The sequence below is a fragment of the Lactuca serriola genome, chromosome 3, assembly GCF_051521515.1.
Source record: "Lactuca serriola cultivar US96UC23 chromosome 3, Lser_US96UC23_V15, whole genome shotgun sequence".
Taxonomy (NCBI): Eukaryota; Viridiplantae; Streptophyta; class Magnoliopsida; order Asterales; family Asteraceae; genus Lactuca; species Lactuca serriola.
Window position 1 is genome coordinate 220,942,802 of NC_136410.1, and position 72,089 is coordinate 221,014,890.

General features: G+C 36.1%; 1 protein-coding gene across 2 annotated transcripts; it reads left to right on the forward strand.

The window, feature by feature from the left end:
* Nucleotides 1-30,473: 30,473 nt before the first annotated feature.
* On the forward strand, nucleotides 30,474-31,257 carry LOC145093606 (uncharacterized). 2 transcript variants are annotated; one of them, XM_079031796.1, is made up of 2 exons: nucleotides 30,474-30,773; nucleotides 30,943-31,257. In XM_079031796.1, exons 1-2 carry the CDS (start codon nucleotides 30,560-30,562, stop codon nucleotides 31,074-31,076), a joined length of 348 nt encoding a protein of 115 aa, XP_078887922.1. In that variant the 5' UTR covers nucleotides 30,474-30,559; the 3' UTR covers nucleotides 31,077-31,257. The 2 variants fall into 2 exon arrangements, with proteins under 2 accessions (XP_078887922.1, XP_078887923.1); XM_079031797.1 differs by having other exon boundaries at nucleotides 30,477-30,773; nucleotides 30,946-31,257.
* Nucleotides 31,258-72,089: the final 40,832 nt, after the last annotated feature.

Genomic DNA, 72,089 nt, shown 5'->3' on the forward strand with positions numbered 1-72,089 from the left:
AAGGGTATACCTCCATGTCCATACTTACCAGATAGATTACTAGTAAACTACCATATGGGTAGTTTAGGAAGATACTAGAACAATTACTAGAACGTGATATCATAAAATGAGTCAGTTCATTCATGAGTCAATACTTTCTAGAACATTACAGTAAATTACTTATACAACTATACTAGGACGAGAACATATACAACTATACTAGAATGATTACATTACTATACTTGCTAGGTAGAGAGCACGTACATTACAAATAGAACAGTTCATTACAGTACATATACAAGAATACGTTAATTATTGTGATTTAAATCGGAGCATGACTTAAATGTCATGGCTCGAGTTGTAGCCAGAATTCTCTTGGAGGGAGAGCGTGAGTTTGCGTATAGATCTATACTGGATTGACAATCCTACACCTTGCTGCTAGCTACAGCCGGACCTGCAGGTCTGCGGGTGCCAAACGTCATTCCGTTATTACGACCATTCATTATGTCGTTATTACTAGTCGATAGTATGGTGCAATTTATCACATAATGCCTTAATACAAATCCGGTTTAAGGTAATTAGTACGACAGTAGTTCTTATAGCTCTACACCATAGTACTATTTCATTTTCCCATTACATTCACTTCGTGAACATTCACACGACGCACAATAATGTAGAAACTATATTTTTGGATAATGATAGTTATACTTGGGAAAATACATACTCTTACAAGAGACACATATTTAGAACAGTTAGGTCTTGGTAGAAGACTACATTCAGAACAGTTAGGTCTTGGTAGAAGACTACATTCAGAACAGTTAGGTCTTGGTAGAAGACACCTTCATATACTAGTAGGAATCATAGGGATTCTAGTGTTTTTCAAACACTTACAGTTCATATACACTTTCAATACTTACAATACATAGACTTACAAATTCTTACATACAAATACTTCACATATAAATTAAGACACTAAATACTTATGATCTCACCAGCTTTAAAGCTGATACTCGCTTTCAAAATTACTTGTATCTTCAGGTTATCATAGACAGGTACCGATGCAAGGAGAAAGGAAGATGGAGCTTTTTCAAGACTTATCTTTCATTTTGATTTATGCTTTAGTGTTTATCAAAATTTGACATAACACATTTGTATAATAATTATATTATTAATGCAATGGATGATGTTGTTGCTTGTTTACTACTTTACATTGTTGTTGATATTATACATGACGTCCTCCGCCCCAGAACGTTTCCGCCATTCCTGGTTTTAGGGTGCGACAGGTGATAATTAGGGATTCTTATTCTAATCTATCTTTGTCCTTTTCTATTATAGATGTCGAACGCAAACAACGCTGTTGCTAGTTCCTTCACGTTGATGAGCCTTTGCCAAAAGGTCACCTTCGATGGAACGAACTTTAGCGAATGGATAAGATACATTCGCACCATTGCTCGCTATGAGGATAAGGAGTATGTCCGCAATGAAAAGCTCGAGAAAATCAACCCTGAAATCGCTACTCCAGCCGAAATCACCACTTTTGAGACTCATGAACGAGATGCAACGAAGGTACATTGCATCATGATTGCCACCATGAACTCCGAATTCCAAAAGTCCTACGAGGACATGTACCCGTACGAGATGCATCAAGACTTATTGGAGAGATACCACCAAAACGCGAGACAAGAGCATTATGAGATTTTCACTAACATGATTTCCGCTAAAATGGGTCATGGAGAATCTCTTACCGTGCACCTGCAAAAGATGCAAAGGTATGTCGACCGCCTTTGCAAGTTAAATGTTGACTTCGGTGAAGACTTGGCGATCGACATGGTGCTTCACTCTTTGCCTCCGATGTACAACCAATTTAGGATGACCTACCACATGAACAAAGAAGAGGTCACCCTAAGCAAACTCCAAGGTCTTTTGAGGGTCGCTGAGAGCAACTTCAAAGACAAGTCTGTTGCACCTACTCCCAATCCGACTACTGCTCCTGTCTTGGCTATTGGTCAAGGAAAGGGAAAGAAGAGGAAGGCTTCATCAAAGAACTATCGCAAGGTCAAAGCCCGAGATGGTGCCTCTTTTAGAGGGACCAAAGTTGATCCCGTCAAGCCCTGTCCTAACCCGAAGGAGGCAGAGTGCCACCACTGCCACAAGATAGAACATTGGAAGAGAAGCTGCCCAGAGTACCTGCAAGCAATCAAAGAAGGAAAGATCAAGCCATCTTTCGCAGGTATATACACAATTAAATCTAACGATTCCAATCATGCTATTTCTTGGGTTCTTGATACCGGTTGTGGTTATCACATTTGTTCTAATGTTCAGGGACTAAGAAGAAGTAGGGATGTGGAGCAAGGAAGGATCAATCTAATCATGGGGAACAGAAGATCGTCGCCTGTGACCAAGATTGGAGTGTATTCTTTAGTGCTTAGGAATAATTTGGTTTTAGATTTGAACAATTGTTACTATTCGCCAGAAATGGCTAGAAACATCATTTCATTTCATGGTTTATATAGACAAGGATTTAGATTTTCTTTTAATAATGAGAATGGTTCTATTTTGGCTTATCTAAATGGTGTCTTTTACTTTGAAGCTATACCATGTAATGGAATATATGAGACTGTTATGATTGTTGATAACATAGGAAATGATGTTTTGAATACTGATTCTTCCACTAGTATGGATAAAGCATCCTTGTGGCATTGTCGTCTTGGACATGTCAACAAGAAATGCATAGCCCAACTCCAAAAGGATGGAGTGTTGGAGTCATTTGACCTTAGGGAAGATGACACATGCGAGTCTTGTTTACTTGGAAAGATGACTAAGTCACCCTTCACGAGTACATGTGAAAGGGGCGAGGGTTTATTGGACCTAATACATACCGATGTATGTGGACCGTTTAGATCAACCACGAAGGATGGGAACCGTTTCTACGTGACTTTTACTGATGATTATAGTAGATATGGGTATATCTATTTAATCAAGCAAAAGTCAGAAACTTTTGAAAAAGTTCAAAGAGTTCAAGAATGAAATGGAGAATCAATTGGGCAGGAAAATCAAGATGCTTCGATCCGATCGAGGAGGAGAGTACCTAAGTCTTGAATTCCACGATTATCTCAAGGAGTGTGAAATAGTTTCGCAATTGACGCCTCCTAGGACACCGCAGTTGAATGGTGTGGCAGAAAGGCGTAATCAAACCTTACTGGATATGGTTCGCTCTATGATGAGTCGTGCTTCACTACCTATCTCTTTTTGGGGGTATGCCTTAGAGACTGCCACCCATATCCTTAACCGAGTCCCTACTAAGAAGGTTGCCAAAACACCTCACGAGATGTGGACAGGGAAAGCTCCCTCGTTGGCACATATCAAGGTTTGGGGTTGAAAGGCTTTCGTAAGACGAGATACTCACGACAAGCTTGAACCTCGAAGTGAGCGACGTATTTTCATCGGCTACCCACAGACATCCTTTGGATATCTCTTCTATAGACCGAAGGACAATGTTGTCTTCGTTGCGAGGAGAGGAGTTTTCCGAGAGCGAAAACTCATAAGCCAAGGAGACAGTGGGAGGCAAATCGAACTTGAAGAGATTCAAGAGTCGATAGATGAAGGAACCTCTACCGCTGGCACTCAACCCGAGGAGGAAACTCCAGTTGAACCGATTGACGAGTCCTTACCTCTTAGACGTTCCGATAGGGTTAGAGTTCATCCCCAGTTTTATGGTTTTCATATTACTACCAAAGGGGACACGTATATTAGTGATGGTACACTAATAAATCTTGATGAACCTAATAGCTATAAGGAAGCCCCCGGAGTCTGCAAAATGGAAAGAGGCAATGGATAGCGAGATCCAATCCATGTATGATAACCAAGTTTGGAATTTGGTTGACTATGTGCCCGGACGTAAGACCGTTAGGTGCAAATGGATCTTCAAGAAGAAGACTGACGTGGATGGAAACGTACACACATATAAAGCGTGATTGGTTGCAAAGGGCTTTACTCAAACTCCCGGAGTTGACTATGATGAGACCTTCTCACCAGTTGCGAAGATTAAATCTATTAGAGTGATGCTAGCAATTGCCGCATTTCATGATTATGAGATTTGGCAAATGGATGTCAAGACCGCTTTCCTTAACGGAAAGTTGGTTGAGGATGTTTACATGGCTCAGCCAGAAGGGTTTGTGGATCCGAAGCATCCGAATAGAGTGTGTAAGCTTGAGAAGTCCATTTATGGACTTAAGCAAGTGTCTCGCAGATGGAATCTTTGCTTCGATGAGAAAGTCAAAGAGTTTGGATTTGTACGAAGCGAAGACGAATCTTGTGTATATGTCAAAGCCAGTGGGAGTATAGTAAGCTTCCTGGTTCTATATGTCGATGACATATTACTCATAGGAAATGACATCCCGACTCTGCAGGAGGTTAAGTCCTGGCTCGGGAAGTGCTTCGCTATGAAGGACCTCGGAGAGGCTTCTTACATTTTGGGAATAAGGATAGTAAGAGAAAGAAGTAAGAGATTAATTGGACTTAGTCAAAATACTTACTTAGAGAAGGTACTAAAACGTTTTAGTATGAAAAACTCGAAGAAGGGAGAATTACCGATACAAAGTAATGCCAAGTTGAGTAAGACTCAAAGCCCGAGTACCGAAGCTGAGATAGCAGAAATGAGCCGAGTACCATATGCTTCCGCAGTTGGCTCAATCATGTACACTATGACTTGTACTCGCCCTGATGTAGCCTTCGCTTTGAGCATGGTTAGTAGATATCAAGGGAATCCTGGCAGAGCACATTGGATTGCGGTGAAGAACATCCTCAAGTACCTTCGGAGGACGAAGGAATGGTTCTTAATCCTCGGAGGGAGTGATGACTTGAAGGTGCGAGGGTATAGTGACGCCAGTTTTCAGACCGACAGGGACAACTACCATTCGCAGTCGGGCTGGGTCTTTACCCTAAATGGAGGAGCAGTGACATGGAAGAGTTCCAAGCAGGAGACCGTAGCTGATTCAACGTGCGAATCAGAGTACATTGCAGCGAGCGAAGCGTCGAAGGAGGCAATATGGCTAAAGAACTTCATTGGTGATCTTGGAGTTGTACCTGCCATAAAGGATCCCATGGAGATTTTTTGTGATAACGAAGGAGCGGTTGCATTGACCAAGGAACCGAGGGATCATGGTAGATCAAGACATATCGACAGAAAATATCACTTCATCAGACATCGTATAGAAGAAGGACAACTCATAGTGAAGAGGATATCATCAGAATATTAACCTAGCAGATCCGCTTACAAAGGGACTGAGTAGGGTTAAGCACTTGCAGCATGCTAGGAGTATTGGACTGAAGGATGATATTAGCATAGATTAGATAGTATTAGAAACGTGTAATAGATAAATGTAATTAACATTTGATGATTAAATAAAGGAGTTTTATTTATGAGTAATGTTACTGTCTTATGTTAATTGTTTAACTATTGTTTCACTTTGCATGTTTTGACTTCCAGAATAATTGAGTCTATTAGGAATAATCGAATTGTTCAAATTGTCCACAATCGTTCATATGTTGGAAGTAGATATGAATGAAGATTGTCATGAATTGGTGTGTAGAATGTCTAAATGGTGTTAGACATAGCAATGGGTTGCTACAACGTTCATGAGTGCTTATGAACTAGTTTTGAGCATTGGAACAAACCCGCGCTTGCTGGAATCACCTTATGGAATATGATATAAAAGGGTGATCGCAAGATGATAATATCATATAGTCTTAAAACCTAGATATATGGTTTGTTATTTATTAATTGATTGTACATTGATAATGCGAAAACGCATCAGTAACTCGGTGTTATAAAACGTATTGTTGTGTATAGTTGGTTAATGAATAAGTAAATGCATATAAGTCGAAGTTTATCTGTAACTTTTATCTAAGAAGGTAAAAGCGATATCTCGGCCGCTCGATGATTTGATTTGACTTATGTGCCGGGCCCGATCAGAACTGAATTGATGTGTTCGATTAAGTTCTATGTCAAATAAATCAGAGATCGAGAAACCTAAATGCTTGACTAACCATTCCATAGGATTGTCAGCATGATATCTAACAGAGGACTGTACGATCCCTTATCTAAAGGACAAGATTGATTATATCAGAGTTTGACAGCGTCTTTGAGAGCTACGATTGCAAACCGAATTGTACTTGTGCATATAGTTACTAGACTTATCCAAGTGGGAGACTGTTGGAATAGTGTCTAAGGCTGCAACTATATTAGGCAAGTATTTGACCCGGTTGTGCATGGTCCTTTTGGGTTGCCTTCACCATAGCAACTTGATAGGATGATTTATTAAGAGAGAGTAAATATTATTAATATATTATGAGAATAATATAAAGAATAATATATTGTTATTTGATTAATATAAGTCATAGAATTAATTGGAATTAATTTGGTGACTTAAAGAGATTAATTAAATAAAGGGGTATAAACTGTCAATTGTTTGATAGTTAAGCTTTAGACTGTAAATCCTTATAGATATACAAGGGACGAATTCTAGAAGCTAAAGGATAGCTATATCCGGCCAAGGCTTATCTATGGAAAGGATTTGGATAGCCTTAAGAGAAGATTATCCAATTAGGGTTTAGGTTGTAACCCTTAAGGAGTCTACAAGTATAAATAGACCCCATAGCTAAGGGAAATCGGCACCTCTCCAAAAGCAAGAGAACCCTGGCCGATTTCCTCCCCTATCCTCTCTCCTAAATCATCTTCCTTGCTATTGGCGTTTGTAAGCCATTAGAGGAGTGACATTTGTGACTCTAGAAACTCCAAGACCTCAAGATCAACAAGGAACTCAAAGGTATGATTCTAGATCTGTTTCAATGTTGTTATTCAACCTAATTAGCCATTAGAAGTATTGGATTGAAAGCATGTTTAATTAGAAAGCCTAGATCCAAGCATTAGGGTTTTGCATGCGCACATAGGAAAGTTCTTATGGCTAAAACCCATCAGTATGATCCTTCGACTGTCGTGTTTTTTGAAAGGTTTTTGGCAGTGGTGGGTTTTTCTAAATTCTTTTTATTTGAGACCTTGGTAAGTTTGAAAATATACTGCTTTTGCCTCGGGATCTGAGTTCCTCTTTGAAAACCAATTTTTCTTGAGTTTTTGGAGAACCGCAATCAGAAATGTTTAACTACAGTTTCTTGAAAACCTTTGAGTGTTTTGAAAAACAAGGACTTGAGTCATCTGAACTAGAGAGTTTAGGACTTTCTGGACATTGACCATATTCAAAATTTTCAGTTGGCAGTTTGTAAAGGATAGGCTGAATGGTCACTGTGCTTTTGACTGCGGTCTGCAGTGCGGATGACTGGACAACCACAAAGTATGTCAAAGATGGTTCACTATTGGGACACTTTATGGAAGGAAAGGATGAACAATTTACTACTACATTTGGTCCTTCCATAATAATTTCATCAACAACATCCGAAGTAGACTGAGAATCGGGACAATTTGTGTCAATGATGGGTATTTCATCACTTGGATAAACAGAGGATTCAGGAAGAATTTCCTCAATGACACAGTTGTTACTCAATTCATGAATTCGACCAAAGTGGCATCTTATGTCTTTAGGAAATGTTTTATCATTAACTGGATAATGAAACTCATTATCCAGTGGGACATATGGTCGATCAACATTGAATCAGGGAGTTGAGTCCTCATTAGTTGAGTACCCATTGGACCATCCACAATTGTAGGTGTTGTCCACACTTGTATGAAAGACTAGGATTTAGCCCCTGGCAATTGTTTGGAAGACCAAGATCTGGCCCCTAGAACTTATACAAGTAAAGACAATGATTTGGCCCATGGTAGAAAGTGATTGTAAGACTATGATTTGGCCCATAGCAATCACTCGGGGTTGAAACAAACCCACATGTTATATATGGTATGTGGTATTTTGGGAAAATCACTAAGCTTTGTGTTTACGATGTTATGTTTAAAATGTTTCAAATACTTCTGGTTCAAAAGGGGTGGGCCCTACTTGATTGCACTGCATCCCTCAAAGATTTATTTTGCATTATTTGTTTCATATACTCTGATGTTTCGAGAATTTTATATACATTGGTTGGTTTGAACAAATGATTGTATGGTTTTGGTGGTTCGAAATCAAAAAATTTTGCTTAGTATTTTTGGGACGTTACATTCCAATTAAGTACAAGTGTTGATTATCAAATTACTTCAATAAAAAATCAATTAGTAGTAACTTGCAATAATATATGACCTTATAAGATAATATGTCACAAGCAATTATTATTATATAATGACACTTGGTCACAAAGATCTTTCTTATATATGGTATAAAATTACCTCTTAGGTATTCATATAAGATCAAGAAAAGTGATTTTTGCAAGTTGCTGAAAAGATCCTTAGAGATTTTAAGGTATGAATGTGTAAATTGAAAAACATAACCAAAAAATAGGCTATAGTTTATTACTGAAAAAAATAGTTACAAAGGAAGGGAAATAAACTGATAAATAGGAAGGACATATAATGTTAACCTAGAAAAAATGCTAAATGAAGGCTCAATATATAATAAGTCAAAATATTTTATTATGCTAACACCTTGTGTTGGAAATAGATGTCCAACGTTATAACTAATAGGTATAACGTTGAGAATAATAACAAAGTCCTTTTAGGATCTCCGTCAAGAGATAAAATAGCTAAAAAAAAGTATTTAAAAGAGTGAGATAAATAGTTTATTAATTTATTACATGTTAATAAATTAATTAGAAATTAATTACAATTAATTTGGAAATAATTTAAATTAATTAGAATTAATCAGGATTTGTTTAAAGTTATATGGGTTGAATGTTAATTGCTCAATAGTTGAGCAAGTGGAACATTCTAGAATCCCTAAAGGAGTGGATGGTCTTGGAGAGGCTCTATAAGCCTTCTATAAATTTTCCATGGTAGATGATAAGGCAAGGATTTGAATTAAGATTAAGTATGATTATTTAATTAATTCAACAGCTTTATCTGCAAGTTACCTCAGATATATAAAGACCTCAATGGCCTTCTGAAATCCGATGCTAGACACTTGCAAGGTTGAGAATTCGGTTCTTTATAATCCCCCTGATCCCTCTTCTTAATTTTCTAGCCTTCTGTCTTCTGGGTGAGATTATTTCTAGGCACTCTACTTTGAGTACTAGATCTTCCAAGAGCATTAAGAGATTCAATATTTACAAATTTTCTAAAAGCAAATATGATTTTTCTTGAAGTTTAGTAATTCTATCTATCTTTTGTAGCCTGTCTTTGTAGTTATGAAAGTAGATTGTTACAATAGTGAAACCTAGATTCTAGAGTGCATGTACACTTAGGGTTATTTTAATTACTTCCATTGCCTAAAATTCATGTGTAGATGCATTGAAAACCCTCTCAGTGGTATCAGAGCCATTATGTTTTAGTTACGAGCACTAATTGAAAACACTGAGAAAACTGAAAGAAGCATGTTAAGCACAGGACGTGATACGCCCTGGCCAGAGTTTAGGATTTCAGGTTTAAGTTATAATTTCGAATTTTAGGATTTATATCAAGATTTAGAAATTGTTTTAAGCTTTTAAACATGAATAATTAAAGTAGGAGGATAAATATGCCTAAGAGATTTGAAATTATGGATAATTGATTTAAAATTAATAAATTAAAAGTTAATTAAAGATAATATGTTTAAATCATGGAATTTTTAATTGTTTAAAATATACCTTACATATTATTATAATATCTATATATATTATATGTAAAACTAAAAGATTAAATGGATTTTCTAATATGGGTCCTAAAAGCACATGTAAGAAGCATTAGTTATTGGAAATATTACTATAACTAAATGTGAAATGCATTAATTATAGAGAATATTATCCATATTTTACACTTTTCAATTAGAAATATTTCCTATAATTAATGAATTTTACATTTAACTATGATAATTTTTTTTCATAATTAATGCTTCTTATGTGTATCCTTAGGGCACATGTTAGAGAATCCCAACATTAAATAGACCCTTAGTCGAATAAAGAGTACACCTAATTCAGGAAATTATGCTATAAGAAAGGTATACGGAAAAGCATATAAAATGACCGTTGAATGAGTGTCCTTTTAACTCACCGCTTCTTCGTGTGGTTGATTGTCGTTAGCCGAGAGGGTTTGATAAGACGGTGTCTTGTTAAAAGTATACCATATAAAGTACTAGAACAAAAATGCTCTTCCTAGTTATTTTAGGAAAACATTAATAGTTTCTAACCCATGAAAAATACACATTATTCCTTATTGTATATTTATGGAGTGTATGTGGTTAACCAACACATAAATTTGAGACGTAAGAAGATGACATGAAACTTATAGTTATGGTTTGTTGGCGGAGTATGTGTGGTTAACTGACACATAAATTAGAGAACCATGATATAATCATGTGGTCAGATGTTTTTGCATGGCTGGTTCACCATCTTATTTGTGAGACAACGATATCCCATGCATAAATAGAGGATGTGAAAATCCAAGATTAACATGCCATTGAAGAGTTTCAATGCATTTAAAAAGATCTAGGAGTTTCATAAAGATTGAAATTGGTAAAGTGCATTACCTACCTAAAATAAATTCATGATATGATTATGGCATCCCTCTTCATAAAATGAATCTAAAATATGGATCATAGCCTTAATAAAAATTGGGTAATTCTTTAGTAACTAAAATCAACTAACTAAACTGTCTTTCTCTTTTTAGATTTTGGTATCAATGGAATTCCTCTCCCACCTCCTCCACCCACTAATTCAAACTTCTCCTTTATCTTTTTTCTCCAAAGAGAGAAGCTCACTAGCGGGCTAACTATCTTGATTAGATGAGAAACCTTAGGATTACATTGAGGAATGAAAATCGTGAATATGTGCTCAATGATCCTATTCTCAAAATCGATGAGTCTTTGACTGATGAAGAAAAATTTGCCCATGCCAAACACGTTCATGACTTGAATGGGGTATCTTGCATCATGATTGCCGCCATGTCCTTGGATCTCCAAAAGACCTTCAAGAACACATTAACGTATGGAATGAACTTGCAATTGGTTTAAATGTTTCAGCAAAGGGCAATGCAAGAATGATTCGATGTTGTTAAAGCCCTAATGTCATGAAAACTCAATGAGGGTGGTTTGGTGTGTGCTCATGTTCAATAAATGAAGAGAAACATCGACTAAATCAACAAAAATTTCTTGTCTTTTTCACTCTATAACACAAAACATCACCAAAGGAGCATCACAATGGATTTAGGAGAGAGGTTGAGCTCACAACACTCAAAGGAGGTTAGGGTTTCTCTCAAAGAATGTTCTAGAGGCTATTGAGACTGAAAATGGCAAACCCTAGGGTTTAATGCTCATTAAATATGCCCATTTACTGATAAAAGGCCATTAGCCCAAAGACCATAAGCGCGCCACATCCACTTCTCCACCGCGTCATGTCAACACGCAAAACACCCACATTTTAGATTTCAACAAATGCGCTTAATGGCTTTCTATGGCGCCCCAACTCCCGTTCTCTCATTGTATTATAAAACCACCAATCAAGATATGAGGAAAACATAATCGAAACTCAGATGGTAAAAATTAGAAATCTTCCAAAATACGAAAGCAAATGCATCCGCCCAAAAATCCAACTCAGAAAACCAAGTGTTACACTCCAGATTTGGGAGTTTTATCTGGTTAGTGAGTATTGATGAAGATATGTTCAGTTTTATTTAAGGCTTGGGATCTTTTTCTAGATGTTTAAGACAATATTTTTGTTAGGTTAAGGTTCGTCAATTAGTTGGATCCAATTGTATTTCAACCTTTGGGTAAGTTTGTGAAGAAGAAGGAACACAATGAACCTTATGCATGTTTTGTGTTCTCCTAGGGAGTGTGTAATCTTGGCAGTTCGTCAAATATTGTCATGAGGGGTATATGTTAGGACAACCATCAAAATTCAAGACAGTTCTAGATTTGAATAAACTTAGTTGCACATATAAGCACGATACATACCAGAATTGGTATCTAGAAGCTAAGTCATGACATACTAGAAACTTGGAAACAATTAGCAACAAATGATAGTACGCTTAGATTTCACATTAATATGTGAATTTATCCAACCTAAACTTGATATTTTTACAAAACTATCGAGTACATGTTTAAGAGTTATGCACACCTTGTAACATGCTGAGCAAGGTGTGTACAGTTTACACTCGTTATTTCAAATGTCATTTTATGGAAATACAATGACTTGCATAACAAGGTTTCATTCAAACAGACACAACACTTTTGATAAACTATAATAGGTATAGTTTAAACACTTCATTTGACAAATAAATAGTAACTCAATTGACTTACAAAACAAATATTTCATTGCACACTACGTGAACTTGTTAATGAATAAACTTGCGAGACATTTTCCTTCAGGGTACTCCTAAGTGCCACAGAATAGTCCTATAGTTATAATCAGAATCTCCTGGAGGGAGAACGTCATAGTTGTGTATAGATCTATACTGGGTCTGACAAACCCGCACCTAAGCTGTTTGCAATAGCTAGACCGGCAGGTCTGGGGTGACAAGTGTCATAACGTTCCGACACCTAAAGAACGTCGCATACGAGGTCTTCTAGTCTTTAGTATGGTTATAACATCTCACATGGGGTATTAACAAAACATAAAGTTCACAAAAATTATAAGATTTTCCACAAAAGAGTTTTATTTAAATATAAAACCACACATAAGTATCATGATTTACTTACATATACTAAGTCTTGGTTCAGTTGAGACTACAACAAACCTTTCTGAAAATATTGGATTTTCTCGTAACAAACTTGTAACAAACTTAAAGGAACTACATTCATTCTTCACTTATAAATTGCTTATTAACTCACCAGCTTTATGCTTATACTCTCTTTTCAAAACAACTTGTATTCTCGGGTAATCAGTAATTCAGGTAACCACAAGATTTTTGAAGTCAAGACGCTAAGGCGTAGATTCTTTTGCTATATTTTGAACATCATATGTAATTTATTTGGAATCATGTATTTTGGAAACAGTGTAACCTTTTAAATTATAATTATGATTGTTGTGTTTTCTTTCTTCACTATGGTTATGATACTGAGCATGACGTCCTCCACCCCCGAACGTTTCCGCCGTTCAGGTTTGGGGGTGTGACAGATTGGTATCAAAGCTTTGTTTATAGTGAACTAAGTATATCGAAGTACGTAAGATATACAAACTATAAATACAACGGGGACCAAATTTCTCTGACGTATCTTTTAAAAGTACTTTAAAAATAAAATTTTGTATTTTTATAAAAGTACACGCACAATCACACTCACAAATTCAGTATCGTAATGGCAATAACATAATAGTATCAAGACAAGTTGGGCACCATGATCCAGCTTCGGGGTACGAAGTCACATCTTGATTGAATATAGCCTAATAAACTATATTTAGCCAGGGTATGACCAACATATGCCGAAGAAAAATCATGATGAACAAGTCTTCAACTTACCAACAAACTTGAGAATCAAACATAAAAATACTATAGGAGTATTTTAGCACAAATAATCACATTATATATTTACGATAACTAATTTCTTATACCAAAGTTCCACGTGATATCCTTCTTATCTCTATTTCTCGTACAGGCGCGATTTCTCGTACAGGCGCGATGACAGGATTTCACTTGTCGGTGATCCCTAATTTCCTAACCAAGGGAATGTCGGTTGGATTGCGGAAGACCCAAAGGAAGATTCTGAAGAAGAACGCATGGAGGATGAGGAACCTATGGAGGATGAGGAACCCATGGAAGAGGAAGAATTCGTAGACGGTGAAGAAGAAGAAGACTCAGATGGAACTGACTCAGAACCAGAGGTCATACCCTGCCCCTATCCGTCCGCAACGCTTCCAAGACCCGACTCCCTAATGGGCCGAAACTATACATCGTTGGAGCCGAGAGCAAGGTCAATGACCTCCCTATGGCATGGAACGAAGTTTCTACGATCTCAGCAGAGGAGGGTCAGCCGACCAAGCCCTTCTCCTCATAGTTCACCGTGTCACACGCCACGAGGAGAAAACAAGAGTTAACACTCGCCACCTCATGGAAGTTGGAGCAACCAGCCAAGTCAACTCCGTTCGCATTCGCCGGTTGGATGATGACCACGATCGAACTCAAGACCGCACCGAGCTGCTTCGACGGGAAATGGCTGCAACCCGAGCCGAAGTGCAAGAACTCCGAGAACACCGAGCCACTCTAGAAGGACATCTGACAGACGTAGAACGCCAAGCGGTTGAATCCGGAGCCGAAATGAGGAACCTTGTGTCTTCACTCCGTGATCCTCAGAGCTTCAACCCCCACAAGTAGTGTTGTACTGCTCACTTCAATCTAATCTAAATTTGCGGATAAATACTACTATTATTTTCTAGTATTTTATGTACGATCTCGTGACTTAAGTGTTCACACTTCCGGGATCTGTTAGGTGGTAAAAAAATTTCTATACATTGATGTAACATAGACCCCTTGTATGGTCAAATTTTCCTCAATATTGTATGCTAAGTTATATCAATGAAATTGACACGCTATTTGCTTTATTACATCAAGTTCATGACATGAATTGTTTTTAGACTAAATTTACGGGTGTCTGATTTATGATCATTTGATGTATAAATCAAATTATATATAATTAAGACCATGTCGACCTAGAAATTGTGGTTCCGCCTTGGATCCTGTTCCTTGTTTGGTTGTGGGCCCAGGGCAGACCCATTAGATTCAAAAGTTTATTTAATCTTAATTATATGTAAATATTATACATCAAACAATTGATAGATGGGCCCGGTATGGATTCTATCACAAACATTTCAAGGGAATCAAATCTTCCAGCATTAATAAAGCCTGTATTTTATTATCTATAGACATATAGTATGAATGGATTCATACAATATCTTTACAAGTCGGAATCATGATGCACATAAAGAACTAATAATGTTTAGCTTAGCTCTCGACTTTTGAGCACTATCAAAGACTTATTGTCTTTTCATTCTTGTTATGGCAGAAAATGCCACCTCGTAGAAATCCTAGACGTGGCGGCGCTGCAGGAGCTGCACCACCGCTCCACCACCCCCGCAGTTCGACCCGATAATGTTCCATGCTGCCGTGACAGTCGCAGTAGCCGACGCAATGTCCCAAATCAGCACTAATAATGCGGGTGGTGCGAGTAATGGTGCCACAAATTCTAACAATGGGGATAGTCAGGGACGCTCGAGAGAGTGTACCTACAAAGACTTTACTAATGCCAAACCTAAAACCTTCAATGGGAGCAGAGATGTCATAGCATTGCTACAATGGTTCGATAAAATCGAATCCGTCTTTGAAATATGTGCATGCCCTGAAGCAAACAAGGTCAATTTTGCAACATGCACATTTTCTGAAAGGGCACTCACCTGGTGGAATGGCCACGTCAAGACATTGACACTTCCGGTGGCTAACTCGATAACATGGGAAGATATGAAAACCATGTTGATGAAGGAGTACTGCCCAAGGGGTGAGATACAAAAGTTGGAAGAGGAACTTTGGGGTCTCAAAATGACAGGCTCTGACATCCTGTCTTATACCTTAAGGTTTAGTGATCTAGCCATACTATGTCCAGGGATGGTTCCGTCGGAAAGCAAGAAGGTGGGGAGATACATATAGGGACTATTTTCCCAACTTCAAGGGAACGTACTAGCCTCAAATCCAACTACCTTTGACAGTGCTAAAGAACTGGCACAACAACTCATCGACCATAAAGTCAGCCATGGCACTGTGACAACCACCTCTGAGCAAGCTAAAGGGGGAAACAACAAAAGGAAGTTCTGGAACAAGAAGAAGGGTCAATCTGATCAAGACCCTGCCAAAAAGCAACAAATGGTTGTTGTTAACGCCACCACAACTACTGCCAACCCAACTCCGGTAAGGCAATAGGCCGGGAACCTACCAAAGTGCAACAAGTGCAACTTTCACCACAATAGAGCTTGCCGAGAAATGCATTGCACCAACTGTAACAAAAAGGGACACACCACTCGATTTTGTTAAGATCCAGTCCAACAAATGCACAAGCTGCCAACGTCGGAGCAAGTCGAACCTGCTATGGTTGTGGAGAGGCAGGACACTTCAAGCGGAACTGCCCGAAGGCAAGAAACCCCAACACTGGTGAAGTAGGCAGAGTTCTGGCGATAAGTCATGAGGAAGCAGTTGCAGATCCAACTGTGGTCACCGGTACATTTCTCCTCAACAATACATGTGCATGCATTCTTTTCGATAGTGGCATGGAGAAAAGCTTCGTGAGCCATCAATTTAAATGCTTGCTTAAACAAAAACCACAAACACTAAAAGACACATTCACCGTAGATATGGCTAACGGAAAAACAGAGAACACTAACGACATTTACATCGGGTGTACCCTTACCCTAAACAATCACTCTTTCTGAATCGACCATATGCTGGTCACCATAAAAAGTTTTGATGTCATTATTGGCATGGATTGGTTATTCCCTTACCATGATGAAATCCTATGTCACGAAAAGGTCGTTCGCCTTAATCTGCCAAGTGGCGAAACTCTCATCGTCTATGGCGACAAGCCTAGCTCAAACTTTTAGATCATTTCGTGTGTCAAGGCCCAAAAGTACCTCTGCAAAGAGTACCATGCCTTCCTAGCCAACGTCATAGACATAAAACAAGAAGCAAAAAACATCAAGGACATTCTGTAGGTCTGTAATTTCCCCTACTTATTCCCAAAAGATCTTCCAGGAGTGCCTCCTGCTAAACAAGTCGAATTCTGAATCGACCTAATTCCTGGGGCTACCCCTGTAGCCAGATCACCATACCGTCTAGCCCCAGCCGAGATGCAGGAATTTTCCAGTCAATTGAATGAACTGCTAAGCAAAGGTTTCATTAGGCCAAGCTTCTCGCCTTGGGGAGCACCAGTCTTATTCGTCAAGAAAAAGGATGGATCGTTCCGTATGTGCGTCGACTACCGTGAATTAAACAAACTCACTATTAAAAACCGATACCCTTTGCCTCGAATCGATGACCTCTTCGACCAGCTACAAGGAGCAAGTTTCTTCTCAAAGATTGACCTTAGATTAGGGTACCGTCAACTACGGGTTCAAGAGGAGGATATTCCCAAGACAGCCTTCAGAACGCGCTATGGTCACTACGAGTTTGTAGTGATGCCTTTCGGATTAACAAATGCACTCGCGGTGTTTATGGACCTGATAAATCGGGTGTGTCGACCTTACTTAGACAAGTTCGTAATTGTTTTCATAGATGATATACTAGTCTACTCCCGAAGTGAGGAAGAACATAGCTAGCATTTACGTCAAGTCTTGTAGACACTGAGGGCGAAGAATTTGTACACAAAGTTCTCAAAGTGCGAGTTTTGGATTCGAGAAGTGGATTTCTTCAGACATGTAATCAGCAAGGAAGGAATACATGTGCACCCTTCAAAGATCAAGGCAATCGAAAGTTGGGCAGCGCCAAGAACACCCACGGAAATCCATCAATTTTTAGGACTCGCTAGTTACTATCGAAGATTCATCCAAAACTTATCCAAAATCGCAAAACCCCTCACCACCTTGACTCAAAAAGGAGTGACCTTCGCCTGGGGGGATAAGCAAGAGGTTGCGTTCCAAACGCTGAAACGAGCCCTATGCAGTGCTCCGATCTTGTCCCTACCAAAGGGAACAAAGGACTTTGTGGTTTATTGCGATGCATCGAACCAAGGTCCGGGATGTGTGTTAATGCAATGAGGAAAAGTCATTGCCTATGCCTCAAGACAGCTGAAGACGCATAAGGTAAACTATACGACACACGATCTCGAACTAGGAGCGGTAGTTTTCGCCCTAAAAATCTGGAGGCATTACCTCTACGGCACCAATTGCAGTATCTTCACCGATCACAAAAGCCTTCAGCATATCCTCAATCAGAAAGAACTCAACATGAGGAAAATATGATGGGTGGAATTACTAAATGATTACGAATGCGAGATTCGTTATCACCCCGGAAAAGCCAACGTGGTTGCAGACGCACGGAGCAGAAAGGAATACTTGAACTGCCGAGTAAAGACGTTAACCATGACCATCCATTCACACCTATCCGCACAAATCAAAGGAGCACGGGAAGAAGCCTTAAAACCAGAGAACTTGGCAGGTGAAGCATTAAGAGGAATGGAAAAAATCTTGAAGTCAGGGATGACGGAGTTCGTTGTCTCATGAAACAGATCTGGACACCAAAATTTGGTGAATTCAGGGACGTTGTCATGAAAGAAGCTCATAAAACTCGTTACTCAGTGCATCCTGGCTCAGACAAGATGTATTTAGACCTCAAGAAGCTGTATTGGTGGCCGAACATGACAGCCGAAATAGCTACCTTTGTGGGCAAGTGCCTGACTTGCGCCAAGGTTAAGGTGGAATATCATAAGCCCTCAGGACTACTTCAGTAGCCAGAAATACCCGAGTGGAATTTGGAGCGGATTACGATGGATTTCATTACCAAGTTACCCAAGACAATGGGTGGACTTGACACCATTTGGGTAATCATCGACAGATTAACTAAATCTGCACACTTCCTACCAATAAAATAGAGAGACAAAATAGAGAAGCTAACAAGGATCTACATTAAAGAAGTGGTGCGAATTCACAGGGTACCAATATCCACTATCTCCGATAGAGATAGTCGGTTCACGTCGCGGTTCTGGCAGTCCCTACAGAAAGCTTTGGGAACTCGGTTGGACATGAGTACAACCTACCACCCACAGACGGACGGGCAGAGTGAAAGGACCATTTAGACATTAGAAGACATGCTAAGAGCTTGTGTGATAGACTTTGGTAAAGCTTGGGATGCTCATTTACCCCTTATCGAATTCACATACAATAATAGTTATAACACTAGCATCAAAGTCGCTCCGTTCGAAGCCCTCTATGGCCGTAAGTGCAGATCACCCCTGTGCTGGGCTGAGGTGGGCGATACGCAACTAGCAACAGGACAAGTTCCTAACAGCGCACTCACAGGCCCGGAGATCATAAGGGAAACAACCGAGAAGATCGTCCAAAATTGAGAAAGAATGAAGGCTTCGCAAGACCGACAAAAGAGCTATGCGGATAAGCGATGTAAACCTTTGGAGTTCCAAGTTGGGGATCGAGTACTTCTGAAAGTATCACCTTAGAAGGGATTAATACGTTTTGGAAAACGTGGGAAGCTAATCCAACGTATATCGGACCATTCGAAATCCTCGCCAGGATTAGCCCGGTGGTATACAAGCTACGATTACCCCAGGAACTCAATCACATTCATCCTACCTTTCACGTGTCAAACCTAAAGAAATGCCTGTCCGATGAGACTCTCGTCATCCCTCTGGACGAAATTGAAATCAACGAGAGTCTTCGCTTTGTAGAAGAGCCTATAGAAATCATGGATCGGGAAATTAAAAGAACAAAACAAAGTTGCATACCCATTATGAAGGTCCGTTGGAATGCCAAGCGAGGACTTGAATATACCTGGGAGTGCAAAGATCAAATGAAACAAAAATACCCGCATCTCTTCCCTAGTCCATAAATACTTAATGTAGAATTAACTTCGGGATGGAATTCCCTCTAACGGGGGGGGGGGGGATGATGTGACAACCCGATATTCCAAGTCAATGTAATGTTCAAAAAGTCAAATATTATAATCTATTTTGGAATCAATAGAAATAACGTCAAAATGAACTGTTCAAAAGTCTCAATTGGGATACATAAAATGTTAGATATTGTGTCAAGGTTTTCAGAAATATAAATAACACTCAAATCCGAGTTATAACGAAGTAGTTATGACCGATTAAAGATTCGCAACTAAACCAGTAAAACATTGTTGAGCGTAAAAAATGAAATTTCAATAAAAGACTTTTTAGCCTTAAGTATCTAAACGAAAGTCGTAGAAATTAACAAACCGTGAGCATACATAAAAAGAACGTCCAAATCTGACTTCGTATGAGGAAGTTTATATGTTTCAGAACAGCAGTAGACAGCTAAAAACTCGAAATGAAGATCGAACGATTTTTAGCCGACGCAGCCTAAACGAGAATTAAGATCTCGACAATAGTAGTACAACAGTAAAAAGACAGACGAAAACGAACATCGGATGAAGAAGTTATATATTTTTAATGGATTTATCCTGTCCCGACCCGTTTAAAAATATATAATTATAATTTATGTCAAAATTTTCTGACGAAGTTTGAATGAAAGTTGTAGAGTATATTCTCATCTACGCGTGGATATAAATAACGTCAAAAACGGAGCTCGTATGCGAAAGTTACGAAATTTACAAGTTCGAGGCACACACACCGAGACGATTTACGCCCAGCATACTCGGGTGCTAGGCTTCGGATCGTCCACGTCACCCCGCTACGCCTCTATGCCCCTTGTCAAATCCGAAGAACGACGACTAAGGATGCAGTCACGCATGACGTCCGAGTATGCGCCGCGTAACTCCACTGGTACGCCCCGCGTACGCGAGGGTTCCATGCCCTATAAAAGGGATGCAAGGGTTACGGGTTCCATTGCTCATTTTCTCTCCTTCTCTCGCGTTTTTACCTCGTTTTGCGTGCAAGTAATATCCTGACACCCCGGCTTCATATCCAAGCCCCGACGAAGGTCCGAAGCTCCGAGATTCCCAGAAAACTCACCACTTCCCGGTCGAAGTGCTGCCCGATGAAAAATCCCGTTTCCGTCAAATCACCATACTTTACAGGTGAGTTCATACCCCTACATTTTCCCATTTTCCTTTAATTTTTAGGGGGGAATACAAGTTAAAACACCAAAATATATTTGAAATTTAACTTGACAGCGTACAACAGCAAAGTTGTGCCCTATTTATAGGTTGCTTTATCCAGCCTAAACTTGATATTTTTACAAAACTGTCGAGTACATGTTTAAGAGTTATCCACACCTTGTAACATGCTGAGCAAGGTGTGTACAGTTTACACTCGTTATTTCAAATGTCATTTTATGGAAATACAATGACTTCATAACAAGGTTTCATTCAAACACACACAACACTTTTGATAAACTATAATAGGTATAGTTTAAACACTTCGTTTGACAAATAAATAGTAACTCAATCGACTTACAAAACAAATATTTCATTGCACACTACGTGAACTTGTTAATGAATAAACTTGCGAGACATTTTCCTTCAGGGTACTCCTAAGTACCACAGAATAGTCCTATAGTTATAATCAGAATCTCCTGGAGGGAGAACGTCATAGTTGTGTATAGATCTATACTGGGTCTGACAAACCCGCACCTAAGCTATTTGCAACAGCTAGACCGGCAGGTCTAGGGTGACATGTGTCATAACATTCTGACACCTGAAGAACGTCACATACGAGGTCTTCTAGTCTTTAGTATGGTTATAACATCTCACATGGGGTATTAACAAAACATAAAGTTCACGGAAATTCTAAGATTTTGGACAAAAGAGTTTTATTTAAATATAAAACCACACATAAGTATGACGATTTACTTACATATACTAAGTCTCGGTTCAGTTGAGACTACAACAAACCTTTTTGAAAATATTGGATTTTCTCGTAACAAACTTCTAACAAACTTAAAGGAACTACATTCATTCTTCACTCATAAATTGCTTATGAACTCACCAGCTTTATGTTGATACTCTCTTTTCAAAACAACTTGTATTCTCAGGTAATCAGTAATTCAGGTAACAACAAGATTTCTGAAGTCAAGACGCTAAGGCGTATATTCTTTTGCTATATTTTGAACATCATATGTAATTTATTTGGAAACATGTGTCACACCCCAAAACCGAGAATGGCGGAAACGTTCTGGGGTGGAGGACGTCATGTAAAGTATCACAACATATGCAGTATAGTAATCAAAGTACAACAACCATTGCATTAATAGTAATGATTTTTCATAAGGTACATTAATTAGCAACAACATCAAGAGTAAAATACAGAGAATAACATATAAAGCAGCTCGGTACAAGGCTGTCTTCACAAAAGCTCCCGAAGTGTACCTGTCTATCGATGACCTGAGAATACAAGTTATTTTGAAAGCGAGTATCAACATTTTTTTATGCTGGTGAGCTCATAAGTATTTAATGACACTGGTATAAAAACAGGTTTTACTTTAAAATAATCTCACACAATGATGGTGGTTTAGAATCTACAGAGTGTTAGAATTCTTTCCAGAAAATCCTATATTTTCTAAATAAAAGCAGTCTTTTACCAAGACCCAATTGTTTTATGTTTTAAGGAGTAATTTCCCCTAAAATACTATCATTATCCAAATATAGTTTTTACTTTAAAGGAATTGTGAAAAAAAATCACAAGTAAAAGTAATAGGAGAAAATAATATTATACCTCAGCAATAATACTGCTAGCTAAAGTAAATAAAACATAGACTCCATGAGGATATCAAATGGACAATACGCCTGGCACAGTCTAGAGGTGAATAAAACATAGACTCCGGGAAGGTATTGAATGGACAATACGCCTGGCTCAGTCTAAAGGTGAATAAAACATAGACTCCAGGAGGGTATCGAATGGACAATACGCCTGGCTCAGTCTAAAGGTGAATAAAACATAGACTCCAGGAGGGTATCGAATGGACAATACGCCTGGCTCAGTCTAAAGGTGAATACAACATAGACTCCAGGAGGGTATCGAATGGACAATACACATGGCTCAGTCTAAGGGTGAATAAAAGGATGAATGTGAACTCGTATGTAACCATGCTTATTGACGATCGAATACCTGATGACCCTCCAGGTCACGCGTAGAGTTGGTGACATTATGTCACCCATGGGCCTTACCGGCATGGACTGTAACTAGCAGTCAGGATGTGGGAGTGTCTATCCCGTATAGATCTATACACATGATGTCTGCTCTCCTTCCAAGAGACTCTGGTTACACGGCGATGGCGTTATGAAGCGTCGTATCGGGAAATAGTGTGTCACATTCTATTTAAAGTATTAAAATAATAGTATAGTCTCACGAATGAACTGACTCCTGAGTAATTCTTCGTACTAGAGAGAAAGAGAGAGAGAGAGAGAGAGTAAATAGAATCTCCTAACTATTCCTATAATAGTTACTAGTGTTTTAGGTATACGAATAATGGAAGGATGCCTTTGCTACCCAAAGGAAATGAACTGGCTGAGAGAACTTTTATAACTATATATGTATACATGATATATAACTAATATTTAAACGACCTTCGGACGGATAACCGATACCCTAGAGCCACATCCAAACAAGGAAAAGGAGGTAGGGCGAGCTAGCCTTCCTAAGTCCTTTAAACATTACTTATATAACTATACATATACAGGCGTGCATTTTATAATATAAAAGCATAAAAGAAAGTTTAGTAAAAACCTTTGGAAAACTTATAAATAAGAATTTATGACTTGATGTCAGTTTATAAAACAAGCTTTGGAAACCCTTGGAAAATCTTTAATAATCTAAAAAGGGATATTCATACTTTAACGAGATTTGAAAACAAGATTTGAAAACCTTTAGCTGGATAAAGCAGTTTAACATGCAAAAATCTAATTTGCTATACAGTTATTAATCACATGTGATTGATTTAATAACTCTATAGTTAAACTTGTACTCCTCCCCCCATAAAAGTAGTTAAAATCATTTAAAAGGATAAGTCAGGGTATGAACTCACCTGACGTGGGTGATTCGGATGAGCGGACGATATAGGATGCTAAGTGTCAAGTGAGGACTTGACCACACACACGAATCATATTTAACATGTAATGATACATTTAAGTATCTAATTAGTCATTTAACAACTAATTATGCAAGTAAAGACATCCTAATACATGAAAACACTTTACCACAAGTGCTAGGAGTACTAAAGGATTCCCTATAAAGAAAGTATGGCCTCATATTAGAGTTTACTCCTCAAATGGTGGCCCTTAGGGGTGTTTACGGTTTCAAGACCATTTCCCCCATGAGTTTACGTCCGTAAACTCATGGCAATGGTGTCATTGGGTGCTCAAAGGTCTTAAACTACTCAATGAATTACGCTAGACTCGAATCAAGGGCTTAGGAAGTGATTGGGGCTGAAGATGATCCTTCTTTGGAGTTTACGGTTTTTGAACCACTCCTTGGGGAGTTTACGGCAGTAAACACATGAGTTTACGACCGTAAACTCGTGTTTTCCCCCTTCCTTTCATGTTTTGGTGTATCTAGGTTAAGCATGCAAAGTTCTAGTCACTTATACAAGCCATAGAAGGTGTTAAGGGCATCAAAACACCCTTTTGGGGGTGTTTACGGTTTTGGGAGGTCCCCAAACCGTAAACACATATTCTTTGGGGTTTTGGTGTTTTTCAAGTGCTAAACTCATCAAGGAAGGATCTATGCTAGTTGTCAAGGCTTAGGAGGAACTAAGGCACACTTTGGCACCCATTTTAGGGTTTACGGTCCAAGAACACCTTGGACCGTAAACACCTTGTTCTTGGTGTTTCTTGGGTGATTTCTTGATACATGGAAGTATAACAAGCCTTAATATACTCTAGGATAGAAGTACTTACGTATACGAGGGTTGGGACAAAAACTTGAAGATCCTTGGGAGAGAAATCTGGTTTTCTCTAGCTTGAAATGGAAGAAATGAAGGAAAATGGCTAAGTGCCATATATATAGCCATTAGAGTTTGCGGTCCAAACTCCCTTGTTTGGCCGTAAAAACCTAGTCAAGGTGTTAAATGATTATTTGCTATATAACACTCCTAACAGACACTTCCATTTAATTGTTCGTTTGACGAAAAATTAAAATAAAATACTCAAACGGACTTAAAACCGGCCAAAAATGTTTTGAGATGAATTTGGCTAATTTTTGAAGTGCTTGATTGGGGAGTTAAAACAAATCGAAATTTCGGGTTGTCACAACATGTATTTTGGAAACAGTGTAACCTGGTAAATTATATTTATGATGGTTGTGTTTGCTTTCTTCACTATGGTTATGATACTGAGCATGACGTCCTCTGCCCCTGAACGTTTCCGCCGTTCAGGTTTGGGGGTGTGACAGCTATGGTTTTTGCCCTCAAGATTTGGAGGCACTATCTATATGGGGTTCGGTGTACTATCTACACTGACCACAAGATTTTGAGATACCTAATGGATTAACCAAATCTAAATATGCAGCAATAGAGATGGTTAAATGTGGTAAAGGATTATGATTATGAGATCCTGTACCACCTCAGTAAGGCCAATGTAGTGGCCGGTGTTTTGAGCAACAAGGCAGGGAGTCCTCCTATCAGAGATATTGGTTTGAGGATGGTTATTATTTCGGCTTTGTTGGATATGATCAAAAGGTTGAGGTGGAGGGATTGAAAAAGGAGAATTAGAAGGTTGAGCGAATCTAGGGACATATTCCTTTATTTGTCAGAGACAATCGAGGGTTGTTGACTTAGTGTGGCAGAGTTTGGGTTGTAACTACTGGTGGACTGAGACAGATAGTTCTAGAAGAGTCACATAAGTAAAAGTTTTTGATTCATCCGGGGTCCACAAAAATGTATAGAGGCCTAAAGTTGAGCTATCGGTGGCCTTGTATGAAGACGGAGATAACATGGTTTGTTGAGCGGTATTGACTTGCAGAAAAGTCAAGGTGGAACATCAAAGACACCACGTCAAGATGCAACTGTTACCTATTCCAATGTGGAAATGGGAAGAGATTACAAAGGATTTCATCACAAAGCTGGCCAGGACGACACATGGAGTTGATTTTATTTGGGTCATTATTGACAGATTGACCAAGAGTGCACATTTAATACCGATTTCCAGGAGAATATTTGCTAAAAAGTTAGTTGACATATACATTCGGGAGGTGACGGTTCGGCACGAGGTGCCAGTTTTGGTAGTTTCAGTCCGGGATGTTCTTTTCACCTCCAAGTTTTGGAGGAAGTTTCATAAGGAAATGGGTACTCAGTTGCATTTTAGTACATAACACCACCTTCATACCGATGGTCACAGCAAGCGGATGATTCAGACTCTCGAGGATATGCGCTCGACATGCATGTTAGATTCTGGGGGAGTTAGGATACTTACCTTCCACTGGCCGAGTTCTCTTACAACAACAGTTATCATGCCAGCATTGACCGACCACCATTTGAGATGTTATATGGAAGGAGGTGCAGGACATCGATCTGCTGGAGGGAGGTCGGGCATCGGGTCATGAGGAGTATTGAGGTGGTACACAAGACTACTGAATTGATTCAGCAGGTGCATGACAGGTTGTGGGTCATGCAAAGCCGGCAGAAGAGTTATACAGACCGGTGGCATTTAGATCTCGAGTTTCAGGAAGGGGACTTGGTGCTTCTGAAGGTGTCACCTTGGAAAGGTGTCATCCTGTTTTGGAAGTGGGGCAAGTTGGGCCCCCAATTTATCGGTCCCTTCAGGATTACCGCTTGAGTACGCAAGGTTGCATATCGGCTGCCTGATGAGCTCAGTCAAATCCACAACACCTTCCATGTATCTCGGCTTCGAAAGTGTGTGAACGATGAGTCCGCGATTATTTCTTTGGGTGATATTCAGGTTGATGATCGATTGAATTATATGAAGAGACCAGTGGGGATTTTAGATCGGAAGATGAAGGAATTGCGCAACAAGGTGGTATCTTTGGTCAAAGTTTAGTGGCAGCATCAGAAGGATTCCAAATGGACGTGGGAACCCGAATCAAAGATGTGGGAGCATTACCCTGAGTTTTTTGCAGCAGCAGATTTCGAGGACAAAGTCTAATTCAAATGGGGAGAGTTATAACGTCCGAATCCTTAGATATATTTAAAATATTGAATTTTAGGTTTAAGGCGGTACCACGTCATGGTGAAGGCATCCCATGATGTGGTGAGGGTTGATGTGTCATGGATTTTAAATGAATGCCACAACGATGGATAGGGTTGCTCACCCTCAGCCTCCGAGCAACCCCAATCCCCATTGTTGCTCTCTAAGCTTTTTGTGTTGATTTTTGGAGATTAGAAGAAGAAGGAGGTGACTTCTAGACTTGGATTCAGAAATCAACTGTTCTCTCCATCTTATTGTGCATCTTTTAGACCCTTGTAAGTCCCCAAGTTCCAATCTTTTTGATTATAAAGTGCTAGATATTGTATTTTGTCCCACTTTCTTCTTGATCTTGTTAGATGGGATGGATAGATTTCATTAAGGTTGCAACTTTATGAATCTATGGATCATTTGAAGTAATTCATATTTTGGATCTAAAGTATGATGGTTGGTGTGTGCCATGTAAAATTTGGTCATAAAATCCCAATTTTTGACCTAAGTTGAGTCCAAGACTTGCATTGGACATGCAAGTCTATAAAACAACAATCTTTAGGATGGTTTTGGTGTTATAAGCTCTTTTGGAGCAAATGAGCTTGTGACTTAAGGGATTAAGTGCTTCTTGATTAAGTCCTTGCCATTTCTTAGCCTTTTGGATCTAGGACTTGAGATCTTGACCTCTTTGTGGATCTCAAGGGTTAAAGGTGGAAACTTTACCCTTTTGGACGATAGAAATGATCATATATGGACTTTGGAACCTTTGGAATTGGAGGATTCGACATAGCTCATTAGGATGTTTTGGATCCAGTTCCGACAACGTGGCTTAGGATGCCACGACATAGCGACTGGGGGAATCGTGTCTATTTTGTCGTTTGAATGCCACAACGTGGCCAAGGATGGCCACGACATGGAGGTTCAACATTGGCCATTGACTTTGACTTTTAACCTTGTTTTGCCTAGGTTTGACTTAGGCGTATTTTGCGTATTTTGAGTTGTAGTATGATTTTTGGTTAGTGTTATTTGAAAAGGTGACCAGTAGCATGGTTTTCGGAGCAGCGTGTTGTTTCAGCTTTTCGTCTGTTTGTGAGGTGAGTCTTCTTACCACCTTAAGCGGGTCGAAGGCACCAAGGCCGACCTACTGTATTGTATGAGTAGAATATATGCTATTGTATGATTCTGACTGATGTGATTTCATGATTTATGTATGAAGCTAATATAGGCGCGGAGTCATTATGGACTTGGGGTTGATATGGGCCTGGGGGTTGATACGTACCTGACACAGCCTCATGTTGTTATGTTATATGTATGTTGTATGTGGTATTTTGGGAAGCTCACTAAGCTTTGTGCTTACAATTATATTTGTGGTTGCAGGTACTTTCGGGACAATAAGGAAGGGTCTGGCTTGATCGCAACGCATCCACCCATGTTCCGTAGTTTCTTATGATATGGATTTGTACTCTGACGATTACACTTTTTCTTTGACATACAATGTTTGAGTTTGTTATGAACATTTGATGGTTTTGACTAAATTAAAAATGAAAATTGTATCCATGTTTTTGGGACGCTACATTTATGCTTGCATGTATTGTTGTGTTTATGATATTTAGTGAAATCACTATGTTTTAGCTTACAGTTGTGGATTAAACATTTTTCAGGTACTTCAAAGGACAGGGGAAAGGCGAAGGCGTGACTGTACACCTACATCAATAGCTTTCATGTTTTTGAGATTTCGTGTTGCTCATTGATACTTTAATTTTGGGATGTTGACTTATGAAACAATGGTTTTTATGGATGTTTGGTTTTATGAAAATGTTTTCATCTTAGTAAAAATTTGAAAATTTTATTATGAAAAAATGGGATGTTACAATTTGTGTGCCTATAGTGATGTTGATTCAAATAACCATCCTAATGATCGCTAGTCCACCATTATTTTTTTGTATTTTCTTGAAGATTTATTGATCTCATAAAATAGAAAGAAATAAGAGATTGACTGTCATTTCAATCGCCATCGTCTAAAACTAGGAACAATCTCACTACCATATGTTCCATTAACATTGTAGATTGCATATATTTTCACAAAGGCCTAATCACCATCTAGATTTCACTTATTGTCTGACAAATTCTCAATTCTTATTACTATCACATTATGAGTAGACGGAGCAGGTTTGTAGCGGATCAGCCTTGATCCAAACATATTAAGCAATTTTCGAATGTTGATCCAAACACGACTTGTACTTCGCAGGTTTTTGAATATTTAAACTCACACCCTTATCCATTGGATCAACGGATTTTCAACCATTTTACCCAACCCATTTACTATATTAAGATTAGTCTATAATTATTCATTACAACACATATGATTGTAGAATTTTAGAAAATAAATCTGATTGTGGAATGTTGATTCTAGAAAACCCTTCTACGAAACAAGATATTGTGAAACCTTTTGTTCGTGTTCTTGGGTATCGACTGTGATTGTAATACTAATTTCACATATTTATTTGTATTAGGAGTCAAATGAAATCGAACCATTAAGAACTAGGAAGTAGAAGTGGAACGATTGAACTCATCAATTCCTATATATAACAATGCATCAATGATAAATGTATAACTTATAAATAATAAATTTATATTTTAAAATTTTAGATGGGACAAGTCATAAATGGATCAAATCGATAGTAATTTATACCAACCCTTTAATAAAAAGGTTAATAGATACGGGTTTTTAACGGGTAAACGAATCATAGAATATGATCCAAAACTCATTAAATTTGCACGGGTTTTGAGCGGATCAATGTCAAAACCCGCTCCGTTGCCAAGTATAATTATGAGTTTGAGAAGGATGTTAGAATAATAAAAGATATTGCACGATTTTTGTAAACTTTTATTTAGCAATTTAACTAGTTTAACCCTAAATAGTTTTTCTATTTGTATTTGCTTCTTATTATATAATTCACATTTTATCTTGTTATCATGTAGTTTGTTCTATTTTTACTACATGTATATGATAACTATATATACATCTTTATTCCCTTTCGCCTTATATAGATAACACGCACAAGCTTAAGAATATTAACGGCTCAAAATAATCGACCATAGACTTTCAACTATATTACCCCATCTCTTTTAAGTACACTTTTGCTCCTCATCAAACATTGAGTAGCATGGCATCTGCACTTTCTTTACCAACCATTGTTTCACCTCATGTTTCCAAAAATGTGAAAGACCAACAAAATAGCTAAACATCTACACATGAATCGAAAGTCCATGTCTATTCATCCCCTTACTAGAGTCTATCGCATGACATTCTTCTATTGGTGTAGACATTGTTCATCCATTATCATTCTATACATAAAACTTGATTTCAAATGCATAAAATCACTTTAAAAGGAAATTAAAAAACCGGTGGAAACTGATAACACCTACACTTGTGTTTCATTACACTCGGAGTAAGTTGTAAAAATAAGCTAAGTAAATTGACAGTGTTTTTGCGTTTGGAGTTTGGAAGATCAATAATACGAAAACAAATCCTAAGGTATATTTATACAAAGAAATAAAAGAAAATATGAGAATGAATAAAATTAGAAACTTGCTGAGAGTAGAAGGACCAATACTGCAATTCATTGATTTCCAAAGCATTTAATTGTGTATCACATATAAATTATAAAGCCCTCGTTGATTCCCCCAAACCCTAACGAACCCCCTTTTCAAATCGCAGCGACTTGAGGCGGAGAGAAGAGCAAACTAGTAACCATGGCGAAATCAATGAGATCGAAGAAAGAAAAGAGATTGAGGGCCATTAGAAGAGAGATGGTCGAGCCGTTGTACGAGAAGAAAGAAGAAGCAAAATACGCCGCTCTTGAAGCTGCACTCAACGCACCAAAACTCCCTGTTCGTACTCGGCCGGACGAATCAACCTCTATGGATGCCGCCGCCGTCACCACCACGACCTCCAACGCCGATATGGGTACTTCTTCCTTCTTCACCTACTTTCTGTATGCTTAATTATTCGAATTTGCTTTCTGTCCATCTTTGTAATCATGGATTATCAATTTCTTCGACAATAGATAAAACTGCTCTATCAATGGATGTTTTTTTACATTAATCTTTGTTGTCTATACTTGTATGTGATTTAGCAGATGTGGAGATGGATGAAGGCAAGCAAAGTACAAAATCCTTGAAACCAATTGGTAGGAGGATGAAAAAGAAATTGAAGCTGAGCAAAAAGAAGTATCGTGGTAAGGGAAAGATAAGGAAGAAGAATGTTTAGTGAAAAAACATGTTATCACAATTCACAATTCCAAATACTTTATCAGTTGTTATGACAAATCACTGATAGTTTGTCCTTACTTTGAACCACAAGCGGGAGATTAGTAGAAATCTTTACATTAGTTGAGTTTTGTTGTATGAATATTTTTTTTCTATGGCTCATGATCTTGATAATTTGTTTATCTTGTTATCACACTCTTATTTTTTTTCCTGCAAACTACTTATGGAATTGGTTAGGGTTAGTGGAGGTAAAATGCTTTGTGAGTTGTGTCTATTAAGTCAAAAAACCTAGCTAGATTAAGCCCTTGATTGGTGTGAAGAAGATAGCTTATTTTTTTTACCTTATAGCAATTTGTTATTTGGTGATTTCCATAAAAAGTAGCACATCATAGCTTGCATGTATAACATAACATTAGGTTTGGGATTGCTAATTTAACTAATAGACAACTGCAAAAATAAAAATGGTAATGTGATTTGCATTTTTTTTTTTGGTTTTGGTCTAAAGAGGGCAGCTTATTTAAACTTATTACTTTTTAACTTATAACTTATTTGATATAAGTAAGGTATAGGTTATTTATCATTTTTTGACTTATTAGAGGTTACCAACAACTATAAGTTGTTTTTTATTTTTACTCAAATAATTTGTTGGCTTATATCGGAATCAACCTGATAAAAAGTCAAAAAAACTTATTTTTTAAGCTTTGCCAAACACGGCTAAAACCTAATTTTTTGGATTGATAGTTCTTTTGAGTTAGGTTTGTATATTTGGTCTCTTTTAAAATTAAAATGACTCTCTCTCTCTCTCTCTATATATATATATATATATATATATATATATATATATATATATATATATATATATATATATATATATATATATATATATATATATGGTTAGGTTCATGTGAGACGACCTAATTTTATGAGACCATGAGACACATTTTTTTTTATTTTATTTTTATTTTTTTTAGTTAATTCAAGTTCCGAAAATAATATTTAAAAAAGAATTTTTTGATTTTTCCATTTTTATTGTATTTTAAAATTATTTTTAAAATATGTACAGTGTAATACTCTATTTAGAATATTTTACGTATTTTTCAAAAAAAAATAGAATTTTATTTATTTATTTTTAATTTTTTTTAGTTAATTCAAGTTCCGAAAATAATATTTAAAAAAAGAATTTTTAGATTTTTCCATTTATTTTGCATTTTAAAATTATTTTTTTAGAATGTCAGTTTAATATTCTATTTAAAATATTTCACGTATTTTTAAAAAAAAACGGGATTTTTTTTTATTTTTATTTTTATTATTTTTAGTTAATTCAAGTTCCGAAAATAATACTTAAAAAAAGAATTTTTTGATTTTTCTATTTATTTTGTATTTTAAAATTATTTTTAGATTTGGTCTCACGGTCTCACAAAATTAGAATGATCTCAAATGATCGTAAACCTATATATATATATATATATATATATATATATATATATATATATATATATATATATATATATATATATATATATATATATCTAATAAAAGAGTAGCACATTTGCCACATGTCAATCAATTAGAGCTTCACATTAATTATTTGCCACTTGTCATTCTAAGGTTTTTTCTCATTAATTAAATTTCCACTAATTCACTCCTCCATTTTACACATATCAAACACGTCAACAAAAAAATTATTTATAATATCTATTGCCTAATTTATCAAATTTTTTTTTTATCATAGCTCAATAATTACCTTATAATTTAATTAAAATTATTTTTACCTTTCTAATCTGTGGTGCACACGGGTTATAAACTAGTATATATATATATATATATATATATATATATATATATATATATATATATATATATATATATATGATCAAATGAAAACACCAAAAAGGTTGAGAACGCGAGAACAAAGTATATTCATTTGTGATTCCACATTGGTGGAGAAATGATAAATTTTTACGCCTTTAATTTCAATTGAAGAGAAAAATCATATTCATGATGATTGTGCGTAAAAATTAATCATTTCTCCACAAATGAATACATGGAATCACAAATGAATATATCTGTTCTCGCGTTCTCAACCTTTTAGGTGTTCTCATTTGATCATATATATATATATATATATATATATATATATATATATATATATATATATATATATATATATATATATACACGGAGGTATAAAATGGTATCAGAGCCAAAAAAAAGTTTTTGGGGTGGTTATGCATGATATATTTACTTCAAATTTATTTAGTTTTGGTTTAGTATCCTATAAAAAATTTATAAGTTTTAATAAGCATGATTCAGAGACAAGACTAGTGATTGGTTGGATTAGCGTAAAACGCACAGATAAGGACGTAAGTCGCGGTGCCGGACCACAATCATCGTCGGGACGATTCCCCTCTACTCACCATTATTAAAACAAGTAAGTTTTCTTATAGAATTTTAAAACAAAATTAATTAAATATGAGTAAATTTTCAGGCATACTATCTAAAAAATATATTCCTGGTAAAAATATCAACAATGAACAAGATAATGATGATAATCAAATAAATTCTATTGAAGAAACCGTTAATAACATAGAACAAAGTTTGAATAATTGGACAATACCTAAAACTAATATTAATACAATATATAGAATATGAACTTTTGATTATTTTCAAGGTTATTCTATTAAAATGACAGAACAAACTTTGTCTATTGGTCAAAACCAACAAATTTTACATTTGTTATCATCACGATCTATTTTAGAGCATAGAACGAAATATAAATTTTTACATGTCGGTTTAGTCCAAATTGCTATCAAGCCTCTATTTAGAATTGGAATAGATGCCCCTGTTCTCCTTATTCTAAGAGACAAGAGACATAAAGATTTTCAAAATTCTATTTTAGCTATGGCTGAAACGAATATTGCTAACGGACCTATTTATTTCAATTGTTATCCAAATTTCTCTGTAGGATTATTTGATAAAAATATTTTAGATACTTTGGTTTTAACTATAGAAACAAAAAATTTAGAATTTAAAGATGATACAAAGCCTTTAGCAATAATTTATCGTGTTTGTTACAAAACTATGACAACTACACTTGAACCAAAAACACATTTATCAAGTCCTAGAAATGAAACAATTATTTTTGAAGCAAATACTAACCATACCAAAGTTCATACACCGAAAAGATTAAAATGGTCTGATATAACTCAATCATGTAATTGGAACTTACAAAATGTCATTGATCCAAAACCATTAGACTCTTCAAAACAAATCTCAAATATTATTGAATATAATGATGGTTCTGTAGATATAAATTTTTCTTCCTTAAATATTTCATCATCCAGATTATCAACTTCTTTTATCACAGAAACAGGCTCTTCAAAATCTTCATTATTAAAGTCGAGATCTTTAAAACTGAAAACTGTTGACTATACTAATTCTATTCCCAAACCATTATATCAAGATGATCAAAATAGTGAAAATAGTCTTCCTAGTCCTACTAAATCAGATTTTATTGATGAACATCAAAATTTTAAACAACAATTATGAGTTCTAAAATACAAATTAATTGTTCACAAAATAATAAGCTTTGGGCTAATATGTTAAAAAGGCATTGGAAGATAAATTCTAATATATGCAAAACCATTCAACATTTAGAACAAACTATAACTCATGAAAATTATAATTTATACAAAATACCTCCATATACTAATAAATATAATAAACAAATAGAAAAAATTTCTAGGCTAAAGATAGGCATAAAAAAATACGAAAAATCAAGAAGTCATAATTTAGAATCGATAAAGCATATTTCTTCAATCCTAACAAAAACAACCTGTTAAAATGAATTTCTCAAATTTAGAATATCAAGTTGATTTTGATTACTTAAAAGATATTGAATATTATAAAGATTATAACCATAAAAAAAGAGTTTGGCATGAAGAAAATTTTTCATACAACTTAAGATTTCTCCATTTAGGCCTTTGGGAAGATTATGTTTTATCAAATAAAATTCATTCTCCTTTTTTTCAATGGTTTGAATTAATTTATGCCCCTAAACATAAAATAAACTACCCATTTAAAAATGATTCTATCACTCCTATTTTTGAGAAAAAATATAAAGATATTATTTCTAATAAAGAAATTATTGCTAATTTTCCACCAAAAGGAGAAATTATTATTAACGATATGTTTATTGCAACTCCTTTAGTTCAAGCCACAAACCAATTAACTACTGAAAAGGGTCTTCAAAAAATTATTTACCAAAATAATTATGCAAATGAAACCTTATCTAGTATTACCGAGCATTTAGTTAAAATTGAAGAAAAAATTTTCAAAGATAAAAACATTAACAAGCATGATATGGCAAGCACTAGTAATTTAAGTTTTGTTCCTTGCCAAATCGATGATAATTTTAATCTAGGAAATACAGATTTAATTAACGAATTAGAAAAAAGACTTTCAAAACTTCATATCTCAAACACTAATAATATTAATACTCTTACGAATGAAGAATCTGAAAATAGTGATATTAATAGTGAAACAAATTTTGAAACTCTTGCTCAACAATTTGATACAAATGATGACATTAATCAACTCACTAATGACTTTTCAAAACTTAATAAAATTCATCAATCAAAGCAAAGCACTTTCGGAAAAAATCCAAAACCAACCATAAGAAATTATTGGAATAGACCCTCTCTTCCAGATGTTCAACTTGAAGAACAAACTTTTCAATTTGATCGTTCTCAATATGATGGTAATTCTGTTTATGAATGGAATATTGATGGTCATTCTGAACATCAAATTATGAATATTGTTCAAGAAATGACTATGGTTGCTAATGCTTATAAAGCTCATAATAACACTCAACTCCAAATTGTTAATATTATTACTTCCGGTTTTACTGGCAGTCTTAAAGGCTGGTGGGATTTCTATATTTCACAAGAAGAAAAAGATTATATTTTATCTGCTACGAAAACTATTATAAAACAAGAAAATAATCAACAAATACAAACGTTTGAAGATGATATGGTTAACACTTTAATTTTTGCTATTATCAAAAACTTTGTAGGAGATCCTACTACTTTTCAAGAAAAAACTTCAGAAATTTTAATGAATTTACATTGTAGAAAACTTACTGATTTTAGATGGTATAAAGATAATTATCTTGTTAAAGTTTTTTCAAGACCTGATTGTAAAGAGTCCTATTGGAAAGAACGTTTTATTGCTGGCCTTCCAAAACTCTTTGCGGAAAGAGTTAGACAAAAATTAAGAGAAAATTTTAATAATACCATCCCTTATCAAAATTTACTTATGGAGATTTAATAAACTATATTAATAAAGAGGGATTAGCAGTTTGTGCTAATCTTAGGTTTAAAGAAAAACTCAAAAAAGATAGAATTAACAGTAAAAATGAATTGGGAAATTTTTGCCAACAATATGGTTATCAGCCCTTGAATGGTCCGTCTACTTCAAAATCTAAAGTATTTAAGAAAAGATCTTCAAAATATTTCAGGAAAAAGAAATATAATCTTCCAGAAAATTATAAAAAGGGCAAAGATTATGCTTCAAAATCTAAAAAACCTTATAGACTAAATTATAAAAAATCTAAAAGAAAATCAAAAGATATTATTATTTGTCATAAATGTGGGCGTAATGGTCATACAGCTAATAATTGTTATGCTAAGACAAAAATAAATGAGTTAAATGTCTCTAAAGACTTGAAAGAACAAATAAGAAAAATTATTTTAAATACTGATTCAGATTCCGATGAAAGTATTTCTGACTTTCAAACAAATGATTTAAATATTCTCAAAAATACTACTTCAAGTTCTGAAGATTCTGATATTTGCGAATGTATTGGTAAATGTCACTGTAACAATTTAATCAATGTAATTACTAGTAGCTCCATTAATGTTCTTTCACAAGATGATAAAGATCTTTTAAACTCTCTTGATTCTATAAAAGATAAAAATATCCAAGAATTGCTAATAAAACAGATGCTTAATAAAACTAATAACATAACTCCTGCTAATAATGAAAATTTTAATTTAAAAAATATATACGAAAGATTTACTGAAGCAAAACCAATTTCTATGCAAGAACTTCAAGAAGAATTAAAAATAGTAAAACAAGAAATAAAAGAAATAAAAAATAAAATTTTTATTTTAGAAAAGGAAAAACCTTCTACTTTTAAAAACAAAAATATAGAAATTAATAACGAAGAAGAAAATAAAATTGAAAATGTAACTATTGGTAAACTTATAAATAATCAAGTTTCTCAAAAATGGAACACTCAAATTGCTTTAGTCAAGGATAATTTTAAAATCAACTTAACTGCTTTAATTGATAGTGATGCTGATATGAATTGTATTCAAGAAGGAATTTTTCCTACACAATTTTATGAAAAAACTACATCTAGACTTACTGGTGCCGGAGGTACAAAATTAATTGTAAATTATAAAGTTTCTGATGTTCATATTTGTAATGACCAAGATTATTGTTATAAAACTCACCTAATTTTAGTAAAAGATCTCTCTTCTCCTTTAATTCTAGGAATGCCTTTCATTACAACACTATATCCTTTTATGGTTCATGATGATGGTATAAGAACCAATGGTTTTGGAAAGGAAATTATATTTAAGTTTTGTGAACCTTCTCTATATTCAACGATTAATGTCCTTAATTATAAAACGCAACAAGCCAAATATCTTATTAACGAAATAAATAATGTTCGAATAACTAATCAATTAAATGATAATAATATTCAAAATAAAAGAACAGGTTTAAAATTAAAATTTGAAAAAAATGTTTGTTCTAATAGTCCTAATGCCTTTTGGAATAGAAAGCAACATATTGTAAAACTACCATATATAAAAATTTTTAATGAAAAGGATATTCCTTCAAAATCTAGAGCCATTCACATGAATAATGAATTAGAAAGTCATTGTAAAAATGAAATTCAGGATTTAATAAATAAAAAACTCATAAGACCTTCTAAATCACCATGGTCTTGTTCGGCATTTTATGTCATGAATGCCGCAGAATTAGAAAGAGGATCACCAAGATTAGTTATCAATTATAAACCTTTAAACAAAGTTTAAGAATGGATTCGTTATCCTATTCCTAATAAACGAAATTTGCTAAAAAAGTTTTATGATTCAAAAATATTTTCAAAGTTTGATATGAAATCAGGATTTTGGCAAATACAACTTCATGAAGAAGATAAATACAAAACTGGTTTTAATGTTCCCTTTGGGCATTTTGAATGGAATGTAATTCCTTTTGGATTAAAAAATGCTCCTTCTGAATTCCAAAATATTATGAATGATATCATAACTCCCATAAGTAGTTTTGCTATTGCTTATATTGACGATGTCCTAATTTTTTCAAAATCAATTGATCAACATTTTAAACATTTAAATCAATTTCATGACTTAATGGTTTAGCTGTCTCTGCAGCAAAAATGCATTTATTTAAAAATGAAATTCGTTTTTTAGGACATGATATTGTCAAAAACACTATTAGACCTATTACAAGGAGCTTGCAATTTTCTACTAAATTTCCTGATGAAATTAAAGATAAAAAACAACTTCAAAGATTTTTAGGATGCTTAAATTATATCCATGATTTTTTCAAAGATTTAGGGATCATATGTAAACCACTTTATAATCGATTAAAAGACAATCCTGAACCATGGAATCAAAAACATACAGATATAATTAAATATATAAAACAAAAGGTCCCTACTTTGCCATGTTTAAATTTACCTCATCCCGATGCCAAAATCATAGTTGAAACCGATGCTAGTGATATTGGATTCGGAGGAATTTTAAAACAAAAATTTGTTAACTCAACTGAAGAGCAATTGGTTCGATATTACTCTGGTGCATGGAATGATACACAGAAAACTATTCTAGTGTCAAAAAAGAAATTTTAAGCATTGTTTTATGTATTAAGAAATTTGAAGATGATTTATTTATGAAAACTTTTTTTTTATTAAGAATAGATTGTCAATCTGCAAAAACTATTTTGGAAAAAGATGTCAAAAATATTATTTCCAAGCAAATTTTTGCTCGTTGGCAAGCCCTCTTAGGTAACTTTGATTTCGAAATAGAATTTATAAAAGGAGAAAATAATTCGCTTCCTGACTTTCTTTCTCGAGAATTTTTGCAGGGAAAATGAGTTCGTCGTCCTCTTCCAAACATGATGACAAGAAGCCAATCTCTCAAAATCTTGTTCCAGTCTCTCAAAAGCTAGTTCCATTTCAAAATCAAAATCGTTTTTCTCATTTAACTCCTACTTCTAAGAATTCACAGCTTTATTCTAATATCCTTCAGTTAAATCTTGTTACTCCAAAAGTTACTTCAACCGACACAATAAGCCCTTTTGCAAAATCCATAACTGCTCAAACTCAAAAATCTGTTACTCCTAGCCCTTCTTCAAAAACTCCTTATGTTCTTAATCCAAATTTCCTAAGAGTTCAAATTCTTGAAGATTTTCAAATCCATAAGTTACACCAAGGTTTTCATGTTCTCACAAATCATCTCTTTGGACAAGGGAAAACCTTTTATGTTGATTCGTATAAAACCCGAGAATATTATCAAGCTATTCTGCAAGAATCTGGTTCAGTCAATTTTGTTCATCGTTCTAATTCTAAAGAGGGAAACATTGATTTTAGCAAAGCTCATATTATCAAAATCATTTCTCCAGAAAGTTGGGTTCCAAACCTTCACTCTGAAAAACCTCTTATAAGTTATCCTGCTTATCCCAGATTTTCTTACTATGATTATCAAGACGCCTGGACTAAGGCATTCTTTATTCGGAATTTTTCACATTCATGGTTTATCTTCTTTGATTTGGACTTCAATTGTGAATACCCAAGATGGTTTATCAATTGATACAAATATATGGGTATTCTTCCAAATTGTTTGCCAAAAGAAATTTACGCTGGATATCTCAAATTTAAAGAATTGTGTATTCAACAAATTCTAGAATTTGAATACATGTTACAATTCACCATGATATTTAAAGTTCCATGGATAATGTCTTGGACTTTTCATTATCAAGAAGCAAAGGATTCCTCTCCTCATTGGCTTAATCGTCATTTTCGCTCAAAATGGTGGGATAAAATGAAGATTTCTCAAGCCAGTGAACAAGCAGTAATTAAACATTATCAAGAAATATATATTCAAAAACCAGAAGTTGAAGCCACTTTTATCAACAGTCTTCCCAAAAGTGATGTGGATTTAATTGCAAGAATTAAAGATGCTGCTACCTCTTCCCCTGAAGAACTTCAAAAATTACTTCAAGAAATTCGCCAAACTCCATCAGTTTCTGACGATTCTCCAAAATCTATAAAGAATGATTTATTTGAAGACGCTCAAGACCCTTTTTAATGACCCTTATGAAGAATAAGAAATCATTATCCATAAATTTGATGTAATACTTTAAATGTAGGATATTTCGTTTCTTCTATTATCAAAATTTTGTTTTTCAAATACGTATGCATGTATACTATGATGGTATTCATGTATTTATGTATAAACAATTTTTATCAAAATTATTATCAAATCTATAATCAATGATGATATGAAGACAAAAAACTTTAGAAGATGCTCTATAATGGCTTGCTTTATCAAAAGAAGATGGTCATTGATTACAAACGACAATTGTTTCAAAAGATGAATGGCAACCACTTTCAAGGACAACCACTTACAAGTAATTATTTCTATTGATTGGCCATGAGTTCTTACAGTGAAAAATATCACTACATGATTTCAAGACTTTGAAGACTCCAAGATGATTATAAATAGAGACTATCCTTTAGTTGAAGACACAAGAAAAAATTTCATTCTCTAAAAAATGTTCATCTCATGTCTAAAAAATCTCCAAGAGTCTCCCTTTCTACTAGTAGATGTTCAAAGTCTTTAGATTTTCAAATAATTCTTTCTCTAGAAGTATGTACTGATTGGAATTCAAGCCTAATTCAAGAAGGTATTATCTAAAATATTTTATCGTTGTGTTGTTTTTATTTCTCTATGATAATTTCCTTTCGAGTTATTCTAACTATTAATTCTACAAGATTTGAAATTTTTGTTAAAATAATACTCGTTTTTAATAATCAAATTCATGCTTAAATCATTTAATTATGTCTAACAAAATCTTGATGAATTGTATTCCTAATAGAAATATTCTTTTAAAAATACAGCAAATCCAAGAATCTATAAATAACTCTGAGCAAAATCTTAAAGATTCTTATAAAACTACTAATCAAGGTACAAATTTAAACAATAATCATATTCATGATGTTAGACGGTTCATAAGAGCAAGTATAAAAATTCGAAACAAACAGATACGTTATCTAAAAACAAAACTATTTGTTTTCTAAATGACCAAATTATCTATACTCTAATTAAAAATATAAAATGAATTATCTCTACTCTAATTAAAAATATAAAATATATATATATATATATATATATATATATATATATATATATATATATATATATATATATATATATGGGAAAAGTGAATATATCCTTAAGGGTATATAAGCTTAGGTACCCAAACACATCATAATACATCGTTTTGTTTGATATATTCATTATAATGTTCTTAAACTTCAACCCTTAACTTGATTTACTTTCAAAATTTTCCAAATTTCACTATTATCTTTCTCTTATATCACCTCTATTTGCCGAACATCTACTAGGCTATACATATTGTACTTGAAAATGAAAATTATGTAAGAGGAAGATAAATGTGTAATTTATAAAAATCATGAAAGTAAATCAATTTAGAAGTTAAATTATAAGAACATTGGACAATTAGAATGTATTATATGATACAAAACGACGTAGTATAATGAGTATGGGTACCTAAGTTTATATACCCTTAAGGGTATATTCACTTTTCCCTACCTATATATATATATATATATATATATATATATATATATATATATATATATATATATATATATATATATATATATATATATATAGTGTACTCGTACGATGCAGTGGACGGTGAATGTGAGAGATGATGAATGATTTCTGAACGGTGTTGAATGAGGGTCGGTGAATAATTTCTAGACAACAATTTGTTTCATTTCTTTAGACGCGTAAATCAATCCGGAAGCAAACATGAACCAAAAATTGAATAAACTATAAACTAAGAACCGAAAACAGGATCGAATACCACTATTCGGTTCCAACCGGTTTGTTTCGTCTTTTATTTGCTTTAAATTATTATCTTTTTAAACCTCACTTACTATAATTTTAATTTAACATTTATTTTAAATATGGTTGTTTTCATATAAATCTTTTTTACTTTACAACATTAATTTTCTTAAAAGTTTCATATTACTATTAACATACTCCCTCTGTCCCAAAATTATTGTTCACGTTTGACTTTTGAAGTCTTTTCATATCAACTTTGACTATAAATAGCTTTATTTATGTTGTATAATTTTTTATGAAACTTATAACAATGAAGATACATTTAAAATAACAATCTATTTATAAATCTTGCATAAAAATTTATATAACAAAAAGTAAATTATTTAAGGTCAAAGTTGAACAAAAAAGACTTAAAAAGTCAAACGTGGACAATAATTTTGGAACGGAGGGAGTATTAAATAATATAACAATGGACGGTAAAAGTTAGATGCATTTAAGAATGCTTTGGCTCCAACTACCAAGAAGAAAAAAATATGCTAAGTCCAATCCCGTCGCTTACGGTCGCTGCAAGGCCATCAAATATTTGGTCTTATTTTTCATCCAACAAAAAATGTTAACATCATATTCACCAAAGAAGAGATATAAGGTTAGAATCAACCAAATAATAACATTATTACTATTGGTTTTTTTAAAAGTATATACTTTGAATAATCTATCATTATAATGGGAATTTTGTTTTGTATTCACACCGATATATTTGGGTAGAGGTAGATTCTCAAAGTATAATGTTGTAATCAAAATACAAGAAAGTTTGATGCTATAATAGAAAATAAATTAAAATAAATTGTCATTTCTCCCATTAAACCATGTTACAAATCATGAAATCAATGTAACTAAGTTTATACAATTCTGATACTATCTAAAATAACAATAATGTGCCCTAAATGTCAATGTTTTTCAACCAACACCTAACATGCATGGACATCTCTAGTCTATTTGCACCATCCCGAATCCAAAACTGATCACATTAAAACAAGATGAACCATCGCATGTGTAGTACATAAAAGGTTTTCTTAGCATAATGTGAACACAGGTGCACCCTGAAGCAGAAAAAAAATGTCAAATAAATGGTTCAAACATGCATTAAATCAAAATGAAGTGTAAAAAGGTTTAATGTACAAATAGGGCTAGACACATAGGGGTAAGCACAAAGCTTGCATTTTGCAAGCAATATGGCATTCGAAATCACCAGTTATGTCTTGAAACACAATATAGCCATATTGCAAAGAAATTCCACTCCAAATTAGAATAAGTTGGATTAGCCTCACCTTGGATGCATAATCATATTGATCCAACTTCATGCATAACCTGTGGAAATTCATTTTAAGATAAGCCTAGATGAAATAGTGCATAAAATTAAACGTTAAAGAATAATCACATTGCTCAAAAATCCATTTTACCTATATAATAATGATGATTGCATTGCCTGTAAATAACAATCACATTACTCAAAAGTTCTAAGCTTTTACCAGCCATAGATTAATTGAAACTGTAAACAACCATGATAGGTTACCAAGCGAGAGCCACATGTGTTCATCCCATATTCACATAAGGTTATCTAATTCATTATTAACATGCTCTTGTATGCCTAAAGCCATTGTACTTTAATTGGAAATTTGTCAATTCTTTTTATTACAACTTTATACTTTCAAACAACTATTAGAACATTGCATTTAAAAAAATCTACCTTCACATTTCAGAATTCAAAAATATTGGTCTGCAAACCTATATAATGGAATCAGATTACCATCCTTCATAGTTTTCTTAATATTCTTCAAATGGTTGGCTGCCAAAACAATATCAGTTTGTAATTAATCCGTAATCAAATTGAGTAAATTATAGGATTAATTAAAGTAATTATTTCAATGTAAAAGTGAAATGATGTAATATAACAACTTTGTAATATTAGCAAGCCATTTAAATTGTATAACGATAAAAACACTGTCACACCCCCGAACCGGGAAGGCAAAAACGTCCAGGGGTGGATAACTTCGTGTACAGTATCATAACAATTGAATATGAATGAAACATAGCAACCAAACATCATACATTGGAAATACACACTTACATAATTTACATATTGAACTTATTCATCAGTTACACAAAAGGTAAGAAAAATAAAATTTCTTGAAGTTGCACCACTTGATCACCTAGTCGAACTTACTACTTGTTACTGGATCCCTGAGAATACAAGTCGTTTTGAAAAGCGTCAATTAAAAAGTTGGTGAGTTCATAAGCAGTTTTGTATAAAAATGGTTTTTGTACTTGTTTAGAATAATTTTCATAGTGCTTTCAGAAATCCGATATTTTCTAAAAAGAAATGGTTTGAAATATTTGTGTTTGATCTTATATTAATGCATGTGTGTTAATGTTTACGAAAATAGAAAGAGAATGATTTCCAGACAACCCGATGTTGTCTGCGATAGATAATGCTGAAATCTCAACCCCCGTGGTTGAGTACCAGTACGTATAGATTACCGTTTTATCCAAAAAGAAAATAGAATAGTTTCCCGTTTTATCCAAAAAGAAAATAGAATGGTTTCCCGTTTTATCTAAAAAGAAAATAGAATGGTTTCCCGTAAATCTTATAACGTTAATTCCTCTAAGTAAGCCGTTATAACCATATTAAATAATGACAATTTCGCATGTCTTGACATCTTTGGGACGCCGATGAAACAAGGTATGGTTTGTCACCCTAGACTGGCCTAGTCTAACTGTAGCGAACAGCTCAGGTGTGGGGTGTCATCCCCTTATAAATCGATACACAAACTCACGCTCTCTCTCTAGGAGACTCTGATTATAAGTACAGGCTACGTTTGCACCCTCATATGGTGCCAAACGAAACGTCTCACTAGATCCTTAATCAAAGTTTACGTGGAAAAAGAAGAAAAACAATAAAACGCATTCCCGAGCCCAATGAACCATGTAAGTGAACCACTTAGGCATCGCTAAACATGTAAGTCATTTGAAGGCCCAATAGGAATGAGATTATATAACATGAGCCCAAAATATATGTAAAAGGACCACTAAGGCCCATTTCACTTGTTATGTATTTAGAGGCCCAAACAACATGCAAATAGAATCCAAGGTTCGTCGCACATGTTAATGAGTCAATGACGCCCAATAAACATATAAATAGTATTCAGGACCTATTAAACATTTTAATGGGTTACTAAGGCCCAATAAACAAGAAAATAACCTTATTAGCCAGTTTGTTATTATATTACTAATTTTAGCTCGATTATTTACTAAATTGATATAAAAATCCCACTTGTTGTAAAAATGACTTTCTTGGCCCAATAAACCGCAAATTTTCAATTAAGGCCCAATTTTAGTAAAAATAACACTTTAGTCCCCCTTTTGTTCAAAATTTGTATTTATGGCTAGTTTTTGGTAAGAAAACATTTTTAACCCATTTTTATCAAAAATATCATTTTTGGCTTGAATTTTGTGAAAATACATATTTTTTTTGGTTTTTGACTTTTCTGACCCGGTTGTTGGAAAATTTGTAGAAAAATCATTGTAAGTTGAAATTTGGATCCGTAAACTCTGGAAGTTTGGAAATATTTTCTATTTTGTTCACAATTTTTCTCATAATTTTTAATGGCCTCAAACAAGTGTGAAATTGCTCATCTTCACAGGCTGGTCCGAGATTATTTCAAATATGATAGGTAGTTTTGTAAAATTCGCCAAAAATTGTAGAAAAATCGTATGAAAACGTGAGAGTAGTCATTTTAAAGGTAATAACCTGAATTGTTTTTGCACGTAAAACAGTTTTGAAAAATATTACTGTCACACCCCAAAACCACGAACGGCGGAAACGTTCAGGGGTGGAGGACGTCATGTACAGTATCACAACAGTGTAATATAATAAACAAGCAACAACATCATCCATTGCATTATAAGTAAAGTTTTAATACATGTGTGTTCTTTCATTGTAATAAGACACCAAAAATATACAATCAAAATAAAAGACGAGACTTTTCTGCTCCGTCTTCTCAAAACCTGGCCATCGTACCTGTCTACTGTTGACCTGAGAATACAAGTTATTTTGAAAGAGAGTATCAGCTTTAAAGCTGGTGAATTCATAAGTATTTAAGTGTCATTGTCTTGCTTACTAAAATCTGTTTTAAAAGTCATGCAAACCTTTAAATGAGAATGTTGATGTAAGTATGAAAAGCCCTAGAAAATCCCTTATTTTCTATCAGTTTGAGATGTAGTCTTCTACCAAGACCCGAATGTTTTGTTATGACAATGTAGTCTTCTGCCAAGACCCGAATGTTTTGTTATGATAATGTAGTCTTCTACCAAGACCCGAATGTTTTGTAAGTAAAATGATAGTTTTTCCTTTAATTGTTTAGTACTAAAGTACTTAGTCTAACTCATCGTTTATGTGAAAGTATCACAAAATAAAGTAAACAGGAAAATGTACTACTATAAGTGTTATCCCGAGGTACTAGGGCTAACACGACGTATATAACCTAATGAACATCCGAAGATTGTCCAATTGTCCTCTGTAGCAGCAGCAGGGCGGAGGAAGGGTTAGTCCCTGGAAAGGTACTCCTAGTATAAGTAATAACCGTAGGCATCCGTAGATGTTCATCACCCACTGTTGCTAACAGATGGGTTCCGGAATGGTTAGTCCCGTCCGTATATCTCGAGGTACTAGGGATAGGGGCCCGTCTAGGTATCCCGAGGTACTAGGGATAGGGTCCTGTCTAGATATCCCGAGGTACTAGGGATATGCAGGAAGATTTACACAGAAGGTACTAATAAATCATCCTCGCAATTCGAGATACAAGTAGTCATATTAATATGCACAGGTAAATGTATCTACGTAAAGGTACTCATGTAATGTGTTCATGTAAGCGTGTTCATGTATCATGTAAGTATATGTAAACGTACTCATGTATCATGTACTCAAATGTAAATGTACTCATGTATCAGGTAATGTACTGGTATAGACTCATGAATGAACTGACTCTTGTGTGATTCCTTGTAATAGGAATTATGTTTGATATCTACAAATCATCCCTATGATAATTTACTGAAAGTAATTGGTTGTTCAAGTAGGTTTATACACTCTTACTACTCAAGGATGTGGGAAACTAAATGAAAGGTGTAAACTATAACATCAATACATATATAAGAATACAAGTGTATATGCATAGTTTAGTTCAAGAATGTAAAATGGTTTTGTAAGACATCTTATGGGTTTTGAACAATAATTAACAATGACTTGATGCCATTTTAATAACCATTTCAAAAGTAAAACATTTGATAACAACATATTTTTAATATTTAAAACCATTTCATGCATCACATTTTGTAGTATGTTAAACCTGTTAAATGACAAACACAGTTATAAAATACATATCAATGATTTAATAACATGTTTGTTTCTACTTGTATACCCCCATTAAAGCATTTAAAATCATTTAAAACATTGATTAGGGGTATGAACTCACCTGTAGTTGGTGATTGGGATGAACTGAACGGTATAGGATTGCTAGGTGTCAAGCGAGGACTTGTACACACACTACGATCCTAATGAACATATAATCACACATATATGCACTCAATTAGTCTCAAATTACTAATTGATAATGTTAAGAAATCCTAGACATAATAAACACTTTATATAGATGTTTTAAGCCCTAAGGATTGCATCTAAGCTATTGTGGGACAAGGCACTTGTGTTTAGGGTTCCAAAGGACCCCATATATGAGTTTACTCCCCATATACCATCACACATGGAGTTTACGGTTGTAAACTCTTGAGTTTACGGCCGTAAACTCCCAACCATGGGGGTATTGTGTGTTTTGAAGTCCCAAATGATTCCTAGAATTATTCCAACTTGGTGGTTAAGTCCTTGGAAGGGTTTAAGGCCTAGAAACACTCCTTAGAGGAGGTTACGGCCCCAAGGCCATTTCCTTTGAATTTTATGGCCGTAAACTCCCTTGGAATGGTGTTTTTGTTGTTTTCAAGTCTCTTGTATATGAAGGATAGGTTCTAGACATTTGTTTAAAGCTAATGAGAACTCTAGGCACACTTTGGTGCCCTTGTTTGGTGTTTACGGCCTAGGAGCATTACCAAGGCCATAAACTCACTTCAAGAGGTGATTTTGATGTGGTTTTGTCCTTCAATTAAGTGGGAAACAATTCCATTTTAAGGTCTAGGGTTTAGGTGTCTTAAAAGCACCCTTTGGTCCATTTCAATGGAGTTTACGGCCTAAGATACACTTGGGCCGTGAACTCCCATGTGTTTGTGTTCTTTGATTGTTTTCTTGTCCTTAATACACCTACAAATGAGTCTAAGACAGTAGCATAACACAAGGAACAATCTAGGCTCGGTTTCGGGAGTTTACCGCCCAAGAACACCTTGGGGAGTAAACTCCTAAATCTAGTGATTTAGCCTTCTAAATCATGTTATTAACACATATAAAGCTTTCTAACACTACTAGAAAGAGGTACTCACGATTTGGGATAAAAACCCGAAGATCCGTGAGAGAGAAAATGGCTTTTCTCTAGTTGGAAATGTGAATAATGAATGAATTTGGTTCAGAAATCTATTTATAGTCCTGAGATATTTTTGGCAAAAAATATTTTTATTCCTGAAATGATCTCTAATATAATAGAGTGTTGGAATAACAGTGTTGCACAAAACCCTAGTGCACCCACTCTCCTGATATTTCCTGAAGTGTAAACCCTGAATTACTCAAACTTACGCGAAAAGTCTGAAAATTAACTGTGACTGCTATAACTTCTATTGAAGTGATATAGTTTGTACAAAATGGAAATTTCGGGTTGTCACATCATCCCCCCGTTAGAAGGAATTTTGTCCTGAAATTAGAATTTAAGCAATTAAGAAGTTACAAATAACTAAGCGAAAAGGTGAGGGTATTTCAGTTTCATTTGATCCTCACGTTCCCAAGTGAATTCCGGTCCATGCTTTGCGTTCCAGCGCACCTTCACTATCGGGATACGGCTCTGCTTTGTTTGCTTGACCTCTCGGTCTATGATCTCTACTGGTTCTTCCACAAAGTTGAGGCTCTCGTTGATCTTGATCTCGTCGAGTGGAATAACAAGAGTATCGTCGGATAGACACTTTTTCAAGTTCGAGACGTGGATGGTGGGATGTACGTTACTGAGTTCGTGCGGTAGATTGAGTTTGTAAGCCACAAGGCCGATTCTCGCGAGAATCTCGAAAGGCCCTATGTATCTTGGATTGAGCTTCCCACGCTTCCCAAAGCATATCAATCCCTTCTAGGGTGAGACCTTTAGTAGGACTCGGTCGCCCACCTGGAATTCCAATGGTTTCCTATGCTTGTCAGCGTAGCTTTTCTGTCGGTCTCTAGAGGCTTTCAATCGTTGACGAATCTGAACAATTTTCTCTGTCGTTTCCCGAATGATCTCCGGACCCGTGAGAGTGCTTTCGGGAACTCGTCCCTTAGCTAACTGGGTATCACCCACTTCAGCCCAACACAGAGGGGATCTGCACTTTCGGCCATAGAGGGCCTCGAACGGAGCTGCCTTTATGCTTGTATGATAACTGTTGTTGTAGGAAAATTCAACAAGTGGTAAATGGGTATCCCAAGCTTTTCTAAAGTCAATCACACAGGAACACAACATATCTTCTAAGGTTTGGATAGTTCTCTCACTTTGCCCGTCGGTCTGTGGGTGGTAGGTTGTACTAATGTCCAGCCGAGTTCCTAGGGAACTTTGTAATGACTGCCAGAACCTCGAAGTGAATCTACTATCTCGGTCCGAGATGATAGATAAAGGAACACCGTGCAGCCTTACAATCTCCCTAATGTAAGTTCTGGTAAGTTTCTCCATCTTGTCTGTTTCTTTGATTAGCCAGAAGTGTGCAGACTTGGTCAATCTATCGACGATGACCCATATGGAATCAAGTCCACCCGTCGTCTTAGGCAACTTGGTTATGAAGTCCATAGTGATCTGCTCCCACTTCCATTTTGGTATCTCCGGTTGTTGTAGAAGACCGAAGGGTTTCTAGTATTCGACCTTGACCTTTGCGCAAGTAAGGCATTTACTCACGAAGGTAGCAATATCTGCTTTCATGTTAGGCCACCAGTATAACTTTTTAAGATCCAGATACATCTTATCTTAACCCGGGTGGACGGAGTAACGAGTGTTGTGAGCTTCGGTCATGACCAAGTCTCTGAAGCCATCGTGTTTCGGTGTCTAGATCCGATCCATGAGGTATAAGGCTCCGCCACCCTTGATTTCTAAGTTCTTATCCATCCCTCTAAGGGATTCACCCGCCACGTTTTCAGGTTTCAAAGCGTCGAGCTGAGCCTCCTTTATTTGCGTGGACAAGTGTGAATGGATAGTTAGAGTCAAAGATTTGACTCTACGACTAGTATATTCTTTCCGACTTAGGACGTCGGCTACTACATTGGCTTTACCCGGATGATAACAAATTTCGCACTCGTAATCACTGAATAGCTCGACCGACCATCGTTGTCTCATGTTGAGCTCTTTCTGGTAAAAAATGTGTTGTAGACTCTGATGGTCTGTAAAGATCGTGCTTTTTGTATCGTACATGTAATGTCGCCAGATCTTCAGAGCAAACACAACTGCTCCTAGTTCAAGATCGTGGGTTGTATAGTTAACCTCATGTGTCTTCAGCTGTCTCGAGGCATAGGCTATGAATTTACCTCGCTGCATCAGAACACATCCGAGCCCTTGGTTTGATGCGTCACAATAGACCACGAAGTCTTTTATCCCTTCGGGGAGGGACAGTATTGGTGCTGTGCACAAGGCTCGTTTGAGCGTTTGGAACGCTCTTTCTTGTTTCTCTTCCCAGTCAAAGGCTACGCCCTTCTAGGTCAGTGTCGTAAGAGGTTTTACTATGCGGGAGAAGTTCTGAATGAACCTGCGATAGTAGCCAGCTAGACCTAGAAATTGACGAATTTCAGTAGGTGTCTTTGGTGCTGACCAGTTCTCGATGGCCTTAATTTTGGAAGGGTCCACGTGTATACCTTCTTCGCTAACAACATGGCCCAAAAATTCGACTCGTCGAATCCTAAATTCGCACTTGGAGAACTTCACGTAGAGCTTCTCTGATCACAATGTTTCTAAGATTTTACAGAGATGTTGGCTATGTTCCTCCTTACTTCGAGAGTAGATGAGTATGTCATCAATGAAGACGATGACGAACTAATCCAAGTAAGGATGACACACCCTATTCATCAGATCCATGAATACTGCGGGTGCATTAGTTAATCCGAACGGCATCACTACAAACTCGTAGTGCTCATAATGAGTTCGGAAGGCTGTCTTGGGAACATCCTCCTCTAACACTCGTAGTTGGTGAAATCCGGATCGCAGATCTATCTTCGAGAAGTAGTTGGCTCCTTGAAGTTGATCAAATAAATCGTCAATGCGGGGCAAGGGATAACGATTTTTAATGGTAAGTTTGTTGAGTTCTCTATAGTCGATGCACATGCGAAACGATCCATCTTTCTTCTTGACGAACAAGACCGGTGCTCCCCAGGGTGAGAAGCTTGGTCGAATGAATCCTTTCTTGAGAAGTTTGTTAAGTTGACTGGAAAGTTCCTGCATTTCAGCCGGTGCCAGACGTTAAGGAGATTTGGCTACGGGGGTAGCGCCTGGCACTAAGTCGATTCTAAACTCGACTTGGCGTTGCGGTGGTAAACCGGGAAGTTCTTCTGGGAAGATGTCGGGAAAGTCACGTACTTCTGGGATGTTCTGAATGTCTTTCAGATCTTGACTTGTATCGACGACGTGTGCGAGGAATGCATGGTACTCATTTCAAAAACACTTCTGGGCTTGAATGCACGAAATGATGCGAAGGCTCGTACTAGGTTTGTCTCCGTAGATAACTAAGGTTTCGTTGTTAGGAAGGTTAAGACGAACTGCTTTTTCGAAGCACATAATGTCGGCGCGAAGAAGACTCAACCAATCCATACCAATGATAACGTCGAAACATTTAATTGGGACTGGCATGAGATCTATCTTGAAAGTATGGCCATTTAAAGTTAAGGTACAACCTACGTATATGCAGTTAGTACTCTCCGTTTTCCCGTTATCCATTTCTACCATGAATGGATTATCTAAAGCACAGGGTTTTTGTTTAAGTAGGTGTGCGAATTTGTGTCTTACGAAACTTTTCTCTGCTCCACTATCAAAAAGTATGTAAGCATATGAGTTATCGAGGAGAAACGTACCAGTAACTATCATAGGATCAGCTACCGCTTCCTCGTGGCCTAGGGCCATAACTCTTCCTACTCCTCCAGCCATCCCCGCTCTAGGGCAGTTCCTCTTGTAGTGACCCACCTCGCCACAACCGTAGCAAGTTTGGCCCATACCGGCATTAAGAACCTGGGCGGCTTGAGTTGTTGGAGCCTTGCAGTAACGGGCGGTGTGCCCCTTCCTGTTGCAGTTAGAGCAGAACATCTCCTTGCAAGGTCCGTGGTGGTGGAAGCTGCATTTGTTGCACTTCGGAAGAGTTCCAGCATAAGTTTTTGTTGGTAAGGGGTTCGCAGGGACAATAGGAGTCACTGTGGCAGCATTGATCGCCACAAGTTGTTGTTTAGTGGAGGATCCTTGCGAAGCCCCTCTTTTCCTCTTATTCCACCCCTTCTTGTTGTAGTCGGGGTTGGACTTTTGAGGTACGGGTATAGGGATTGATGGGTTTTGAGGTTTCCTATGGTCTATGAGAGATTGTGCTAGCTCTTTGGCGCTATCGAAAGTAATAGGCCTGGAAGCTATCACACTTGATTGGATCTGGGGCGACAGTCCCCAGATATATCTCTCTATCTTTTTGCTCTGGAGAGCAACCATGTCAGGGCATAAGTTTGCTAGATCACAGAACCTATTTGTGTAGGTCGTGATGTCGGATCCAACCATTTGTAGACCCCAGAATTCCTGCTCGAGTTTTTGTACTTCGCCTCGAGGACAATACTCTTTCATCAGCATGTCCTTTAACTTTTCCCAGCTGATGGAATACGCCACCACCAAAGTCAGATAGTTAACATGGCTGTTCCACCATGTTAGTGCTCTGTCAGAGAAGGTACAAGCTGCAAACTTGACCTTGTTGCCCTCCTGACAAGCACAGATTTCAAAGACAGATTCCATCTTTTCAATCCATTGTCTCAACACCATAACACCCCCAGTTCCATTGAAGCTGCGGGGTTTGGCGTTTGTGAAGTCCTTGTAGGTGCATTCCCGAGGGTGTCCATGGCTTTCGCCGTGGTTCTAGGGTGGTGCACCTGTTCCTGATCCACTAGGGACAAGAGCGTTGATTGCTGACACAACAGCTGCAACTGCTGCTGTGAAAGCTGCTTGGAACATGTTGGCATCGAAAGGATTTGGTGGTTGAAAAGGTTCAGGTGGTGGTGGAGGTGGTGGTATCGGTGTTTTGTTGTTTGGGTTACGCCTTGGATTCCTGCGTGGCGGCATCTTTAACTATACGTTTAAAGGATGACGACATGGATAAAAATAAATGATTAATGAATGTGTCTCATGGACTAAATCCCCATAGCCCAACAACAAAAGGAATAGTATGACTAAATGAAGAAGATAGCATTTGGATAATAATTTCCATAAGATTAGATATCTGTCAATAATACTGGAATTACAGATGTAACAAGTTCGGGAAAAATGGCCTAGAAGTAGGCCTTACATCAACCAAGATGGAAAATTTTGACAGAATTAAGACTAGATCAAGACCTAACAGGTCTAAGATTTATACAGATAGGAAATTAGACCAAAGTTTTACATAAACTAGGTTATATCCAAAAGATGAGTCGACGAGATTCTATCGGCGACGAGAACTGCTAGCATGAGTCCTCGATTCCGACAGTAGACGTTCAATGTCCCTTATACGCCTGTCCGACCTTGCTTGCTGAGCTCGAAGTTCTCTAACTTCAGCTCGGGTTTCAGCAAGTTCCCTCTGCAGATTTGCATTGTGGACCAGAGTCCTTTCATGAGCAAACTCTAGTTGGCGAATGTGGACAGTGTTAACACCAGAGTTCGCGTCAACTTCCAAGACTTGATTGATAGTCGCCTGAGCCATTATCGTGTTCCGAGAAATCCTACGCACCATGATTGGTAGGACTCTATCAGCAGAACCTCCTTCAGTGAGGTTGTAGAAACTTCGGTGTCATAACTGGAAATTTTGTGTCATGTAATCTATACACTCAAGCTAATGTGAATCAAAAGCTTAAGAACATGTGTAACACCTATGATTATAACTTCAAAAACTTCAAGTAAATACATCATACAAGTACTACAAATAGTCATCAAACAATTGGAAACCCTAGAAGTTCTTGTTTAGGTACACCTTGGACTAGAACTTCCTTATTGGATCCAAATGGGCCAATAAGCTTCCAAATAGACTATCATGGGCTTAGAACCCTAATTGGGCTCTAATTGGACCCACACTAAATTATTTCGACATTTTGGGCCATATTGGGCCTAGAATGAAATAAATTAATGACTATGAACCATAATTAACCTAATTTGACCCTAACAAGTCATAAAAATCACCTTTATATTTATTTGAACCAAAAATCACTCAATTTAACCATGAAAATTGGGCTTAAGCATTTATGGCCCAAATATCCTCTTCTCCCCCACCATTCTCGGCCCAAGCCCAAATAAAAGGGAGGAGTTGACTTCTTGCATGACACCTCATCTTTGTATGGAGGATATCTAAGCATTACCCTTCAAACATCCATGCATTCTCATTCTTCTATGCAAACATCACCTCAAGGTCTTTTCTTCTCTCCCTCCCTCTTCCTTCTTGATTTGGCCGAGAGTAACCCACACACACACACTTCACAAACCCTCTCCAAATTACTCAAGACATCATCCTTCCACTCCATTCAAAAGTCTCGAAAATTTGGCTTGAAGCATAAGAATCACTCTAAAGAAATTCACCATCTAAGGTAAGTTAATGTTTAACTTATGATCTAACTCCCTCTATTCCATTAAAATCTCTTCTAAATTCATTCATATTTGTGATCTTGCATCCTAGAGGTCGAAATCTTCACCAAAGGGTGCTTAGGCCAAAAATCACTTCATTTTCCCTCCATTTTCTTTGCAAAACCGAGCCCCCACACCAAGGTGAGCTTCATACCCCCTATTTTCTGTTTTTATGAGTTTTATGGGAGGGGAATACAAGTGAAAGTGTAGATCTATATGTGTTTTGTATACCTTGTATGATTTCCATGCTTATATAGATGCTTTTATGTGTTTTAATGTTGGATCTAGCCATAAAACCCCTCAAAACCGAGATATAACTTATGTTTTATGATTTTAGCTTCAAATATATTTCTACATACCAAGTGTTTCAAGAAAGATAGCTAAATGGTTTAGTAACAAATTTCTTTAAGCTAAAAACACAAATTTTGGGCCAAAAATGTGAAAAATACAAAATTTAGGGCCCAAATTGACATTTCACAGATTCTGATGGATGAAGTGTGCCAAAACAGTTTCCATAAAACTATTTCTGGAATTATACTCAATTAGAGGATTAAAAACATAAATTTCAAGCTTAATGGGCTAAAAATGAAAATTTCGGCCCAATGAGGCCCATTATGCGAATTTTTCTGTTTTGGAGGGCCAAAACTGTAATTTTCTGTAAAACAGTGGACTATAAGTGTTCCAAATCCTTTTCAAAGGTTTAAAATGCTTTTTAAATTTAAAAAGGACCAAAGTTGCAAAAGTTTCACAATTTGGGCCAAAATTGTCAAAGTTGCGAAAAGAAGGGGTTAAAACCGAGAAAATTGCATTTTCAGGGACTTAAACTGTTTTCTATGAAAAATATGCTGAAAAATATTAATTTCAATAATTTTTAGTGTTAAAATGTCAAGAAAAATAGTTTAAGGACCAAACCGGGAAGTATTAAATAAAAAGGGTTGAAAATGTAAATTTTACAAATAATGAGGGGCTGAAAACAGAAATATTTCAAGGCTAATTCAATTTACAAAATTTGATTAAATAATAGCATCATGACTATCGACGAAATACAACACATTACAATACCAAAAGTCGTTGTTAAACGAATTGGCTCGGTCTCGAGCCAATAGAAATCTACAACTACTAACTCTACGACACTACGGTTCATACAAATAACGTTTGGGAACTTAGCTTACATACGAGTGTGCACAGACGTCTACGCACCATCTTTGGGCCCCAAAAGTGTAAAATCTTGTTCGTTGAGCCTAGCTAGCCCAATGACCTGATCTTAAGGCCCGAAGACCTCTATCTTACGAAGTGTTGGGTTTTACCAATCCGACACGACGTAACCGGACTTTCAATGGCTGTAGACTACTGGTCCCCAAGGGTCCTTTAGTGTCGCTAGTGGAGTCTGCCTTTTTGCGAGGCGGGTCTGGGACCCCTCGTACATTTTTATCCCCAACCGGTTAATGGAGTCACCGGTGTCTTCGTGACCTCTTTCTCTTCGGATGTGGGACTACACCTAGTCAGGGCGATTGGATAACGTGATTAGTACTGACGATGCTTTCGGGTTCGTTAGTATAACTATAAACTGGGCGTTTGTGTAATGCGGGTTTGTAGTAAATAATCATGCTCGAGAACCTTCCAACGTCGCCTGGGACTGACACTATACGCTATGCAATGGTTTCAATGTAACTTCATGTAATTCAAGGAACTAGGAGAACATCGGGTTTTCCTAGGGTTTTCAATACATACATATTTGAAACGCATACAACTTCAATGAACATTTTTTTTTACAAGTATAGAAACAAACAAGCATACCTATGGATCTTCACAAACGTTTTCGAAAGCTTTTCTTTTCAGAAAATATCGGATTTTCTGGTGGTTTTTCAAACAATACAAACATTCGATTTCAAACACTACTTATGAACTCACCAACATTTCATATGTTGACGTTTTTCAAAATACTTGTATTCTCAGGGAACCAGTGAACCAAAGGAAATCACATTCAGTGACGACTTGTAGTTTATTTATGTATGAATCGAACAACTTAATTTTTGGGAATGTAACGTTTAGACAATGTATGACATGTAAACACTATCAGTTGTAATATATTAATGCACGGTGACGAATGTTGTTATGTTTCATATATATTCAATGTTATGGTATTCAATTGAGTCACGACAGCCCCCGGACGTTTCCGCCGTCTGGTTCGGGGGTGTGACATTCGGTCTCCATTGTAAGGAATGGGCTGACCCTGTTCATGACTCCATGTATTCAAGTTAGTGGCCCACAGAGGTGTGGGTCCTTGAAATGCGGGATGGGGGTTCGGGTTTGGGTTTTGAGCACCTGGGGGTAGGTTGTTGACTTCAGGCTCTGAGTCAGAACTATCGGAAAAACCCTTAGCATGGTGATCATCCAAAGGGATTGGGTGATCATCTTCTGGTTCTGCCTCTAGCCAACCAGCATTGCCTTGGTTTGGGAAGTACGGGTCGCCATGATGAAATCCAGCCATTTTAATCTACGCGAGAAGAAGGGATATAAGAAATAGCTAAAATAGACGGGCTAACTAAGATAATTACAGTAAGACCAAATACCCCTATGGTATTTCTTTATGGTTGTGTTGGTAAGTTTTTAGACTTGTTGCCATATCACAACCATTCTTGGGCATATGCTAATCACTCCTCGGACCAGCATAGTTGATCAGGCTATGCCATTCCCAAGACTGACCACATATCCCCAGGCTTACTTGTGATATTCAACAATCGTAATAACTTTGTTCTTGTCATTGTGACATTGATTTTAGTATGAATGCAGGCATGTATACTTTGTTAAATATTTTATTATTTAAAAGTATAACTCTTAGACATAGTGTTTTAATCCCCATGTATTTATAGTTAGTATATCTTTTATGGGTTGATATACTATATTCACTATAAACAATGCTCTGATACCAATCTGTCACACCCCAAAACCACGAACGGTGGAAACGTTCAGGGGTGGAGGACGTCATGTACAGTATCACAACAGTGTAATATAATAAACAAGCAACAACATCATCCATTGAATTATAAGTAAAGTTTTAATACATTTGTGCTCTTTCATTGTAATAAGACACCAAAAATATACAATCAAAATAAAAGACGAGACTTGTCTGCTCCGTCTTCTCAAAACCTGGCCATCGTACCTATCTACTGTTGACCTGAGAATACAAGTTATTTTGAAAGAGAGTATCAGCTTTAAAGTTGGTGAATTCATAAGTATTTAAGTGTCATTGTCTTGCTTACTAAAATCTGTTTTAAAAGTCATGCAAACCTTTAAATGAGAATGTTGATGTAAGTATGAAAAGCCCTAGAAAATCCCTTATTTTCTATCAGTTTGAGATGTAGTCTTCTACCAAGACCCGAATGTTTTGTTATGACAATGTAGTCTTCTGCCAAGACCCGAATGTTTTGTTATGATAATGTAGTCTTCTACCAAGACCCGAATGTTTTGTAAGTAAAATGATAGTTTTTCCTTTAATTGTTTAGTACTAAAGTACTTAGTCTAACTCATCGTTTATGTGAAAGTATCACAAAATAAAGTAAACAGGAAAATGTACTACTGTAAGTGTTATCCCGAGGTACTAGGGCTAACACGACGTATATAACATAATGAACTTCCGAAGATTGTCCAATTGTCCTCTGTAGCAGCAGCAGGGCGGAGGAAGGGTTAGTCCCTGGAAAGGTACTCCTAGTATAAGTAATAACCGTAGGCATCCGTAGATGTTCATCACCCACTATTGCTAACAGATGGGTTCCAGAATGGTTAGTCCCGTCCGTATATCTCGAGGTACTAGGGATAGGGGCCCGTCTAGGTATCCCGAGGTACTAGGGATAGGGTCCTGTCTAGATATCCCGAGGTACTAGGGATATGCAGGAAGATTTACATAGAAGGTACTAATAAATCATCCTCGCAATTCGAGATACAAGTAGTCATATTAATATGCACAGGTAAATGTATCTACGTAAAGGTACTCATGTAATGTGTTCATGTAAGCGTGTTCATGTATCATGTAAGTATATGTAAGCGTACTCATGTATCATGTACTCAAATGTAAATGTACTCATGTATCAGGTAATGTACTGGTATAGACTCATGAATGAACTGACTCCTGTGTGATTCCTTGTAATAGGAATTATGTTTGATATCTACAAATCATCCCTATGATAATTTACTGAAAGTAATTGGTTGTTCAAGTAGGTTTATACACTCTTACTACTCAAGGGTGTGGGAAACTAAATGAAAGGTGTAAACTATAACATCAATACATATATAAGAATACAAGTGTATATGCATAGTTTAGTTCAAGAATGTAAAATCGTTTTGTAAGACATCTTATGGGTTTTGAACAATAATTAACAATGACTTGATGCCATTTTAATAACCATTTCAAAAGTAAAACATTTGATAACAACGTATTTTTAAGATTTAAAACCATTTCATGCATCACATTTTGTAGTATGTGAAATCTGTTAAATGACAAACACAGTTATAAAATACATATCAATGATTTAATAACATGTTTGTTTCTACTTGTATGCCCCCATTAAAGCATTTAAAATCATTTAAAACATTGATTAGGGATATGAACTCACCTTTGTTGGTGATTGGGATGAACTGAACGGTATAGGATTGCTAGGTGTCAAGCGTGGACTTGTGCACACACTACGATCCTAATGAACATATAATCACACATATATGCACTCAATTATTCTCAAATTACTAATTGATAATGTTAAGAAATCCTAGACATAATAAACACTTTATATAGATGTTTTAAGCCCTAAGGATTGCATCTAAGCTATTGTGGGACAAGGCACTTGTGTTTAGGGTTCCAAAGGACCCCATATATGAGTTTACTCCCCATATACCATCACACATGGAGTTTACGGTTGTAAACTCTTGAGTTTACGGCCATAAACTCCCAATCATGGGGGTATTGTGTGTTTTGAAGTCCCAAATGATTCCTAGAATTATTCCAACTTGGTGGTTAAGTCCTTGTAAGGGTTTAAGGCCTAGAAACACTCCTTAGAGGAGTTTACAGCCCCTAGGCCATTTCCTTTGGAGTTTACGGCTGTAAACTTCCTTGGAATGGTGTTTTTGTTGTTTTCAAGTCTCTTGTATATGAAGGATAGGTTCTAGACATTTGTTTAAAGCTAATGAGGACTCTAGGCACACTTTGGTGCCCTTGTTTGGTGTTTACGGCCTAGGAGCATTACCAAGGCCATAAACTCACTTCAAGAGGTGATTTTGATGTGGTTTTGTCCTTCAATTAAGTGGGAAACAATTCCATTTTAAGGTCTAGGGTTTAGGTGTCTTAAAAGCACCCTTTGGTCCATTTCAATGGAGTTTACGGCCTAAGATACACTTGGGCCGTGAACTCCCATGTGTTTGTGTTCTTTGATTGTTTTCTTGTCCTTAATACACCTACAAATGAGTCTAAGACAGTAGCATAACACAAGGAACAATCTAGGCTCGGTTTCGGGAGTTTACCGCCCAAGAATACCTTGGGGAGTAAACTCCTAAATCTAGTGATTTAGCCTTCTAAATCATGTTATTAACACATATAAAGCTTTCTAACACTACTAGAAAGAGGTACTCACGATTTGGGATAAAAACCCGAAGATCCGTGAGAGAGAAAATGGCTTTTCTCTAGTTGGAAATGTGAATAATGAATGAATTTGGTTCAGAAATCTATTTATAGTCCTGAGATATTTTTGGCAGAAAATATTTTTATTCCTGAAATGATCTCTAATATAATAGAGTGTTGGAATAACAGTGTTGCACAAAACCCTAGTGCACCCACTCTCCTGATATTTCCTGAAGTGTAAACCCTGAATTACTCAAACTTACGCGAAAAGTCTGAAAATTAACTGTGACTGCTATAACTTCTATTGAAGTGATATAGTTTGTACAGAATGGAAATTTCGGGTTGTCACAATTACCATTAAGGTGGTCAAAACAATTTGACATTGGACCAAAACGTTTCTGTTAAGGGCTGATTTTTTAGTTTAGTTTATAAATCTTTGAACACAACACTCAGTTTTGCTATTCTAAGTGTATAAATCCTAGATCTACAAGTTTACATGTAATATATGAGACACAATATACTTTTCTCATGGTATTTATGAAGATCTAAGTGATAAACTTCATTTTCAAGTAAAGATCTAAAAGTTAAACACATAAACATGCATATATACATAGATCTAACACAAAAGAACTTGTATCCTCCCCCAAAAACATTATAAAACCGAAAACAAGGGGGTATGAAGCTCACCTTGGGGGTTTTTGAGATGTAGATGAAGAAAAAGAAGAATCTTTGAACCTAGCTTGAGTTCTTTGAGATAATCTCGAAATGGTGGTGAATCTAAGAGTTTGTAACACAATCAAAGTATGTAAACAAGAGTTTTAGCTTGAAAGATGTAGCACCCGGTTCCTGGTATGTGTTTCATTTAAGTATTTTTCATAATTTGGACTAAGACTCGGCGAGTTGATGGCCCAACTCGTCGAGTAGTGGCAACTCGGACCCGGGGATTAAGTGGCGGACTCGTCGAGTCAGTGGCATGACTTGACGAGTAGACTCTGGCTAGGCAAAACTCTAATATGAGGGTTTACACCCTATTTAAACATCTTATTCAGCCTCCCTCATCCCTTATGCTCTCAGAACCCCCTCACATCAAACCCTAATCGTTCTTGGTGAAGATCTAAGGCCTTTTTAGTGATTCTTGGTGGTTTGTGGTGGCAAGAAGGAAGGAGAAGCTTGAGGAACCAAGAGATTGGCTAGAGGAGTCAAACTTGTGCATCATCTACAGTTCTTGGAAGGTATAAAGTCGACACCTTGCTCCTTCTTGTATTAGATCCCTTTTTGGGGAGATTTAGGGCTTTTATAAGCCATTCTTGGTGACCAACCATGATTGCAAGCATGGTAGCGGTTAAAGTTTCAGATCCAGGCTCATTAAAGGGTTAGAAGGCAGAAAGGGGCTGCCTTTGCACCCATGGAAAGCCCCATGCAACTCAAGAGCTTCTTTTATGGTCTTTTTAGCTCATAATCCCATGCATGCACGTAAAGTTCGTAACTTTACGTGCTAGATCGATCTTAGGAGCCTAGATCTATCATTTGGACCAGTGTTGTACATCATAAATCGAGAAATAAGACTTGGACAACCTCGACTCGGCGAGTCAAGGCTTGACTTCCCTTTTTCTGTTAGGGTTCAAAGGAACCCAGTGAGTGTTAGAATGGCCTTAGAAGGGTCCGAGGGAGTGACCCAACACATTGGACTTAGCCATAGACCTGGAGTTCATAGGACTCGACGAGTGCATGAGCATAATATATTAAAAGAGAAATCATATTGTTTAATTAATATTAGTCAAGAATTAATAAGAATTAAGTTTGTGACTAAAAGACATTAATTAAACTTAAGGGACTAGAACTATCAATTGTATGATAGTTGAATATTGAGCTAATGGACTCCATATTAAAGGAGTGGATGAATTCTATGGGAAAACCTATTATAAATCGTCCTAGGCCTTTAAGGAAGGAGCCCATGGGTTGCTTAGGGCTTAAGCATCCAAATTAGGGTTTCCTTGTTAGATAACCCTAATAGCCTCTCTATTTAAAGGACCCTTATGGCTCAAAAACGTGGTGAACTTGTTGTCTAGGGTTTCCACACGTTTTGGGCAGCCTCCTTCTCTTCTCTTCTTCATCCTCTTGCTCTTGGTGTTTGTGAACCATTAGAGGAGTGACATTTGTGACTCTAAGCTTTCTAAAGTCATTACAAGGAGGATTTGAGATTGTTATTGCTACATAACAATCAAGGTATGATCTAAACCCTTATTCATATGTTATAGTGATTATCATATACTAGATCTAGGGTTTAGAGTCTTGGATGAATTGCATGTACAATAGAGAAACCTAGATCCAAGCATTAGGGTTTGTATGAGCACATAGGATGTTCATATGGCGAAAACCCATCAGTGGTAACAGAGCCTTGATTGGTTTCTATTGTATTGATTCCTTGTATGTTTGTTCAAGTTGCAAAATCGTTTTTTGGCCCATCTTCCTGATGAACATGGCGAGTACCACAGTGTACTCGGCAAGTAGGCCTCAACTCGGCGAGTCCAGTGTGGTACTCGGCGAGTTCGAGCGTCAGATGGAGCTATTTTCAAGATTTCTTGCTGTTTTACTCATGGATACTTGCCTTATCTGTTTTAGATCATTAAAATCTGATTTTATACATATTTATGAGTATATCCTTGATTAAACAAAAGATAATTACCAATTGATTAGATAATAACTTCCTTATATGATTAAAGTTGGATTATTTGTATTAATTGGGTAACTTATTTTGCAAGAAATTGAAATTAGGTCAAATATAGATAATGATGATATTAATGGTTTAATTTATATTATTTGTTATTTGATCCTTGTGTTATGAAAAGTTTCAATTTTCCCCCTTTAGGTTTTATAGTTTAAATTTGAACTCAAAAGTTTTGTCTTGAAATTTAAATAGTTGAAACCCTAATGTTTTGAAAAGGTTTCAAAACTTTCCCTCAAGTTTTGGAATTTAAATTTTGATTAAAAGTTTAATTTTGATGTATATTTAAATTCTAAACCCTAATGTTTTGAAATGTTTCAAAACTTGCCCTCAAGTTTTGGAATTTAAAAGTTGATTAAAGGTTTAATTTAGGAATGTTAAATTCTAAAACCCTAGTATTGTTTTGAAAAGTTCATATCACACCCTTATGGTTTTATTAATTAATTAAGGTGTATAATTAAAAGAGGTTTAATAAATCCATAAAAGTTTTGGTTTACAAGTTAATTGAATTAAAAGTATAATTGTTAAATTAGACCACCTAGTATTTTAAAAGTGTAAAATACACCCTATACTACATATAACATTAAAAGCCTAACACTATATATATATATATATATATATATATATATATATATATATATATATATATATATATATATATATATGTATGAGTAAAAGTCAGTTTTACCGTTAGTAGGCCTCATTCACGAAGCTGGTCTATAAGGGGTGTTTAAGGAAATTGCCTATAAAATGGCGATTGAATGGGTATGCACTCTTACCCAACACACTCTTGACTAGTGGAGGGTCGTTAGCCGAACGGGTAGGATAGGACAGAACTTTCCATTATAAGTATAATGAAGTACAAAAAGTAACTAAATGTTTTACAAATTCCCAATCTTAGTTACTTTAGGCAAAATTGAATTGATGCAATTCCATGAAATTACACTTTGTGCCCTTGCGAAGACGTTAGTGGAGCGTGTGTGGTTTACCAACACACTAAATGGTTCTAAGCAAAGGTAGCAAAGGGTGACTCAATGTTTTTCATAGTTCGGTGGAGCGTGTGTTGTTTACCGGCACATCGAATAGGTGATTGTAACATGTGGGGGCACCCTTTAAGTTGGCATGGTTATTCACACCCGCTTTGTGATCCTCGGCATCCCAGTCACAAACTAGAGGGGCATATCGAGGTTTAAACATGCCATTGAAATGTTCAATGAATCTCATAGGATCTAGGAGTTTTCATAGATTTAAAACTTAAATTTCTTTTTCGTTTTTCATGGTGGAAATTAGTGAATCGTCATTCACTTACTTTCAAATATTCTGCAACTAGATTACGAGATCCTTTTTCTAGGTTGTAGCATATTGTGTTGGATCCTAGCCTTAATATCTCATTTGGGTGATTTATTAAGGACTCAATCTATCAACTAACTTGAATTTATTTTTCTCCCGTTTTGTAGATGTCAATGTACGACAACTATGTTCTTCCCAAATCCCATGGAACAAGCATTCCACATGAAGATGATATTCCACGATTCGATCGAGGAACAAGAAATCATGCTTCACTTCCTCCACCTCCTCCAATTATTCTCCCTAACCCACAAGTTTGAAGAATTGAAAGGTTCAATGTCACTAAAGACCTATTGGAAATGAAACATGAAGATGGTAAACCTGTGTGTGTCCATGTTCTGGGAATGAAATCACACATCGATAGGTTGATAATGTTGGGTGCGTCATTCCCTGATAAGTTGGCTGTGAACTGGGTTCTGTAGTCGCTCCCTGAATCATATAATGAGTTCAAAAGAAAGTATTATATGATGGATCATGAGAAAAACCTCATTGACCTAACTTACATGCTCATTGCTGCTGAATCAGAAATGATTTGGCAAAGCAATGGAGTGTATTTGTTTGGAAGGTCAACCAACCATGCTTCCGAGGACGTTCTAGGAGAACCGATCTGGGTTTGCTGCCAAGAGAAAGGGTGTTAGATACAAGCCTGTCCTAAGAGCCTGAAGAGTCCAGAAGATGGGAGAATCAAAGAGTATGGTTGTGCTTCAGGTAAAATCCACTATCTAACTCCATTATGTTCCTATTCGTTGATTCTTAATACATGATGTGATAAGATTGTATTTAAATGTTTTGCAGGATCAGTGAAAAGAGAGGAAGCTTGATGAAAGAGCAAGATAAGTCTAATCACGAAGAAATGGATCTCGATTGCATGGATTTGCAGATTAGATTTTGAGCCTAGAAAGTTATGATAGTGTTGTTAGGAATTTTTCTTTTGACTACATAGTTTTCAGTTGATTTTGCATTGTAAGGACAAATGTTTTTCCGCTGCTTTTATGAATAAAATAAAATTTTGATTTGACTTATTTATTTATTTATTAATTTCCTTGCAATGAAATCGTTATGAAAAATTGATGTTTGCATATTTCTACAACGAATGGATAAGATTCTTAATTATGTTAATAGTGGAAATGTCAAGAATTTACCAAATAGGGAGAGTTTCCCATCGCCCAAGTTTCAATTGGATAGAAACTTGGAATCATGCAACTTGGTTGCACGATGAATGAGAAATTTCATATTTGGAAATTAGACTAATTCATTGACAATGTGTCAAGTGAAAGACTAGAAGATCGAGTACACAAAGTTGTGTGTTGATCAAATCCACCACAAGAGTAACAATGATATTCGTCATGATTTACTAAAGGTTTAGTAAATATGATTGTACTTATAAGATTAAGTGTAATTTTGATTTGATTGAAAATGTTTAAATCAATAGCAGAACGAATAAGAAGAATCAAGTAGGCAGAAAGATTAAAGTTTCTTTATTCTAAGAAGAAGGGAGAGTACCTTTTATACTTTATGATATGTCTTAATGATTAAGAACCATATTTCAATTGATCCTCTAAAATAAGTCTTAGTACAAGTGTATGTATAAGAATAGGAATCAACAATTGAAGAAATGGTTAAATCAAGAAGTCAATCATACTTCATTCCAAAACAAGTCTTAGAGTTAAGATTGTGACATTGAGTGACAAGTCTTAAGAAGGTTTATAACATTCATCAAATGTAGAATGTGGAAAAAGGTTTTCTTTTTCTCACACATTTGAAATTGGTAAGTTGTGATGTCTTGGATAAGACAAAGACCAACTAGGACCAATTTTATGAAGTGTTTTGTCTTGATAAAAGCTGCACTAACTCTTGAATATTTGGTTGTCAAGAAATGTTTATTGACAAGAGAATATTATATGTCAAGGAGTCAGTGGGAGTCTTAATAGTCTTGAAAGGTTTCAAGAACCAATCAAGAATAAACCTTATCGATCATCACTAGCACACGAGTAGAGGTTTACAACATATCGTGTTGACATTAGCCTGTTTCTGTGCCGTTCCAATCGAGTTAATTATGCATGTGAGTCCTATGAGTTTTCATTTGAACGCATAAAAGGCAAACACATTGATCAATGGAAAGTACATTGATAGGAAAGGGTGAGCTGCTTAACTACTTGGAAGACATGGTGGGCAGCCGTGTTACCATAAGGCAAGAAATCAAGATTGAGAAAGTTCGGTCCATATGAGTTTGGATTTGTCGCAAACTTTGGCTTTGACAAATTCACATGGATAGGAACAAATACACCATTAAAATCTAAGTGTCATAAGATTTCCTCCTTCATGAAAATGACTGTGAGGAAATGCATTCACTAAAAGAGATTTTAAGAAGATAGTGATTGTGAAATTGTATTCTCGAATTCGATTATGGTTACGGTATCCCTTTTCATGATTCGAATTGTGAGATTTGGCAATTAGTCTGAATTGTTTAGACACTCATGTGAGCTAGTTAAGGCAAAGGTGTATGAAGAAGCCTTGATAAAAAGATTATGAAAGCATTGGGTATTAGAAATATGAACTTAAAGAAATCTAATAGGCATTGTTTTTCTAAAAGTTAAGTTGTTTCTGAATACATGTCAAAGCTAGTGGGAGCATAAGTGTTATGTTTATAATAATCATCATGATAGTGGGAGCATAAATGTTATGATTGTATGATTATTAAGTCAAGTATTGCAAGTTAGCTATATTAATTATAGAAAAACAAGAGTTATACCTTGCAAAGTCGTAAGGGTTGTAAAGTTGTTTTGCTATAATTAAGGGAGAGAATATTATGCTTCGTTTCAAATCTAAAGGCTTAGGTTTTGGAATATTAGTACTTTTAGTCAAGGATACATAGTATGTTCTTAAATTTCGATCATGATTACGGCATTCCTCTTCATAGTTCGAATCATAAGAACGTAGCACATAAAATATTATGGCAGAAGATTGAGAAAGTATCAAATCTTTATGTAAGACATTATGCATTGTGTCCCATACGCTTCGGGTATAGGATCGATTGCAAATGTTGTAATATTTGACCATTCTAAAATTTTCCAAATGTCTAGCGCATTTAGAGGGAAAAGGAAAAGAATCGGTTTTGACTAAGATAATCAAACAACTATCAAAGGACAATCCAAAGTTCGTCGAGGATTGGTCGCTTGTGAGTAGTTGGAAGTATAGTATTGGATGGACCATATCGACATTATTATGAATAGAAAAGATTCTATTAAGAATGAGTTGTCATATGGAAAATATGGAAATGTTTCCATATTGGGAATTGGATATTGAGAATCAATGTCTAGATTAGAAACTTTTATGCAAAAGGATGTTCAAAGGAATGTACTTTGAGTGAGAGACGTCATATCTAAGGAATTGTCTTGTAATAATCTCTGATAGAGGAATTTGTAATTTCATTGGCAATAGTCATTGTGACTTTAGTGCAGTGACATTATGAAAGGATCATTGCATAAAATGTTAGAATCTAACATATTCCATAAGTGGCAAGAATTTGATATTCTTTCACTTGTGAAAAGGATTAGGAGCTGTGAAATGAGTATGATTGGAAATGTGTTCATTTGATCTATTTCACAAAGTAAGAATCATAGGTAAACATTGTGTGCATGCTAAGAGCATGGGACAAGTGTTGTAATAATTCAAGTAAGAAGTTGATTACCCGAAACAACAAATAATGAGTAATCGATATGGTGATAAATAAAAGGTGTTTTATTTATACTCAAAGGTTTGAGGCCATATGGGATTAGTATTATTCTTGTGTTTCACTTTGCATGTTTTGACTTCTTGAATAATTTAATTGGTTGAGAACAGTCAAATTAATCGAACGGGCCACAGCCGTTCATATGTTGGAAGTAGATATGAATGAAGACTGTCGTGAATTAGTGTGTGGATTGTCTAAAGAGCATTAGACATAAGCAAATGTTTGCTGCAACGTTCATGAGCGCTCATGAATATGATTTGAGCATTGGATTAAACCTGATCTCACTTGGATCACTTCATGGATTGTTATCATGAGTGATTAGTGAGACGATAACATCTTATATTCTTGAAACCGAGATGTGTGAGTTGTATCTTGCGAGTTGGTTGAACATTGATAATATGTAAACGCACCAGTAACTTTGTGTTATAAAAAATATTGTTGTGTGTGATTTGGTGAGCGAGTGCAAGCGAGCCTTGAGTCAAAGTTTATTCGTTCCTTTTATCCAAAGTAGGATAAAAGCGATATCTTTGGGCCCCTCGATGATTTAGTGATGGCACCTAAGTGCTTGGCCAAGCCGGGACTAAATTGATGTGTTCAATTGTAGTCTGTTGTCAGTCATCATAAATCTGAATTCGGGAAACCGCACATAGACAGAGAGAATGATTTAGATCCATGTCTCAGTCTATACGATATCTAGAATAGAGGAATATATGATCCCTTATCTAAATTTACACGTGTATCTGATAGGATCAGAGTTGACAGCGGCTTTGGAAAGCTACGATTGCAGATCAGGATCTGAAGTCATACGCAGAATAGTTATTAGACTTATCCAAGTGGGAGACTGTTGGATTAGTGTCTAAGTCCATAACTATTTTGGTATATACTTGACCCGATGGTGCATGGTCCTTTTGGGTTGCCTTCACCAAAGCAACTTGATAGGATGAATTATGGAGAGAAAGGATTAAATATTATTTATTAATATATTATGAGAATAATATATTAAAGGAGAAATCATATTGTTTAATTAATATTAGTCAAGAATTAATAAGAATTAAGTTTGTAACTAAAAGACATTAATTAAACTTAAGGGACTAGAACTGTCAATTGTATGATAGTTGAATATTGAGCTAATGGACTCCGTATTAAAGGAGTGGACGCATTCTATGGGGAAACCAATTAGAAATCGTCCTAGGCCTTTAAGGAAGGAGCCTATGGGTTGCTTAGGCCTTTAAGGAAGGAGCCCATGGTACGAGGTGTAGTAAGGAGATTGCCAATCGTACAAGCAGGATATTGTGTTCTACCAGATATCGGATCATAGGGAATTCGATTGTTCTTGTGATTTGATCCCTCGCGGCATGATTGTCCGTTGTTAAGGGCAGTCGAATTGTGGCTAATGGCCACAAACTGTGTCCGGTGAATCCTATCAACGCCCCCCTGGTTGGGGGCTATAGCCCCTCCTTTCACGTGTCTGGTAGTTGTCTAGACAGTGCCCGTAGAGTATATCAGAGTGACTACTGTCATCGATATATGTTTGGTGGATTTTCGTGTTACAAATAAATCCAGATGTGAGGAGCGGATCTCTTGAATCCCAGTTCAATGGTCTGAGATCGGTGCTCGAAAAACTAATATTGAGTATATTTCTCGAGAGTACCTCTATTTCATCCCCTACTTGATGAGTCGTGTTTCTCTTATGAGGATGAGAGATATTAAGTACTTCCATGCCGTCATGTGGAGGCTTCTACAGCAGATCAGGATGTGATATCGTCATCTGAGACGATGAACCATTCAATGACGGTTGCCAGAAACTGCTCTGGAGTATTGGCCCCTTAATCAGTGAGATCTACGCCATGAGCGCCTGGATTGGAGTCTGGGTTCTATACTTGCAGTGCTGTTCATGAGTTATCACCATCGGTATTCGAAACAGATCTGGTATTGCAAGTGTAGGTGCTATCAGGAATAGATCGCTATTTTACGAAGAACCAATGTCGTTAATTGGCTATATCGCCTTGAGGATACGTCCGGATAGCGTTAAATGTTGTGACATGCTCTTGAAGGGGTTTGGATGCTTGATGATGCAACTGCTTTAGGAGTTTCCCTGAGAACATAATCACAGAAGAACCGTTATAGGATGATCTGGTGTTCTGCCGATACATCACTCCGACGATGAAGTTAGTTTTCTTAGAGAGAGAATTAGAGTAAAACTTTGTGAAAGAGAAGATGGATCCCTTCCTTGAGGCGGAGGAGATCTTTTTATACCTGTTACTAATGGATTGTGGGGACCATCTCTCGTTAGCATGATACATGGCCTCCTCTTACTGGGAGCGCTATTCACACTAACTAACCGCCAGGTGACGTCAGTTATGGGGGTCACTCGGGTCATTTGTAGTTTTATCATTGGTTTTAGGTGAATGAGGAGATCACATGAGATGTTCTTCCCTTGTGAAGAGAAATGAGTTGAGACTCCGACTTTGGCTCTCTGAGGCCAAGACCGGGTCTTAGCCAAGGCAGTAACGTCTCTGTTACATTTAATGTGGTCGTTAAGTAACATTAACAGTAGCGGTTTGCATCGGTTATGGTAGATATGAATGATCCACACATTCATATGGATTAGGGCCAAAAAATCTTCACCTCTTTCACATGTTCCAGTGAAAGGTGATTTAGTCATCTTGCTCAACAAACAAGATTTGCATTCATCGTCTGGTTTTAGGTCAAATGATTCCAATACTCCATCTTTTTGGAGTTGGCCAATGCATTTCTTGATGATGTGCCCAAGACGATAATGTCATAGGCATGACTTGTCTAAACTATTAGAAGAACCAATAATATACACATTATTGCCTAACTCATTCACACAAAAAATATTTTCATACACACCATCATAAGGAAATGATTTGAAAATAAATGCAGCATTAAAATAAACTAAAATAGTATCATCATTATTATCAAAACCATAATGATATCCTTGTCTAAACCAATCATTAAAAGAAAGTATGTTTCGAGCCATTTCTGGCGAGTAGCAACAATTATCCAAATCAACCCTAATACTATCAAACATAAGCTCATAAGTCCCAATCTTGGTAAGAACCGATATTCGTTTGTTCCCTATTATCAGGTTTACCTTCCCATGCTTGACCTCTTTACTTTCTTTTAGTCCCTGCATATCAGAACAAATGTGGAAACCACATCCTGTATCAAGAACCCAATAATTTGAAATATTAGTATTATTGATTTGAATAGAATATGTACCAGAAGGAGATACACCTGCTTTGGCCTTGGCATATTTTACTTCCTGCAAGTACTTGGGCAACTTCATCTCCAATGGCCATTTTAGACACAATGAAGGCACATGACTTCCTTTGGATCATCAACAGGAGGGGT

Bases quoted from the DNA above. Each gene is read 5' to 3' on its own strand.
- LOC145093606 (XM_079031796.1), top strand. From the start codon at position 30,560: ATGGCGAAATCAATGAGATCGAAGAAAGAAAAGAGATTGAGGGCCATT. The intron at 30,774-30,942 runs GTACTTCTTCCT...TATGTGATTTAG, and splicing joins GACCTCCAACGCCGATATGG to CAGATGTGGAGATGGATGAA.